Source organism: Grammomys surdaster, unplaced genomic scaffold, assembly GCF_004785775.1.
Source record: "Grammomys surdaster isolate TR1022 unplaced genomic scaffold, NIH_TR_1.0 316, whole genome shotgun sequence".
Lineage (NCBI taxonomy): Eukaryota > Metazoa > Chordata > Mammalia > Rodentia > Muridae > Grammomys > Grammomys surdaster.
The window spans coordinates 500,192-568,534 of NW_021604735.1; the positions used below are offsets into that span (position 1 = coordinate 500,192).

A 68,343-nucleotide genomic window follows, 5' to 3' on the forward strand; every position below is an offset into this window, starting at 1 on the left:
CAACAACAACAACAAACAATACTTTCAAAGTAAGAGCTGGGTGTGGTCTTTAATCCAGAATTCAGGAGGCAGAGGTAGGCAGATCTCTGAGAACTCAAGACCAGCCTGGTTGACACAGTGAGTTCCAGTCCAGCCAGAGACAGAGAGTGTGACATGGTCCTTTTGCAAAACTAACACACAAAAAAAGGCCAGCACTTGTAGGCAGAATCATGCCAGGTTTTTACAGGAATTTATAGCTATTTCCTGCTAAGCATTAAGATAATCTGATTTAGGACTGTTTTAATGATTTAGTCTATTTTTAATTATGTGTATTTGTGAGGGGGGCAGTGCTGACAGGGTGGTGTTCACAAGAGTGCTGGTGTCGTGGGGGCCAGAGGCATCAGATCTTCTGGAGTTGGAGGGACGGAGATATGACTGGCAATGGGAACCGAACTCAGGTCCTCTGCAAGAGCAGTTATGCTTCAATGCTGACAGCAGCTCTCCAGCCCCTCACGGGAGGGGCTCCTTGTCTGTAATACAATGTTGGCATTCAAGCCAGATATTCTTTGTTATAGGGAGGGACTGTCCTGTTAGTGGTGCCTCAGGCTTCTGTGGCTCAATGACCTGCCTTCATGACAACCAAGAATATTGCCAGATGTCCCAGGTGAGGTGGGGAGTGGGCAAGATCACGTGGCTGAGAGTCATATTCTGACTAACTACCAAAGAGCACATACAGTGGGCCTACAATCTCTTCTTGGACTGCAATCCAGAGAGGACAGTGCGTGCACTGGGCCGAGTGTACCTAGATCACTTTCTGGCCATCTTCAATTATCCTTTTCACCCTCTGAGAGAGTCAGCTGCTGCTGCTAGCCTCCTCTGGAGGGTACCTTCTCCACTGAGCCCCATCTGGTGGTTTTATGTTTCTGACTTCCAGTAGTAAAGGCTAGACTCCCTGCTGACCTCCTGTGTCTTCCTCTCCTCGACTCCAGAGAACCAGAATGGTGTGTGAGCTGAAGAGATGACTCAGGGGTTAAGAACATTTGCTACTCTTGCAGGGACCTGAGTTCAGTTCCCAGTATCCCCATCATAGAGGCAGGCTGACCTCTGCGAGTCTGAGGCCAGCCTGATCTGTATAGCAAGCTTCAAGCCAGTCAGGCTGTATAGTGAGCTGCTATTTAAAAAATAAAATAAAATAAAATAAAATAAAATAAAATAAAATAAAATAAAATGGGAGAGGCTAGAGAGGTATCTCAGGGGTTTAGAGCCCTGGCTCCTCTTCCAGAGGACCTGAGTTTGATTCTCAACACCCACAAAGCCATTTACAACATCTGTCACTCCAGTTCCAGGGGATCTGACGCCTTCTTCCAGTTTTCACAGCAAGCACACAAGTGGTACACACACACAAAACACCCATCCACATAAAACAAATCTTTTGAAAAATTAAGTTAAAAAAGAGATATGTGGTTGCTCTGGTGGCAGACAGGGTCACTGTCCCTCCTTCATCAGACTTCCTCTTAGGCAAAATCAAAGAAAGGGAATCCTTCCTCATCTGTGTGTTTCTTTCAGCTACAGCGGCAGGCTGGAGGGGGAAGCAAATAGACATAGGAAGGGAGTGGGCTGCCCCCACCCTAGGGTTTTAGAAGCTAACTGGTCACGAGTTCCAGTTGCATTTTGCTGCCTTGGGGCTCCTTTCTGCCTCCATGTAAGTGCTTTGTCTGTAAGAAGCTTCCCGGAGCAGGAGCGATAGCTCAGTGGCTGAGAATGCTTGCTCTGCTCTCCCAGAGGACCTGAGTTTGGTTCACTACCCAAGTTCAGTGGTTCATAGCTGCCCATAACTCTAGTTCCAAGGGGATACAACACCCTACTCTGTCATCTACAGAGACACACACACACACACACACACACTTTTTTTTTTAAAGGAAGGTTCCATTCAGAGCTCTCTTGATTCACTTAGCTATGAAGGAAAGCAAGAAAGCCCAGATGTGATGGTGCATATCTGAAATCCAAGGACGTGGGAGGCAATGGCAGGAGGATCGGAATGAAGGTAAGCTAATCTTTGGCTGCATAGCAAGTTGGAGGCTAGCCTGAGCACAATGAGACCTCAACAAAACGCCACACCCAAGATGGGAGGGTGTAAGAGAAGGAAGCTGGACATGATGGCAAGCACTTGTAATTCCAGTACTTGGGAGGTTGAAGAAGGGTCATGAGTTCAAGATCATCCTGGGCTACATAGTGAGTTGGAAATCAGTCTGCATAGATGAGAATCTGTCTCAAAACAAAACAAAACAGTGGGGGAAGATGGTGGGTTTTTCCTCCAGATCTTTTTACTCCTCCAGCCCAACCCTGAAATGTGGGGGTGGGGGGAGGGAGTGTTTTTCATTATCTTTTTGCTGTTGTGGAGATCAACCATGACAGTTTATGACCCAAATGCAGAGATATCTTTTAAATTGCTAGATGAACCGAGTAAATTTTGATAGGAAGGGGGCCCTGAAATAAATAATTCACATATTTAAAACTTCCCTCTGATTCTAACTTTTCCAGGTTTCCTCCCTTGTGACCAAAGTTTCTGGACTATGTACATGTCCCTGTCCCACCCATCCCTGAGCTTTAAGGAAGGAATGCCAAACACAATCAGGAAAGGTCACCATCTGGTCAGCGGAAAGTTTTCGATATGGTGGCAATGCCGTCTCTGGAACTTCTGACCTGTGGGTTCTGGCTGTTAGTCATTTTTGGTAACCAGAGATTGCCCCAGGGTGGTGACAGTGTGGACAGGGTGGACACAGTGTGGGCTACATGAGCCCAGACAGCATGCTGTGCACCCTCACGGAAGTGGCAGAAACATGGAAGCTGGACACTCACGGTGGATTATCACTCTGTTGGTACGTGTACAACAGAAGCCAAAACCTGAACAGGAAGTACTGGGATCCTCTAGCTCCCAGTTCCTGTGAGCTGTAAGTGATGTTTAGAGGAAACAACCAAGCTCACACAGAAATTCTATGTTTTCCAGGGCAACTAGCCCAGGCTAATCCACAAATCAGGACAATGGGAACAACCCAATATAGTAATTCATTTCTGTAATCCTAGCCTTGGGGAGGTGGAGGCAGGAGGATTAGAAATTCAAGGTCATCTTTTCTACATTGGGAGGTGAAGGGCAACTTGAGCTTTGTGAAACAATGTCTTAAAACCAAACAGGTCCAAAGTTACCAATCACTCAGGGTTAAGAAACTTGCCACCATGGCTGATGACCTCAGTTTGACTCTCCGGGCTCACGTACTGGAATGAAAGGAGGGACCCCCACAAGGTCTCTGATCTCCACCCATCCCGTGGCACATGTACACTTGTATACATACCTATCCACATATAAAAACGTAATACAAATTAAAACTAAAGAAGTACGGATGGCTGGGAGAGATGGCTCAGGGGTAAAGTACTTGCCACATAAGTGTGGGATTCAAAAGTGAGAAAATACTGCTAAAAGTCCCTTCCCTGGAAGACATGTAAACATCTACCCTCCCTCCTAAAGTACCGAAGACAAACCAATAAATGAAGGAGATACGATTGATTCCATCTGTGTTCACGCAGGAGCACCAAGGAGCTTCTCGGGTTTACTTACGGAGCAGTGGGTGTTATGGGCAAGAGTGTGAACGATTTTAAAGCAGATCTTAAAGCACCTACAATGAATGCCTGGCTGGGCATTCCTGTAAGTATCCCATGATCCTCCCCCACCCCCTTCAATGAAGGAAGGTCAACAGTCACAAGCTCAGCTCTGGTGATCTTTTGCAAGCAAGCAGAGCTGAACTCACGAAGATGGCGACAGTTTGGCTAGGAGGACAGTCTGTCCAATGGAGAGCCTGAGTTCAAATCTTCAGAACCCATGTAAATCTGGGCACCATAACACACACATCTATAATCCCAATGTTCGTTCGGTGAGATGGGAGACTGAGGCAGGGGGATACATTGAAGCTCACTGGGCACACAGCCTTGTATATTAAGCACCAGGCAGCAGCAGCAGCAGCAACAACGACAACAGACAAAGGGGTAAAAATGAACACTGGAAGCTGTTCTCTATCATCCATGTGTGTGCTGTGATTCATACACAGCCATCCTTACACACGATGGTGTGCACACACACATACATCTTGTATTCACACAAGATTCTTTTTTTTTTTTTAAATGGGGTTTCTCTGTGTCACCCTGGCTATTATGGTTCAGCAATTAAACAATACGCAGGCCGGGCGGTGGTGGCACAGGCCTTTAATCCCAGCACTTGGGAGGCAGAGACAGGCGGATTTCTGAGTTCGAGGCCAGCCTGGTCTACAGAGTGAGTTCCAGGACAGCCAGGGCTACACAGAGAAACCCTGTCTTGAAAAACCAAACCAAGCCAACCAACCAACAACAAAAATGATTCAAGGAGCTGTCCAAGCCTGGCCGCCTGAACATGATTCTCAGAAACCATCTATCTCCAGCTTAGCCTGAACATGATTCTCAGAAACCATCTATCTCCAGTTTAGCCTGAACATGATTCTCGGAAACCATCTATCTCCAGCTTACTCCAAGTCTCCAACGCTGGAATTACAAGTGGCTATTACAACACCACTGAGAGGTTCCAGGGATCTGAACCCGGTCCTCACATTTTCCTCGGATGTAAAGATGAGAAGAGAAAGCGGACTCCACGAAGTTGTCTTCTGAGCCCCACGCCAATGCTCTGGCACTCAAGCCCCTTCCCCCAAGAGTATTAACAAATATATGTTTTAAAACATGCCACATAATTTTGTTTTCCTTTTTATTTTTTTTATTTTTATTATTTTTTTTTTTTTAGTTTTTCAAGACAGGGTTTCTCTGTGTAGCCCTGGCTGTCCTGGAACTCACTCTGTAGACCAGACTGTCCTCGAACTCAGAAATCCACCTGCCTCTGCCTCCCAAGTGCTGGGATTAAAGGCGTGCGCCACCACTGCCCGGCTTTTGTTTTCAATATAAGTACACATGTGCAGAGAAAGTTTTCTGCCGTACACAGTAAACTGTGACTTGTAGGTGGTGGAAAGAGATTGTTTTAGATCTGTCTTTTTAGCGCCTGCAAATTTTCTACCACACAAATCAAAAGATTGCTGCTTAGAAGCCGAGGAAACGGCTCTGTTTGGTAGAGTGCTTAATCAGCAAGCACGAAGCCCAAGGTTCAGTCCCCAGTGTTACATAAAATTGGTCATGCTGGCTTAGGCACGTACTCTCAGTGCTCAAAAGATGGAGGCTGGAGGATTAGACATCTAAGGTCATCCTAGGCTACACAGTCATTTTGAGTCTAGCCTAGGCTACATCAGACTGTCAAAAGCGGGGGAATATTTCTAGAGCCAGGGTTGTCTGGAAGAGGTGGGACTTCCTGGGCTATCTATTCCCAGCGCTCATTTTTTTTTTCTCCAAAGGAGGAAAAAAAATTTTGACTCGTCATACTGACTTAAAATAAACACTTTTGAAAATTGTGGAAAATTTCAAACAGACTCATTTGCAGACAAAACATTTTCAGTGAACACTCGTGCGCCCGTTGTCCAGCCTCCGGGGATTGCTCATGGGTACCATGGGCATCTTTTCCTCTTCTCGGCTCACTTTGAAGCAAATGCCAAGCCTCACACAAGCCATTTGTCCCTCCTTATTTCAGCAGCTTCTGAGGATGTTAGGACTCTCAAGGACACACAGCCACAATAACATGTCACAATGCAACAAATTAATAAAGTCCCTTAAGATCAGCAAATATCCAACCAACTGGGTGCTCCAAATTATCTCACGAATGCAATATGTGAACTGTTTGTTTTGTTTTTGGTCTTTGGGGGTATTGTACTAACTGTCTTTACAGAGCAATATCCAGCGTCCAGACGCATCTGGCAACACCCTGTTAAGAATGAACACATATGCAATGCTTGATAGATTTTCATGTCATTTCTGCAAGGGGACATGCAAATCTTCCGTGTCGTTCTAATTTTTAGTATATCTGCTGCTGAAGTGAGGAAACAATTTTTTTGAAAGAGTTTTATTCAGTAATCCACACTGTCCTGGAACTATGTAATTGAGGCTGGCCTTGCACCCACCGTCATCCTCCTGCCTCAGCATCCAAGGTCCTTGCTGAGTTTACAGCTGTGAGCCATCACACATGACTAAAGAGAAGTTTAAATTTTATTACACTTATTATTTTGTGTATGCACGTGTGTGGGTAGCCACATATCACAGTGGGGGTAGAGAATGCAGAGGCCAACTCACAGGCAGTTGATTCTTGTTCTCTCCCATGTGGGTTCTAGGGGTCAAACTCAGGTCATCAAGCTTGGCAGCAAGTGTCTTTACCTGATGAGTCATCTCCATGGTCCTAAGCAAACTTTTTTTTTCTAAGCAAACTTTTATCTATCTATCTATCTATCTATCTATCTATCTATCTATCTATCTATCTATCTATTTGATTTTCCAAGACATGGTTTCTCTGTGTAGCCCTGGCTGTCCTGAAACTCAGAGATCCACCTGTCTCTGCCTCCCAAGCATCAAGACTAAAGGCACACGCCACCACATTCAGTGGTAAGAGCATATACTGTTCTTGCAGAGGACTCAAGTTTGGTTTCCAGCACCCATATCAGGCAGCTCACAACCACCTGGAACTCCAGTTCCAGGAGACCCAGCATCATTCAGAGCACCTGTACTCACCTGCACATCTTCACATAAGATGTACATGCATACATATAATTAAAAATCATAAAAAATTTTTATAGAAGAACCACGGGTGGACTGGGAATGTGGCTCAGCTGGCAGAGTGCTTGCCTAACAGGGCTGGGGTGTGATGCCCAGCACACAGTCCTAGCACTGGAAGGTAAAAGCGGGAGAGGCAGAACTTGGCCAAGTCATCCTTGGCTACATAGCAAGTCTGAGGCTGGCCTGGGACATTGGAGATTAAAAAAAAAAAAAAAAAAAAAAAAAAAGGAACCGTGTCTCATGTCTTAAGCAAGGGAACCACAAGGATAGGTGCCTGCAGGCCTGCAGCTGGCTTCTGACCACATGCTTGCCCTAGTACCTGAATTCAAAACGTGTACAATCACACACAGACACACGTACACCCCTTAAAAATGTTTTAGAATTGGTTCTATTTATTGTTGTTGTAACTGTTATCATTTTCTTTTTGATGTGTTTTAATTTCTCGAGACACTGTCTGAACTCTGTAGCCCATGCTATCCTACAACTCATTACATGGAGCAAGCCTGTGTCAGACTCACAGCACCGCTTCCCAGCCTCCTGTGCGCTGGGATTACAGACAGGAAGCTCAACAGATGACTTTAAAGTGGATTTTATGTGTTTGTTTCCACCCAGTGTATGTGGGTGTGAGCGAGTGCAAACATGGAGGCCAGAGGTCTACCTCGGGTGCCACCCTCAAGTGCCATTCACCTTGTTTTCTGATAGGAGTTCCTTTGACAGCCAGTCAATCCCAAGCTAGGCCATCTGGCCAGCAGTGAACCCTAGGGATCCCCCTGGCTTTGTCTCCTCTGGGCTGGGATTAAAAGTGTGAACCACTACACACAGCTTTTTATGTGGGTTCTGTGGGTCAACTCAATTCTCTGTCTTGTTATATTTTCATTTTTCAAGACAGGGTTTCTCTGTGTATGGTTGTCCTAGAACTCACTCTGTAGAGCAGGCTGGACTTGAACTTAGAGATCTGCCTGCCTCTGCCTCCAGAGTGCTGGGATTAAAGGCGTGCGCCACTGTGCCTAGCCAGACTCAGTCTTCCTTCTCACTCAGCAGACACTTTACACTGTTGAGCTATCTCCATGTTCTTAATTTTAAAAATGTACTAAGTTTTGTTTATTTTGTGTGAGGGTGGGTGTGGGAAGGATGTCGGCATGTCACAGCGTGTCTGTGGGCGTCCATCCTCCCCTTCTCCCGTCATAGTCCAACGGACCGACTTTAGGTTGTCAGGCTTGGCAGCAAGCACCTTTATCCTCTGAGCCATCTCACTGATCCTTTTAAAAAGGAGGGTTTTTTTTTGTTTGTTTGTTTGTTTGTCTGTTTCGGTTGTTTTTGTTGTTGTTTGAGACAGGGTTTTTCTGTGTAACCCTGGCTGTCCTGGAACTCTCTCTGTAGACCAGGCTACCCTTGAATTCTTTTCTTCTCAGACTTCAAAATAGCCACAGCTAAGTATTTGTTGTACTTCCTTCAGACCTTGTCCTTTGTCAAGATTTACAAATGAAGCATGCTTTCTAGAGTGTTCCTTTCTGTATGCCTTGCCTATGGGCTGCTTAACTTCCTTCACTAATATTGAGAACTGTGTCCAGAAAATTTGTATCTTTCGAATTCTCTTCAACAGCTTCTGTTGTTAAGTTTATTCTGTCTTTACTTGTTTCCATTCTTTACTCAGTGTCCCCCTGATGGACTTTGGGGGTTGTTTTCTTCATTATTTCCAACAATGCTGCAATTAGCTCTCTCCTGCAGGGACTACTTCAATAGGTCACAGGATTAGCTCTGGAGGACAAACTCATCAACAGATGAGAGCTACAGTCCCTAACATACCCCTCCTAACTGGTTAATTCTTCAAGACATAATAGTTGTTTGTTTTGAAACAGTGTCTCCTGTAGCCCAGGCTAGCCTGCATCTAGCTCGCTCAGTGGTAGATGATGACCCTCAGATTTCTGATCCTCCTGCTTCCACCTCCTGAGTGCTGGGATGACAAACACCCTGCAGAAACTAACTACTCCCTTCCAAACTACTTTCTAACAAGCCCCCTTTTCAGTCAGTTCTAGATGCAAGGGTCTCTCTGGGGTCCTTATTTTGATGAGTTATTCGATATTTGAGTTCTGTTCTAGGGCCAACATGTTCCAGTTTTATGCTTTAGTGTTCAGGAAGGCAGGTCACCCTGTTATTCTGTTTCAGAATGTTCTAGTTTTCCCCATTATCATTCTGGATGAACTTTCAAGTTTTAGCAAGTTTCCCAAATAATTCCCTTAGGGCTGTGGTAAATTCATTTGAAAACTGTCTTTTACATTATATTAAGCTGTTTAAATGTACAGACAAGTCATTACTCCTTGATTATTCAAATCTTACCTTTTCACTTAAAAATATTTGTGTGTGTGTGCGAATGTACATTCACACCACCATGTGTCTGTCACGGTCAGAGGACAACTCTCCAGAGTCCATGTCTTTTCTTTCTTTCTTTCTTTCTTTTTTTTTTGAGACAGGGTTTCTCTGTGTAACTCTGGCTACCTGGCTATCCTGTAACTCACTCTGTAGACCAGGCTGGTCTCGAACTCAGAAAGTGCTGGGACTAAAGGCATGCGCCATCACTGCCCGGCAAAGTCCATTTCTTCTGTCTACCTTTGTATGGGTCCTGGGAATTGAACTTGGTACATTAGACTTGGCAGCAAGCACCTTTACCCCTGAGCCATCACACCAGGTGTTTGTTAATTTATCCAATTTTAGTTTTATATTTACTTATTTTATTTGTATACGGAGGTTTGCCTGATATGTTCTGGGCACCGTGAGATCAGAAGAGGATGTTGGATGCCCTGGAAACTGGGGTTACAGAGGTGTGGAATCCTTTGTGAATCATGAAGGTGCTAGGGACCAAACTTGGATCCTCTGCAAGAACAAGTGCTCTTCCTTGCTGAGTCAGCTCTCCAGCCTGGTTTTGAACAGGGCTGTACTCTAAATTTCCTTTTTAAAGTGACTTTGTAGGATGTTGGTTTTATTGATTGATCTGATAGGGATTTTAGAGTTCTATATATTTCTTATTAAAGTTACTCCCAGATGTATAATGATTTGTTTTTTTCCTGGACACAGACCTCAGGCTTGCTATGTGCTCATCCTGGGCTCTGAATGTATTAGGTGGGCACGCTACCACCTGAACTACAGCCCCACATATAATTTTTTGATGCTGTCATTAACGTACAACTTACTTTTATTTGGTGTTTATAATTTTTATTTATTTGTGCCTGTGTGAGTGTGCATGCCATAATGTGCGTGTGGAGGTCATGTGATAACCTGTGGGAGTTAATTCTCCCCTTCTATTATGTGAGTCCTATAGATGAAACAAGGACGTCAGTCTCAGCAGTAAGGGCCATTACCTGCGGAACCATCTTAACAGCCCCCTTTCTTTCTTTAAATGTGTGTGTGTTTACATGTATGTACATACTGTGCACTGTGTACATGCCTGGTGCCCTTAGATTCCAAAAAGAAGGCATCAGATCTCTCTTCTTGGAACTGGAGTTACAGACATGTGTCAGCCAACCTGTGCATGCTGGAAATCAAATCCAGGACCTCTTTAAGATCAGCAAGTGCACTTAACCACTGAGCCATCTCTCCAGCCTTTTCTATTTCTTCTCAACAGGGCCTTATATATAGCTTAGGCTGGCTTTGAACTATGACCTTGAACTCCTGACCCCCCAGCCTTTACCTTCTAGGTGCTGGGGCTATAGGCACACACCACTATACCTGTCTTCTGTTCAGTTTTCTAACTAGGCTCTGGGGGATTTTGTTGCTTTTGTTTCTTGAGACAGGGTCTTGTGACATAGCTCAGGCAGGCCTTGAACGTTGGATCTTCCTCCCTCTGTCTCCCAAAGGCCAGTATTGCAGGACTGCATCTCCAACCTCTGTATCTTACTCAAACTACCATTCATTTCTGTTTCTTTCTTTTTTGCTGAGACAGGGTTTTTCTGTGCAGCCCTGGCTGTCCTGGAACTCTGCCTTCCAAGTGCCGGGGTTAAAGGTATGCACTCACCCCCGCCCCCATTATTCCCCCTTGGTGCTCTCAATTCTAAAGGCCTGCAGAGTACTGTCCTCAATTCTTTATACTCTACATGATACTTCACCATATTTATTATTGGTGGCACAAGTGACTGAACCCTTAAGCTTGCAGTAAACTAAGCCACTCACCGGGAGATTCTGGCTAAGAACTCTACGCCGAGCCATGCCTCAACCCTGGGAGACTGTAAGCAAATGCTCTACTGCAGACTTATATCCCCAGCCTTCTTACCTGATCTACTAGTGTTCTTAGATGACCAACAGCCCTCTTTTTCTGCCAGTCCTGCATCAATGTCTACTGGAGTCTGGGTGTTCCAGCTCCCAGAGCAGACTGCAAGATCAGCAGAATACCGACCTCATGGTCTGGGCATTCTGCATCAGGGCACTGCCAGGACACAGCAGATGCTCAGAAAAAAATGGCCGTGATCAGAGCCTTGGGATGGTTCAACTGAAGTATAAAGGAGCTGAGTTTGGATTTCAAGCCCCAAAGTGAAAATTCTGTAATCCCAGGTGGAAACAGGCAGATCCCTGAGATCAATCTCTGACCTCCATATGTGTGTGCACACATGCAAACTCATGATGCACATGCTAGAGGCACACATAAGTACACACATACACACACACATACTGGAAGAACTTAAGTAACGTACAACATGATGGAATTCCCACTTACCGGAAACTCTGCCTTTTCCTTGAGACTGGTCATGGCGGCCGGTGGCACCTTGGACTCCCACCCACCCAGGGCTTTGTGGGAAAAGGAGCATGTATAATAGACAGCGCACACCGAGGGAAATATAAGAAGCCAGCTCTAGGATCATGAGTCTTTTAATATATTATTCTGAAAAGAAAGGAATTTAAAAAAAGTTCCTGACAGCTCTTTTTTTTTTTTAATTTAAATAAATACCCCGCTCCTCCCTCCACCCACTTAAGTGCTCCATCTTCCCCGGACATCCCACCCATCCCTGGCTAGACCCTTACCCCAGAACTAAATAAAATGCCTGTTTTACAGCAGACCACACTTACTACCAAATTCTGGGAAAACTATAAATACTGTCACTGTCTGGGCCTCTCTGCCTTTTGACTCTGCTCCGGAAGCAGCCTCATCCCTCCGCCCCTTTGGCGGGGCAGGGATGGCAGAGGTCTTTAGGCACTGGCCTTGGGGGAGAGTGCAAATTTAGCCTTGGTTCTCCACCTACTGCTCAGGAGTAGGTCAGAAGGGCCCAGAATTGCCCTCCAGACTAAAATAAATAGCAAAATAAATACCCTTCCCCACTCCCCCAGCTCTCAATAAAAGAGCGAGTTTCCCTGTTACTCCAGTCAATCTCCTATATGCCCCACCCCCAGATTCTTCCAAACCCTCCCCTCCTTTCCCCATGGAGATCTCCACCTTGGCCTTCACTTCAAGAGGAGTCTACACACTTAGACCCTTCCTTCCAACATCAAGCAAACCCTCCTCCTCCCCCAAATTGCTTGGGCTGCTACTGCCACCCCAATCCCCCACGAAGGGCCCAGTAGGAACCCTTTCTCGTACTTCCTCCATCTCTCAAGTCTCAAGGAGGCCTGGGCAGGCCCCTCCCCTCCCAATCCAGGCGTCCCAGCCTCCCTGTATTCCTCAGATGGCAGTGTCCCAGAGGACCGTGTGCTGCCGCCGGCAGGGCGGGGTACCAGACTTGCGGGGTTCAGGGCCCCGCCGCCAGCTGGGGAGGATGGGCATGCTCTCTTGCTTGCAGAGCCCCCGGTCCGGACGGTGGCGAGCCTTGATCTCCTTGCACACGCAGCGTTTGCGTTCGATCACCTCTAGGAGTTTGCCGTCTCGCTCCCGGGCCGGCTGGGGCGGCAGGGGCAAGGGCAGCACAGGGTGGGTCTGTGTCAGGAACCCCAGAGAGAGAAAAATATGTGGGACAGGGAGGGTCAAGGACCTTGTGACCAAACCAATGACCTACCTACCACAGAAGCAAACCCTCTCCCAGGCTGTGGGTGTGATGGGACAGGACCGTTTCCCCTGTAAGGCATTTTGTGTTAGACTCGACTTGCCTGGCCCTGAGGAAGGAGCCCTTTAAAAAACTGTCTTCCAATAAAACAAAAAGACACCAATGTGGGCAAGCCCAGGAGTGGGAGAGAGACTGGGAGGGGGTGAGGAATGTAATTAAAATGAATAATATACATATGAAATTATCAAGGAACATATTTAACTTAAAAGAATAAAAGACCTTATGGTGCTAGGAACATAGTCGATAGAATAGGTGAGAAAGTGAGGCTAGCACTCACTAAACCTTGGGTTCAAATGCCCAGCACCTCCTAAATCAGGCCTTGAGGCCCATTCTTGTAACCCCAGTATTCTGGGAGTCAGAAGTTCAAGGTCGTCCTCAGCTACATAGTGAGTTGGAGGCCACTCTGGAATATACGTATGAAACCCTCTAACACAAAAACTTGGGCTCGGTGGGCTATGCTTTTAATTCCAGTACTTGGGAGGCAGAGCCAGGTAGATTTATATGAAGTGAAGGCTAGCCTGATCCACATGCATTCCCAGACAGCCAGAGCTATATGACTCTGCTTAAATAAATAAATAAATAAATAATTTTTTTTTTAAAAAAAGAGCAAATATCAGGGTTGTGTAGTGCACGCCTTTGATCCCAGCACTGGGGAGGCAGAGGCCGGTGGATCTCTGAGTTCTAGGTCAGCCTGGTCTACAGAGTGAACTCCAGGACAGAGTATGTCCTGAAATCCCCCCAAACAACAACAACAACAACAAAAACTAAACTAAAAGCTGGTCTTTCCAGACCAGATATGTTTTTTTGAAATTTGTTCTAGAAGGGGGTCTTTTTCTAAATTTCTAAAGGTACTCCATAGACACTTCGCACACTTGCTGCCACCCAGGACCCTGCTTCTGTGAGCATGTAACCAAGGAGCCCATCAAGGAAACCGTCCATCTTCCCGCCGCCTTCAGGCGTTCCCCTCGGCCTGTGCAGGCTACACTGGCTGGTCTCCCGACTGATCTCTTCTTTTCTTTCTTCTTTCTGTTCATTTCCCTGTCTATTTACTACTTCCTTAAAAAAAAAAAAAAAGCATCTCATTCGTCTTGTGTATGGGAGGATGACACATGTCACAGTTCACGGAGGTCAGAAGACAATTTCTGAGTCACGTCTCCCCTTCCACCATGTAGGTTCCAAGGCTCAAAGCCAGGTCATCAGGCTTGGCAGCAAGCGCCTTGACCCATTAAGCCATTTCATACCCCACTTGCTTTTTAAGATTTTTAATTTATTTGTGCATGTGTCTGCGTATGTGCCCTGTGTGTGGACTTAGAGGCCAGAAGAGGGCACTGGATCCCCTGGGGCTGGAGTTCCAGGCAGTTGTTGAACTGCCCAATGTTGGTTCTGGGAACTGAACTCAGGTCCTCTGCAAAAGAATATGCTTGTAACTGTTTGGCCATCTCTCTAGCCTCCTTTCTTACTTTTCAGTAAGGAGGAGGACCTTGAATTCCCAATCCCTCTCCTTCTACCCCCCAAGCTGGGATTACAGGCATATGTCCTGATCTCTTTCTTGTCCTATTTATTAATTTGTCTTTCTTTCTTTCTTTCTTTCTTTCTTTCTTTCTTTCTTTCTTTTTTTTTTGTTTTTTTTGAGACAGGGTTTCTCTGTGTAGCCCTGGCTGTCCTGGAACTCACTCTGTAGACCAGGCTGGCCTCAAACTCAGAAATCCGCCTGCCTCTGCCTCCCAAGTGCTGGGATCAAAGGCGTGCGCCACCACTGCCTGGCATTAATTTGTTTTTCGATTTGGTATTTTGAGACAAGATTTTTTTTCAGTGTAGCCCAAGCCGGCCTCCAAGTCTAGATGCATCCCTTTAGTGTCAGCCTCCCAGATCATGGAGTAACATGAGTGAGTGAGGGTGTCTGTCTTATCTTTTCATATCCAAGCCTTTTCTACCTGCTCCTCCAAAGAGAAAATGAAGACCAGATCTCACCTGGCTCAGGGCATCCCTGGGCTGGCTGCATGGCCGTGGGGTATGGAGCGAAGCTTGACGGACTCCAGAGGTGGAGGCAGAACGGCCCAGGCGGTACCCTCCTGTGAAATCTAGGCCCAAAAGGCAGAGATAAGAAGAGAGATCCACAGATACCTAGTCCCTCACCTCCCAGAGGAGGCTGTAGGCCAAACTGTTCCCTGCCTCATCAAAGAAGGAAAGAGATGTAGATATGGTGTTAAGATTAAAGTCTCTAGGCTGGGCATGTAGCTTAGCAGTAGAGCATAGATGCCTAGAATCCTCCAGTGAGGGGCTGGGGCGTGGCTCAGTGGTAGAGCCCCTGCCTAGAATCCCCAAGTGAGGGACTGGGGGCGTGGCTCAGTGGTAGAGCCCCTGCCTAGAATCCCCAAGTGAGGGACTGGGGGCGTGGTTCAGTGGTAGAGCCCCTGCCTAGAATCCCCCAGTGAGGGGCTGGGGGCGTGGCTCAGTGGTAGAGCCCCTACCTAGAATCCCCCAGTGAGGGGCTGGGGGGGCGTGGTTCAGTGGTAGAGCCCCTGCCTAGAATCCCCCAGTGAGGGGGTGGGGGCGTGGCTCAGTGGTAGAGCCCCTGCCTAGAATCCCCCAGTGAGGGGCTGGGGGCGTGGCTCAGTGGTAGAGCCCCTGCCTAGGATCCCCCAGTGAGGGGCTGGGGACGTGCCTCAGTGGTAGAGCACTTTGCCTTGCCTGTGAGAACTCCTGGGTTCCATTCAAAGGACAAAAAATATTTTTCGAAGGTAGACATGGAATTCACATGATGTCAGGCAGGGTAGTCCAAGGTGGATCTTAGAGGATTCTTGACCTACCCATCTCTGTATATAGAGTATGAGGGCAAAGTGTCACCTCCATTCCGGTGGCAAGCAGGGAAAGTCTGGCAAGGGACGGGCAGCGCTGTGCGGCTCCCTCCTCGATCATGGTGGATCCTGGCCAGCAGACCCTCTGCACCCTGGCTCCTCACAGGAATCCCTGATGCCACAGGGCCCCTGTCCTCATGCTCGACTTTGCCTGGACCTTCTGTACTGCCATTCCAGGCCCGGCCACCATCTTCTTCTGCTGGGACAACGACAGAAAAAAATCTCAGTGTCTGAAGGCAGGAGGGGCCTCCCTATCCCCAGCAAGCACATGCAATGCCACATGGGTGACCCTTCTGCAAATTACAACAGAGGTGGGAAAGACTCTGCCTTTCACTCCCCCAACACACACACAAGCGCGCGCGCGCGCATACACGCGCATACACGCGCATACACGCGCATACACGCGCATACACACACACACACACACACACACACACATACACACGCACACCAGACCCAGCCCTGCCACCTTCTACCCATTGTTACTCTCCCCGGGGCTCAGAGTCATACTTAAGAGCTCATTTATATACTGTTCAGAAAAGCCTTTTGGGGCCTTTCTCTATACCAGCTTTAGCTTTGAAATCTCTCCAGATCCAGATAGGGTTAGAATGAACATCCTGGAAAACAGGGGCACTGAGTCTCAATAAAGAGAGAATCCCAAATTCAGATCGCAGGAAGACAGTGGGGGGGCCGTTGACTGTATGGAGTTGGGGGAAGGGCTGTATGTGAACTAAGCCCATCTCTGAGAGCAGACCTGGCAGAGCATTGCGTTGCCTGGCAACGGTAGGGGCCTCCCTCTCCTTTCACTCCTGTCTGGATGGGTTGCCATGGTAATGGCTGGGAGGCAGCTGTGTTTAGCTCCTAGTGTGCACACACTCACAAACACACACCCTTGCAGCCCAAGGAAGGGAGGGGCAGAGGGTGGAGCAGGATGAGTCTGGATTCTCCTCAGCCTCTATCCCAGCCTGTCCTACCTTTTCCTGAACACATTCAGAGACATATCCCCATTCTATCCATCTGGTCCCCATCCCCATCTTTCTGGTCTCCCAGAAAATTTTGAGGTCAGGACAATAGGCCTGTGGATTCTCAATATCCACCGTCAATATTTACCCCAACCATTATTTGCCAAACCATTAGCAGCATCCCACACCCCGTCTCCATCCCTCACTCACTGTCCACTTCCTTTGCCTTCCGTCCTCCATACAGGACCTTCCTCTGCAGAGCCCAGCCTGCCCCAAATGTGGCACCCATCTCTTCCTCTTCTGGCGTCCCAGCACTGGCGATAACGTGGGCACAGGAGATGCTAGCAAAGGCACCCCCATCAGTTCCTTGGTCTTGCAGCTGGATCTTGACCATGGGGGATGGTGCCCCCATTCCACAGCCCTTATTCAGCACCCCCCCAGCCTTGAGACTGTCATAGGCAGGGGGTCTCTTGAGCCCAGCTGCTGAGGCTGGGTAGGTCCAGAGGGGGGTCAGGGAACCTGCAGTTGGATCCGGAAGGCCATGGGGGGAGGCCAGGCAGCTGCGGTGGTGGAGGACCCCAGATGCTGAACCCATAGCCCCGCTATGGGGGCTGGATTTCCCTGGGACAGGGGGCCTCGAACTGGCACACAGCATTCCATGAAGAACTGAGATCTCCTCCGTCTTTGGCTCTCCAACACCCAGGGGTGGACCAGCTGGCAGGACCGAGTGTGTGGTCACTTTTACCGCAGAATACACCATAGTGTATGACACGGCCTTGTCCTTGGGGGGGCCGGGGATCAAGGCAGCTGGAGCAGGGTGGGCTGCCGGCACCCCCACTGCCTTGGGGCAGATCATGCTGTGAGAGTTGGGGAGCTCACGCTCTCCCCGGGTCTGGCCGGAGCCCTGGGGTGGCAACGGTGTTGAGTGACTCCGGGCTCGGCCTGATGGTCCCAGCAATAGCAGGTTGGCAGCAGGAGGCGGAGGCGGCAGGGGAGGCGTCTCCCGCTCTCGTGCAGGCACTTGGGGAGCTGGGGTGGAACCGGCTGGCTCCTTGGAGTGGCAGAGGACCGGTAGCCTTGAGACCCCATCGCCAGGGGTTCGTGAAGCAGACTTGGCTTGAGGGAAGGCCAGAAGTGGAGGCCGGTGCTGAAGAAGGTTGGGAAAGGGTGGGGGTATTTCACAAGGAGTGGTCTTGGTGGGTGTCCCATCCCTCCGGCTTGGAAGGGCTGAAGCTGGTCGGCGATGGGGGTGGAGGTGAGGCTGGAGAACATGAGGCTGTTGTGGAGGGGAAGGTGCCATCAGTGGAGGAGGCCCGTTGGTCCTGCCATCTCCTGCCTCTTCAGGCAAGGGGTACTTCATCTCTTCATATATAGCCTCACTGTCTTCAGAGTCCGAATCGGCAGCAGCTGGAGGGGTTGGGCCTCCACTTCCAAGAGGAGGTCCCATCAGGCCTCCTCCACTCCGTCCTCCTCCACGAAATACATCCCCTACCATCTCAATGTACACCGGCTCTTCTTCCTGGGCACCTGAATCCAGGTCTCCAGTTACTCGAGAAGCCCTACTGAGGCGTTGCAGGGGCAGGTTCGCCCCTCGAGGAGATGGGGCTGGGGCACAAGATTCATCGAAAGACACAGACAGCTGGGTATTGGGGCTTCGTCTGGGTTTCTGTGGTGGAACCTTCCGGCTGGACTCACGGCACTCAGGGGTTGGCTTCTGGGAGCCTAAGAAGAGTGGGAAAAAGAAAAAGAAATGGAGTTTATCAAACAGAGCACCTAACAAGTCAGGTAAGTGCTGTACCACTGAGCCACGCCCCCAGCCCCTCCCTGGGGGATTCTAGGCAGGAGCTCTACCACTGAGCCACGCCCCCAGCCCCTCACTGGGGGATTCTAGGCAGGGGCTCTACCACTGAGCCACGCCCCCAGCCCCTCCCTGGGGGATTCTAGGCAGGGGCTCTACCACTGAGCCACACCCCCAGCCCCTCACTGGGGAATTCTAGACAGGGGCTCTACCACTGAGCCACACCCACAGCCCCTCACTGGGGGATTCTAGGCAGGGGCTCTACCACTGAGCCATGTCCCCAGCCCCTCACTGGAGGGGTCTAGGCAAGTTCTCTCTACCTTTCTCAGCTTTTTTTTTTTTTCCTGTTATAATTTTTTGGTCTTTTAAGATAGGGCTTCTAAGTTGCCCAGGGTGGCCTTTAACTCATCTCATAGTAAAGGGTGAAAATTCCTCTCCGATCTCTTGGCGTAACTTCAAGGACATTTATGACTATTCATCTTTTCCACAACCTTCCACTCAGAGCCCAGTAAGTTTCTTTTCTATAAGGCAGTCCTCAGTCTTTTCTTTTCTTTCTTTTTTTCTTTCTTTCTTTCCTTCCTTTCTTCCTTCCTGTTTTGTTTGTTTGAGACAGGGTCTCACCATGTAGCCTTGGCTAGCCTAGAATTCCATATGTAGTTCAGGCTGGCCTTGAACTCACAGAGATCCTCCTGGCTCTACTGGGATTAAAGTTGTACACCACCAGGTTTTGTTGGTTTGTTTTTTGCTTTTAATTTAGCTTTTTTTTTTCTTTTTTTTTTGAGACTGGGTCTCACCACGTATCCTAAGCTATAAACTTACGGCAGTTCTACCTCAGCCTCCTACCACAGTTCCTACCTACCTTTGGGTCCTTTCCTAGCAGCTGTTTTTTTAGGGAGTGTCTCCTGCCCTTGAATGGTTCATCTGAGGTCCATCTAAAAGAAACCCCCCCATTCCTTTTGAAAATGGAACCTTCCACTTCCTTGCCTCTTGCCTGAATGAACCCTCCCAGAGCCCCCACCCCCACCCCAGGCCTGGAAGGGATCCTGCCGCTGCCAGCTTCCTCTAAAGAGGAATGGGGAACAGGGTGGACGTCTCACCTGCTTTCTTACTTGGTGGGGTCTCTGCCCCTGATCCTGCCATGCTGAGCTTGGTGCTGGGGTGTCTCCGGGGCTTAGCTGGGGGTCTCCGGCCGCTACTGTCCTCTGTGAGCCCTCCTCCACCTCCTCCAGGCCCACCGCCTACACTGTCCATGCTGCCCACCGAGTGGCAGGAGAGAGAGCGTGGGGCCATGGCGCTGCGGCACGGGTGGGGGGTGTGTTCCTGGGACGCGGGCATTGTCATGAAACCCATCCTGAGGGACCGTCGAAGCGAGGCAATGTCCCGCACTCGAACCCCAGGCCCTGGGACAGCCCCAGGCCCCACAGGGCCTGTGGGGGCTGCTTCCTTACTGGAGCTAGGGAGAGAAGACAGGATGGAGCAGAGAAGTTAGACAGCAAGCCCCTACCTTGCCGTCCTCCATCTCAGGAGGTAGCATTTTCAAGCGTAGGACAACTGTGTTTCCCCAGTGAGGATGATAGGAGCCTGGGGTAGGGACATCTGAAGGTCTAAGGTAGGAATGTTTTCAGGCAGAATCTTTGGATTTAATTCAGAAAATCCAGATAATGGATAGAGTTGGATGGAGGACAGCACATGGTGTCAGAAAAGAAAGAAACGGTGTATATATAAGACAGTGTCCCTGGCGCTGACTGACCACCTAACTAGTATACAGCCTGTTCTGTGGAAAGAGATGCAATCCAGGGAACAGCCACCTGACAGACAAGCAGACATACCTGCCGCTGTGGCTTCTCCCATGTACAGGCCCACACCTGGCCTCTGGCCTCTCTTCATGCCCAGCTACTATGTAGTATGTCACACCACAGGCGTCCTCTCCCAGAGGCAGGCTGTGATGCCTGAATCATCAGAGCCTGCCCCTCTCTCTCTCTCTCTCTCTCTCTCTCTCTCTCTCTCTCTCTCTCTCTGCTGCCCTCTCTCTGTCAGCCTCCTCAGCTCACTTCTATTCCCTTTCTCTGTCCCCGAGTTCTCCTCTGGGTGACTGAAGGGGGGTGGCTGGCAGCAAAGAGGAGAGAAGCCACTGTGGGGTGGGCTCTCATTAAAGTCCTGTCTACTAACCCTTTATTAGGGAGAGATCACTGTAGTGATCGCTCTGATTAATCTAATTAAAGGCAAGAATTAAACTCCACAGTTTTGAGGAGGGATGGAGAGGGGCTGGGAGGTGCTTCTGACTCAGGCTCCAAGAGGCTGTGTAGTCAAACGGGAAAGGAAGGGGAGCTGGAGGAAGTGGCCTGGGTTCCTCGGAGGTCAGGAGAAAGGGTTGGAGATGCAAGACTGAGGGGCACGGGGTCTCCACCTGACTCTTCTGCAGTACTTAGCCTATAAATCCTTAAACACACACATACACACACACACACACACACACACCTCATTTAGTTACTGTCTCCCAACAGGAGACTGGTAGAGGAGGATTACATGAATGCTCTTTGAAGTCCCTAAAATGACCCTCTCCCTGGACCCTGTGAGGATGGTGGGGGCTGCCCTTTCCAAGGTCAGGTGACAAGAGAAAGCCAGTAGCCAGTCTCAAAAATAACAGAAAAAGAGAGTTGGGAAGGAGGGACTCGGGCTCTTAGGCATGGGGACAAGCCACTAAGGTTCTCCAAAGCTGGAAGTCATTCCCCTGGTTATCCCCTCTCCCAAGAAGCTAGGAACAAGGCTGGGACCAAGCATGTGCATTTGCAGGCATTCTATGCTAAGGAAAAAAATCTGGGAAAAGAACTCTCTTTGATGACAAAGCTGACGGGCCCCAGAAAGGCTGTGGCCAAGCAAAAGGGGCAGGTCTGGGTGCAACAGGCGGTGGGTGGGACAGTGGAGGGCCAGCCTTACCTCCTTTTGGCCTCCTCTTCTTTGTGCTGCCTCCACTCCAGCTTGGTTTTTCGATAGAGAAGGTTCATGTCGTGGGGCAAGAGGTGGGGGCTGTGGGGTCCTGTTTAATGCCACCAGGCCCGGGGGGCGGCCCTCCCTGGGTCCCGGATCCACTTGATAAAGGGAACCGGTGGAGAGAAAAAGGAAGATGTGGATGGGGAGGGAGGAATGAAAGAGAAAAGAGAGCAGAGACATGATTTGGGTCTTCAGAAGAGGAGAACACAGGCATAGAATATCCAGTACAGCTTAGGGGACCCCTCCCAGCCAGCCAGCCATAGAAGTGTGTGTGTGTGTGTGTCCAGAATCACACACCCTGACAAAGGTGTTTTGAGCTGCAGACACCGAGTGATCAGGATGACACAGATTCCCATTCTGTGTAAATATATCCCGAACCACCACAGACAGACGGATCTCACAAGCATACAGCAACTCTGTAAGGACACAGCATATTTAGATACACCACAGGCCACAGACTTATACCTACAAATAGGGACAGACATAAAGGGGCACAGGTAAACACGAACCCAGGAACAACAAACACACAGACATAAACACCCACAGACACACCCACCGATACTCACAGACCTCTAGCACACAAATCTGCTATGGAATTGGCCACACCTACAGACAAGTTGTGCCCAGGGCCTACTTGTGTACGTCGCACCCAGCTTGGAGGGGGGACAGTTAGGCTTGCTACCCTCTTTTGGAGCCTGAGGCTCAGTGGGGGGTTCATCAGGACAGGGTGGGGATGCTGAAAGGATGGTGAAACTGAGTTGGGCAACTGAAATCCCACCCATCCATCTACCTTCACTCTCTGGAGTCCCCGCTTTTCCAATCCTGGGCCTGGACCTCCGTCCACCTCTATTCGAGCTCCCTGGTCCCTCAGCAATGGTTTCTGCCTCCCTCCTCTTGCTGATAGCCCAAATCAATCTACCTTCAGTCTGCTCCAGGATTTGGGAGAACCCCGGCTTCCCCCTAGTAGTCCCGCCCCTGAATCCCACCCTGGCGGGGGCGGGGGTCTCCAGGCTGGCCCCATAGCAACCTTCTGGGCTGCGGCCTCCGTACCTGCGCTTTGCGTCCCTTCCCCCAAACACACTCTCTCCCTTTCGCCTTCAGCTTCACGTCTCCTCCCAGGAGCCCCTCCTCACAGTCGTCCTCCTCCTTCCCCAGTTTTTCCCAAACCTGGCCTGCTTCATCCTCCGCCCCCCCCACTCCATCCAAGGGCCCCAGGTTCCCGGGGCACCCCCTCCTCTTCCCCTTGTCCTGCTACCCTGGGTGTCTCCGCCTCTCTCCACGCCAATCCTCCCTACCCCTAGTCCCCCCATCACCACCTCCCCGCATGAAGCCTCCCCAGTTTCTACATCACCGTACCTGGCCTGCCGGGCGCCGGCCCCCCCATGCCGGGCTCCGCCCGGAGCAGGAGGAGGGAGGAGGAGAGACAGAGAGAGACCGGGGGAGCCGAACTGGGCCCTGCCGCAGAGACAGCCCCGCCTCCGGGTCCGCCCCCAGACCCGCCCCCGGCCCCAAACCCACCCTTCCACACCCTCCAAGGGCAGAGCGGGAACGGCGGTGCGGCGCTGCACCAGGAGGTTGGGGTGGAGGGCGCAGGGACTGCGGAGCGCACAGGGGATCTTGAGAGGAAGGTCTTGGGGTGTGGGAGTCCCGCTCCCCAGCTTTCGGGCGTCTGGTCCTCGCCGACCCGCGCCCCCTACTCAGCCGCGCTGTGCTGGGTTGGGTCTCCTAAGCCCTAAACGGAGCTGAGCGGGGTGCTCAGCTGCGCCCCCCAGCGGGAGCCTGGAGGTCGCACCCACTCGCGAACCCCGTGCGCCTTAGTGCTCCCCGGTGGGAGGCTGCGGCTGCGGCCTCTGGGTGCTGCTAAGCCGTGAGGCGGGCAGAGGGACCTCTGCCCAAGTCGCCTGCCGCGAGATCAGCGCGTCTGCTCGGCAGGGGGCGTGCTCCCTTGGCCTAGTCCCGGCCGTGCCCCCACCCCGCCACCCCGCCCTAGGTGCGGGGAGGGCACAAGAATTGGCTGGCTTGGTGCTGGGCCTCCTCCCCTTGCAGCCTCCCAGGCGCCCGGACCTTGTTCCACGGTGTGGGGCTCAAAGTCTTCCACACGTCCGCCCCCGCGGTCCAAGTCATCCCTTACTAACCTTTGACTCCGTGGGCGCCGCCCGCCGGGATCTCAGGGCACCAGGTTGGCCCGCACGGGAGACCACCAGGGGTACTACCTGGGAGTGGTTAGGGATGTGATCTCACCCCTCCCCTCCTTTGACCTTTTCTCATCAGCCCTCTGACAGATTCCTTGCTTGGATTAGCTTCCACACATAGCTTTGTGATTGGGTAAATTAGCATCGAGAAGACCTCGACTGTATCCTTCCAAGGACTGAAGAAAAAAAAACGATCCCTGCAAAATATGCACATCCTAATCCCTGGTACCTGTGGATGCTTTTTCAATGCGGCAAAATCTTTGCAGGTGTGTTGTGTGGCCTCAGGCAAATCTCACTGCGGGTCTGAGCCACGTCTCATTTCATACCTGCCTCGATTAACCTTACTGGAGGCTTGGCGCGCTGTGGCACACACCTGTGATCCCAGCATTCCTCAGGTGGAATCAAGAGGATCTTCAGTTCAAGGTCATCCTCTGCTACACACGTTCTAAGCCCACATGGCCTATGTGAGACTATAAATAAAGAGCTTGGGACAGAAGAGGGTTGGAAGTACTTTGTAAATCATCAGCCCTATAAAGGGATCCAGTCTGGAGGAGAAAGCTTGTTTTCTGGACTGCAGGACCTGGCTACTGTAGCCGTTCTTTACTATGGCTAAAACAAGACAGATAAGACAAGCAAGAGTGTGGCTTTTTGCCGGGCAGTGGTGGCACACGCCTTTAATCTGATTTCTGAGTTTGAGGCCAGCCTGATCTACAGAGTGAGTTCTAGGACAGCCAGGGCTACACAGAGAAACCTGTCTCAGAAAAACAAAAAAACAAAACAAAAAAAAGTGTGGCTTTTTATTTATTTTTTTCAGACAAGGTTTCTCTGTGTAGCCCTGGCTGTCCTAGAACTCGGTTTGTAGACAAGGCTAGTCGGGAACTCAGTGCTGCTGGACTTAAAGGTGTTTACCACCACATCTGGCCTGAGTGTGGATGGATTTTAATATAAAGATAAAGAAAAGTAGACAAGAGGAGGGGGGGTAGGAATTGCTTTTGTTTGATTTTGTTTGTTTGTTTGGTTGGTTGGTTGGTTTTTCGAGACAGGGTTTCTCTATGTAGCCCTGGCTGTCCTGGAACTCACTCTGTAGACCAGGCTAGACTCGAACTCTCGAACTCAGAAATCCACCTGCCTCTGCCTCCCAAGTGCTGGGATTAAAGGCATGTGGCACCCATCTACATCTCTCTGTCCCTCTGTGTCTCTGTCTCTGTGTGTCTCTGTCTTTCTGTCTCCCTCTGTGTGTGTGTGTGTGTGTGTGTGTGTGTGTGTGTGAACATTTACTTAACCTTAAAATATGGTCAGAAGGACTAGGGAGACACTCAGTAGTTAAGAGTACTTACTACGTTTGCAGAAGACTAGAGTCAGTTCCCAGCGCCCAGCCCACACTGAGTGCCTCACAACTCCCTGTAAGTCCAGCTTCAGAGGATCAGATGCCTGGCCTCAGGCACCTGCACCACATGGACACATTCCTACACACCTACATACACAGAGTAAAAATAAGCTGTAAGACGGGCACGGTGGGGCATCCTTTAATCAGCACTTGGGAGGCAGAGGCAGGCAGATCTCTGAGTTCAAAGCCAGCCTGGTCTGTAGCTCAACAGTAGAGCGCTTAGCTAACATGCCTGGGTTCACTCACTAGCACCGCTACCACAACAATAAAGGTGATGAGAAATTCCCATGAATGTCAGGCGTGGTGGCTATGTTTGTAATTCTTGGATTCAGATGTACTGGAAGAAAGACCAGGAGTTTACTTGGCTTCCAGCTTGGGCTATTAAGACCTTGTCTGAAAAAAACTTATGTGAGCCAAAGCAAGGAGTCTAATTCCCATAAAAAAGTCTGAATTTTGCCTTAGAAAAATCTCTGAACCTCAGTTTCCTTCATTGAATATCTGCATTCGTACTATCTTTTTTCCATATGAAATAAGGTGAAAGTTTAAAAAAATTTTTTTGGCAGAATCTTTTTTTTTTTTTTTTTGGTTTTTGGTTTTTCAAGACAGGGTTTCTCTGTATAGCCCTGGCTGTCCTGGAACTCACTCTGTAGACCAGGCTGGCCTCGAACTTAGAAATCCACCTGCCTCTGCCTCCCAAGTGCTGGGATTAAAGGTGTGTGCTACCACTGCCCGGCTTTTTTGGCAGAATCTTATGTAGCCCAGGCTAGCCTTTTATTCACCATGTCCCAAGAATAACCCTTACAAGTAGTTCACTGATGCTAGAGATGGAACCCAGGGCTTCATATGTGAGGCACTTAGGCACTCCACTAAACTATATTCCCAGTCCAACCAAGGATTCTTTCTTCCCTCTTTTTTTTCCTCCTGTCTGTCTGTTGCTGTTGAAACAGGATCTCATGTAGCTGAGGCTGTCCTTGAACTCTTCAGCCTCCTGCTTCTATGCCACTTCCCAAGCTGGGATTAAAGGCTTGAACATGCACTGCCACAGCCAGCTAGGACTTTTAAAATATACCTAAGAGCCGTTCTGTTTGAGGAAAATTAATTAGAACCTACCTCCTTCCAAACCCATGGGTGACAACAGACGCTGCCTTTAGATTGTGCTTTGGCTGGAAGACTCTTGCCCAGAATGCCAGGTATGGGTGCCAAGAAAGAAAAATGGCAGTTGGGAGTTTGCTTTTTTCTTGCCAGTCGCAGAGTAGACCCCTTCTGTGTGTGAGGATTCTCCTTCACAATGACAAACGGGTAGTACGGCACTGGTGGTAAGGGCTGGAGATGACAGAGAGTCTGTGCCTGTAGCCAGCTGGGATTGGTTCTCAGGTGGACCTATGGGGTAGTCGTGTGGACATAGGTGTGTGTCCAATCACTGTGGGGAAACAGAGGTGAGCAAGTTCATCTTCCTATCTAAGTGTTTATATGAGGGACAGATAAGGACAAAGATGAGAAGGTAGCGATGCCTGTTCTGGGTTGAGGAGTGGCTCAGCAGGTAAAAGTCCTTGCTACTAAAGGATGAAGATCTGAGTTCAAATCTTCAGCAGCCACATGAGAAGCCAGGCATAGCCACGTACGTGTGCCTATATAAAGCCTCAGTGCTGTAGAGAATAGACATAGAATTATTGGGGCTTGCTGGCTGCCTGTCAAGCTATGCATTCAACGAGAGACTCTGAGGACACCCAGTGTGGTCCTTTAGCTAACAAACACACACAGGTGTGTGCAATCGCTCATGCATGCCCACACATGCCACACACATGTCTGTCCTACTACCAACAGCCTCTTTTTCTTTTTTTTTTTTTAAAGATTTATTTATTTATTTAATGTATATGAGTACACTGTCTCTGTCTTCAGACACACCAGAAGAGGGCCTCAGATCTCATTACAGATGGTTGTGAGCCACCATGTGGTTGCTGGGAATTGAACTCAGGACCGCTGGAAGAACAGTCAGTGCTCTTAACCGCTGAGCCATCTCTCCAGCTCCCTTTTTTGTTTTTTCGAGACAGGGTTTCTCTGTGTAGCCCTGGCTGTCCTGGAACTCACTCTGTAGACCAGGCTGGCCTCTAACTCAGAAATCTGCCTTCCTCTGCCTCCCAAGTGCTGGGATTAAAGGCGCGCGACACCACCACCTGGCACCAACAGCCTTCTTGGAGAGTCTGCTTCTCCAATTTTCCCTTTTAAAAGAGGGAAACATCATATCAGAGATTTGATTTCAAATACAGGGACAGGATAGACAGGATGGCTCAGTGGGTAAAGGACCTTACCACTAAACCAGATGGCTGGCACCATTCCATCCTGGGACCCACATAGTGGAAGAGAAAACCGACTCCTCCAAGTTTACCTCCAGATCTACACACACACACACACATACACACACACACACACACACACACACACACAGAGAGAGAGAGAGAGAGAGAGAAATTCAAATACTGCAGGTATCGGAGGGATGAAACACGATTGGGTAGAGCTGGTAATTGTTACAAGAAGTCCGGGATGGCGCGCGTGGGCGTTCATTATCCTATTTCCTCTACTTTGGAGCATGTTTGAAAATTTTCATAACCTCTTGCTTTGGAAAACAGAGTGAGGAAGGAGAGTTTCTCGTGAATTTACGGTGAAAACCAGGGTCACATTTACTAGGTATTTATGGACAGCCAGGTACCCAGATCATGTCTGGCACGTTCCTTGAGACTCTTTTGGAGAGCCTGCAGCCCAAAGACAGCAAAAGCCTACAAGTAAGGGAATCCCTGGCCTCCCGCAGGCTCCTCCTCTTTTTCTCCGCCCTCCATGCCCGCCCCTCCTTCCGAGGAAGAGTTGCCTGGAACCTGGCAGGTGTAGGGTTAAAGCAGCCAGTTTGGGGCCGCGGCAGCGGCAGCGGCGGCAACAGCAGCAGCAGCAGCAGCAGCAGCAACTGTAGGCTGCGGCTGTGGCTGTGGCTGTGGCAGGCCTGGCTCCGGGCCAGCTGGCAGGGAGCCTCAGAAGGGAGGAGGGAGGAGGGAGGAGGAAGAGGGGAAGGAGGAGGAGAGGAGCAGTGAGCAGGCCCGAGAAGGCAGGACTTCCTGGTGTGGGGGTTGTCAACAGCCCAGAAAGAGAGCCAGAGACCCAGACCGAGACGGAGCGGAGCTGAGGAGCCGAGAGATACATCCAGTGGGGCCACGTGGGAGGAGCCTTGAGAGAGAGAGCCACTCAAGGGACTGGAGCCAGCGAGGGGGCTGAGCCGCCCCCTCCCACAGCAACAGGGAAGACCCGTGGAGTGTTAGCCGAGGCTGCGCCTGGGCTCCCCCGTGGAAGCGCTGGTTTCTTCTCGTCTCAACTGCAAACTTTCCACCGAGATGCCTCGCAGAGTGAGATGCGGACGCCAGAGAACACTGGGTAGCCCTTGATTGCTGCCTGTTGTGGCTTGCACTAGAGGCCTTAGGATAAAAAAAAAAAAAAAAAAAAAAAAACATCTTAGTCCCCAGGTCTTCTCTCCAGCTCAGTTCGGTGGCCGAGGCCCGAGAGGTAGGTAGTTCTCCTGGGCTGGGCGGGGCGCTTGGCTTGGCGGGCAGTGCCTAACCAGCGATGGGGGAGCTGGAATGGGGGTGGGGTGGGCTAGAGGCCCAGCAGAGGCCTCAGGGTGGCCCTTTCAGGGGAGGAGCCGGTTCACCCCTTTGCCCCTGGACCTAGAGATACGTGCTGTGGGCGACTTTGGGTCTCAAGCATGAAATGTCCAACTTTGGGTCCCAGCTGCTTCTTCCTGTTCTGGGTGCTCTGAATTCTGTCCCCTCCGCTCCGGTCTGTCATTTCTACTTGTCTCTGGGTCTCTAGTGGCTTTCTTCTTCCTCCCCCCAGTCGGCTCCCCCGAGAGGAAGCCCCGGAGGTGGTTTGGCCCCTGCTTTTTCTTTTGCTCACGTACACACACGCTCGCTCACTTTCTGTCTCTTTCTTTTTCCAGTTTGCAAGCTCAGCTCTGGGGTTTCAGCAGCGACAGCAGCAGGAAAAACCTGCCTCTGCCCCCCCTCCTGCCACCTCCCCTCTGTACTCCAGTCACTAACCAGTCACCCCCAAGTTCCCACAAGGCCCTCCTGCCATGTCGGACCCAGACGTCCCCAGGGGCCCCGATGTCCCTGCCATGTGGCCCCCTTGTTCCAGAGGTGCCTGAGCCCCTCTCCAGGAGCCCAGCCCCTCCCCCACCCGAGCCCAGTCCGGAGCCCCAGGGACCATGAGTGGTGGTAAGAAGAAAAGTAGTTTTCAGATCACCAGCGTCACCACGGACTATGAGGGCCCAGGAAGCCCAGGGGCTTCGGATTCCCCTGCCTCACCGGTTCCCGCTGCGCCCCTACCCCGCCTCCCCAATGGGGAACCCAACCCTGATCCAGGGGGCAGGGGCACCCCCCGGAATGGCTCTCCGCCACCTGGAGCCCCTGCCTCCCGTTTCCGGGTGGTGAAGCTGCCCCAAGGTTTGGGAGAGCCTTATCGTCGAGGTCGGTGGACGTGTGTGGATGTTTACGAGAGAGACCTGGAGCCCCCGAGCTTCGGTCGGCTTCTGGAGGGAATTCGAGGGGCCTCAGGAGGCACCGGAGGCAGATCATTGGATTCTAGGTTGGAGCTGGCTAGCTTGGGCATAAGCACCCCTATCCCGCAGCCAGGCCTGTCTCAAGGCCCCACCTCTTGGCTCCGCCCGCCCCCTACTTCTCCTGGACCACAGGCCCGCTCCTTCACAGGGGGGCTGGGCCAGCTGGCAGGACCTGGCAAAGCTAAGGTGGAGACGCCCCCGCTGTCAGCCTCTCCACCCCAGCAGCGCCCCCCAGGGCCTGGGACTGGAGATAATGCTCAGACCCTGCCCTCTCTGAGGGTAGAAGTGGAGTCTGGGGGTTCAGCAGCCGGAACCCCTCCACTGTCGCGGAGAAGAGATGGAGCAGTTCGGCTGAGGATGGAGTTAGTTGCTCCAGAGGAGACAGGGAAGGTAAGAGATGGGTTCATGGGGGCGGGGCAAGACCTACTGTACTCAGTCCTCTGACCTATATCCTGGGACTCCTGGCCTCAACTTCTGTCCCGCCTTCCCACCTCTATATCATCTGTCTATTGGGTAGGTCATAAGGACCCCTCTCCCTTTTTGCAATTTGTACTCTGAAATCCTTTCTCTCCCAGCCTTTATTCTGAGTATACATGCACCTTCCTTCCTTCCTTCCTTCCTTCCTTCCTTCCTTCCTTCCTTCCTTCCTTCCTTCCTTCCTTTGTTCTTCATCCTTCCTTTTTTCCTTTCTGTCTCTTTTCTCTTTTCTCCCCTTTGCTCTGTGGCCTTCACATTGTTGCCCTTGGCCGTGACTGTTTCCATAAAGCCTGTGGCCTGTGCGGCCTGCCCACTTCGGCCTTTACCTTCTCTGGCTCCAGGTGATGAGGGTGGAGGTTCCAGCTGGGTGGCTGGCTAGGCCCTTGAGGGGAGGAGCTGGCAGGGTTTTGGGGCAGCCATAAAAGGTAGGCATTCCTCTGGGTCTTTATTCTAAGCAACCAGCCCAGCCCCATTTTCTGCCTTATTGCAAACCAGTTTCTCTGAGGAATTGGGGTAGGGGGCGGGGCATATCACTCTTAGTCGGTTTCAGTACTTTAGACCTGGGCTTCTCCCGGAGTGTGGGGTGGGGTGACCTCATCGACCATCGAGTGGGCGGGTTGGGAAGCAGCTGGGAAGGAGTTAAATCCTCTGTGCTTTCTGTTTCCTGTCTCCAAAAGAGGAAGCTACCCACAAGTCTGGGCTGGGGGCAGGATGCCTGTGTCCCTGTGTGTGTGTGTGTGTGTGTGTGTGTGTGTGTGTGTTGGAGGTTGGGCACTTAGGGTTGGGAGAGTTGGATGTTTCTGTTTCTGCTGTGGAGAAAATAACACCTTGGCTGCTATGGGGAAGCAGGGAGCATGAGAGAGGGTTCTGTCCCTTCCTGGCCATGGGTTCCCACCACAGTGTAAAAATATCTTGAGCCTGAGGCATGTTAGCACTGGTCAGAACCAGCTTTCCCACCCTCTCCTGGCTGTCAGCTCCCTGTTTCATGGTCCAAATTTCCCATCTTCCTCAATTTTTTTTTTAATGTAGTCTCCTGGATAAGCTGTCATCGCCTGCCTGGTTCTTGTCCCCAGACCCTCCCAGGGCGAGTTTGTCAATGGCTCTACTTCTGTTACATTTGTTTAACTTATGTGTGAATGTGTACGGTCGTGTGTGCATCTTGGTGTGCGTGTGGAGGTCAGAGGACAGCTGGGAGTCAGTTCGGTCCTTCCACCGTGTGGGTCCCACCATGTGGGATCAAACTCAGGCTGCCAAACTTCGCCGCAAGCCTCTCTACTCCCTCAGCCATCTCGACCACCCTCTTTGCTCTCCTCAGTCACAGCCTGAGCCTATCTTAGGTTTGTAGACCCTGTCTCTTGCCCCACAGTGTCCCCAACCCCCCCTTCCTTCCTCCCAATCAGCCTCGATCATTTCCTGTGTGCTTGTAACTGTCACTATTTCCCTGCCTCGAGTTAGACTTGCTTCATTCAGTTTCATGGTCTAAAAAGAGCTGATGGAGATTTGATAGGACGGGAGGTGATACCTGTGCCCCCTGTGCTGCGGGCGCTCTGTCCCTCTAACCACTGTCTGTTGGCTTTTCTCAGGTGGGGCCTCTCAGGGGCCCTCATAGAGGCTTCTTGTCCAGTCCTGTCACCTCCGCCCTTTTACAGCTGCCCCCAGCCTCTGCCTGTTAGGTTATGTAGGTCCACACCCAGGGTCCTCTCTCCCCTTCCATTCTCACAAAGCTCCACCACCACCCCACCCCACCAAGGCAGAGTAGAGACTCTTTGAACTTCATCCCAGGTCCCGAGAAGTTGAGGGGGCCACCATCAGGGTAGTGGGTGTAGAGAGGCAGTTTCAAGCTCGCCGTCAGCGGGGGTGACACACTACATGCTTTAATTTCAAATCGTACTAGATGCTATGAAACTGTTTAGTGGACTAGGAACCAGTAGGAAGGACATCTGAGTGACTTTAAGAAGGCACACAACTTGGGGAAGGTAGAGGCAGGAGGGTGGCAAGTTCAAGGCCAGCCTGGCCTACATAGCAAGGTTCTGGGTCGGCTTGGGCTGAGATCTTGTCTCAGAAAAGAAGATTGGGGAGGGAGGGACGGAGGGAGGGGTCTGAGACTATAGCTCAGTTAATGGAGTGCTTGGCTAAGCATGCACTGAGCCCTACGTTTGAGTCGTAGCAGCTCATAAATTGAGTGTATGTCTATAACTCCAGCCTTTGGGAAGTGGAGACAGGAAGGCCGGCCAGTAAGTAGTTCAAGGCCACCCTCAGCTACATAGTCAATTTGAGGCCACCCTGCTCCACAGGAGACCTTATTTCAAAAAAAATACTAAGTACAATATCCTCTAACTGGGAGTCCTGGCTAAGTCCTTCACTGATGCCCTCTGTCCTTCCAGAACACCCCTCGTACCTGCTTGTTGTTTCTAGCAAGTCTGGAAGAGGGGAAGGCTTCAGAGCCAGGAAGAGAAGGAATTGGTGGAAAGGGAGAAATTGTAAGGTGGCACCACACGCGCGCGTGTGCACACACACACTCACTCCTGTCTTCACATTGATGGTTCTCACTCTTCTGCCTCCAGGTACCTCCCATTGACTCTCGCCCCAACTCCCCAGCCCTGTACTTCGATGCCAGCCTGGTCCACAAGTCTCCAGACCCATTTGGAGCAGCAGCAGCCCAGAGCCTTAGCCTGGCTCGTTCCATGTTGGCCATCAGTGGTCACCTGGACAGTGATGATGATAGGTAGGTGGGAGACACCACTGTCACACCTGTACAACTGCGCCTTGTGTATCCCTTTCTCCTTAGATGAACTAGGGAGAGACAGAGACCTAGCAGGGTGAAATCATCCGGTGAAAGCTCACCTGGGACCACTCCCTGAGGAGAAAGCTAGGTGGGACTCTTGCCTTAGGACTATTAGGTCAAGAGTTTTTGAGTTCGAAGGGAGTCATTGTCAGATTCCGGAGCTCTTGTGGCTCTAGAGGTCATTTGTTTAGGAATCAAATCCATTGGCATGCGCTTTGGAGACAAGAATAGAAAATGGGGAGGGGAGACGGGGAGACAGCTGGGGACATGGCTCAGTGGCTCAGTGCTTACTTAGCATGCACAAGGCCTTGGGTTCAGTCTCCAGTGGTACACAAACTCCCTCGGGGCCAGTGTAGACTATATCATACTATGTCAAAAAAAAAAAAAATAGAGTGAATGGGCAATCGGTGACTTCCCTTCAGCAGCTCCCTTTCCTCGGGCACCAAGGGGGAAAGGATGCTTTATGCTCCTCCAGGATCTTGACAATCCTTGGAATCTGCACAAATTACTTTAGGGCCCAGGAATTTTTAATACCAAGAACACATTACCTGGAAGGTGTATACTTCTGATCTGTATACTCCTGATCTGGAATTCAAAAGCTGGAAGTAGGTGGCTATTTTTAAGTTCAAGGCCAACCTGGGCTATCTAGGAAGATTTTGTCTCAGAAGAAGGTGGGAGGAGCTGAGTGTGGTGCCTCACCTGTGACCCCAGCACTTGGGAGGTGGAGTTAAGATGGTCACGTGATCCCGGCACTTGGGAGGCTGAGTTAAGAGGGTCGCCATAGGCTTAAGGCCTGCCTGGAGCCGGGTGTGGGGGCACACACCTTTAATCCCAGGGTTCGGGAGGCAGAGATGGATGGATCTCTGAATTTGGGACCAGCTTGGTCTAGAGTGAGTTCCAGGACAGCCAGGGCTGCACTCTATTGGGGAAAAAACAAACAAAACACATAAACAAACCAGCTTGGGATAGCAGCTTGACCTCTGTAGGATGAGAGCCTGTCTCGGAAGAGAACAAAACAGTAACAAATAGTGTCTTGTGGGGCCTGGGGATGTAGCTTAGTAGAACTGGCCTAGCATGTTTGAAATCTGTGGTTCCAGCACTTGCATAAATCTGGTTGGTACTACATATTTTATAACCCAGTAGAGGTCGAGGCAGGAAGATCAAAAGTTTAGGGTTGCCGGGCGGTGGTGGAACACACCTTTAATCCCAGCACTTGGGAGGCAGAGGCAGGCGGATTTCTGAGTTTGAGGCCAGCCTGGTCTACAGAGTGAGTTCCAGGACAGCCAGGACTACACAGAGAAACCCTGTCTCGAAAAAAGTTTAGGGTTATCCTCAACTATAGAACAACTTTAAGGGCTAGCCTAGGCTATGTGAAATCATGTTCAAAATATAAAAGTGGGGGGGGGCGGCAAGGAAAAGGGATGGAGGGAAGGGATGGAAGGAGGGAAAGAATAGATTTAAAGTTCTGTCCTCTGAGAGGATGTGGGCCATGTTGGTGGGAAGAGGATGGAAACCAAGGCCTCCCATAGCGATGGGCGCCGCAAAGGGGCAACGCAGGACAGTTCTACTGGCCTTGCCAATGACGAGAGTGTCTCATTTGGTGACGTGGTAGGCAGAGTTTTGCTTTCAGTATTTATAGGAATATTGACCATGTCAGATAGCTAGGCTCTGGGCAGAAGAGCTAGCAAGCCCCCACATTCATTGGAGGGAGAAGTGGGACTTTCTGTTGGAGGACCTTCAGAGGAGGGACTTCCTGTTGGGAAGGAAAAGAGTGGGCCTAACTGAGTGGGTGTCTCCAGGAGACCTACCGTAGATGCAAATCTTTCCGTCTCCGGTTCCCCCTTTGTGGTACCATCCCCTGGAATTAGACCCTGGCCCACAGAAGAGGCCAGTGGGCCACAGTGAGAGGGCGGAGACCCAGAAAGGAAAGGAGAAAGGGGTGGCCTGGAATATGTGAACTTGAGGGCCAGGGGCTCGTGCTGGGCAGGGCAGGGCAGGGCTGGGCAGGGTAGCTTCTGAACTGCCTTCCAGCTGGCTCTCTGGAATGTGTGAGGTGTGAGTTCAGCCAAGGCCAGAGAGTCGCCTGCCCCATCTGATGCTATTCTCAGCGGGTCCCACCCCACCCCACCCCCACCCCCAATTTGGGAAGTTCCCTGGCAAAAAGGCTTTGTGTACCTCCTCTACCCCTTTCTCAGCCCGGCCTCCAGCTCTCTCTGTTACAAAGTTCTACCTGTTGAAGCTTCCACTGCACCATTCTTTTGAACTGGTCCCCCCACCCCCCACCCGTTCTGCACACCCTAGTCTGACCGGTTGCTCCCAGCCTTCAAGGCTCTGGGGCTCTGGCCCAACCCAGCCCCTCAGTGCCTCGCCTGGCTGGGCCAGCGGGTTTGGGCTGGGCCATCCTCTACCCCCTAGGAATGGGGTGTGTAGACCCCACTTCACCTGTGCCCCCTGGAGCTAGGAGACACAAAGTTCCAAGTGGCATGACACATCCCTTTTGAGAAGGAAAATGGGTTGTGGTGATAAGTACTGGGGTACCACGTTGAGCTGGAGGTACCTTACCCGCCCTTGGATGTGGGATGGGAAAATGGAGTGCCTGGTGACTTCAGACTGTGTGCTCCTGGTTGGAGGATCTGTGATCCCATACAGGTTGGGAGATACTTGGTCAGGATGACAGAGTGGGCAGATGTCTAGCTAGTGGGTCCCAAAGCCTTGAGGGAGAAAAGCCACATTGTTTTCTGTTTCCCTTTGCATCCAGTGCTTGTTTTCCAGTGCTGGCTACCACTGAGCTACACACCAAAGCACCCCCCACCACCACCCCTCTTCCTCCCGTTGTTGTTCTCAACTGTGAGACAGGGTCTCGCTGAGCTGCCCAGGGTCGTCCTGTCCCCCACCCCCCACCTCCTAAGAGGCTGAAATGACAAATGACAGGCGTGCCCTTTCCCCCAGGCCCTCTCCAGGGCTACTCCTTGACATGCGTGTTTTCATGTGTTCATTTGTGTATGTGTGTGTGCGCGCACATGTGTGCCACTTTGTGGAGGTAGAGGTCAAAGGCCAGAGAGCAGGCTATGAGTGTTTTTCTCCTACCATGTAGGTCCTGGTGATCCAACTCAGTTTATTATGCTCTGTGGAAAGCTGCCTTTTACCCACTGAGCTGTCAAAATGACCCCTCTACACGCTAACCTCATGAAATTGTAAAAGCAATCCCATGATTCCTCACTTTCCAGATGAGACTCAAAAGGTTGGGGGCGGGGGGTTTGAAATGTCGGTCTCAATCTATAGCCACACTCTTTCCTGTTGGAGTTTGTGCCTCCCAAGAGAATAAGAGGTGGCAATGGTCCTTAGGATGTCCTTTTGCTAAGACAGAGGGAGGGATAGCTCAATAACTGGGGCAAGGAACCAGCCCCTCCCCCCCGGCCCAGCCCCTGCCCTGCGTACCCTCAAAGGCACTATAGAATCAGATCTGGGAGAGGGTGTCGACGGGATTGCTGGGTGCCACTTCCTTGGCCTCAGGCCCACCTCTGAGGGCTCCTGGAATATGTGGGCAGCTGAGCTGGCCAACACCTCCAGCTCTTCACAGACAACTCAGTTCCATTCTCATACTGACACAGAGATTAGTCTCAAGAGATGCCCTCACCCCTGGACCTGAGAGTCTGTCCCTCAGGGCTGCTGTGTCCAGATATGTTGTGCACTGAACAAACCCTGGGGGTGCCATTTACATTTGCAGTCTTAAAGCCTGGCCTGGGTGGGAAGTCATGTCAGGTTGATGGCAAGATGTGTCTTGGGGAAGGAGATATTTCATCCTCATTCCTACAGAGTTGCTTAGAGGCTAGTGGCACCTGCCCTTCCTGCCCCCAGCCTTGCCCAAGAATTCCAGTGTATGTAGCGCATGCCAGCCTCTCACTCAGGACTAATCAAAGGGAAGGCTAGGCTTGCCAGAGTCCCCATCCCTTCAAGTGTTAAGCCCCAATGGCATAGGGGAAGTGCTTTCAAAAACTCCTGAGCTGGACAAACACAAGATAGCCATCAATCAGCCAACAAATGTTGTCTGTTGTATTATTCCTTTATTCTGGCAAGAGTGGAGGATTTAACTTGGCATCTCCGCCCAAGTGTCCGCCAAGCAGGGCTGACACCTCTACTCTGGTACATCTCTTCATCTTAGTTGTCTCTGTGTACTGGAAGGAGGGGTGGGTATTGAGCTTTATTCTGTAGCCTATTCCCCCCCCCCCCCCCAGGTACTGTGAATTGAAGTATCTTGAAAACAGATTTGACACTGGCTAGTTGCACCTGCCCCCTCCCATTGGTCCTTTCTCCCCCCTCCTTCCCTCCCCCCCCTTCTCTTCTCTGTGTGTGTGCATGCTGGCACACTTATGTGTGTCACATGCAATATGGCAGGCTTGTGGAGGTCAGAGGACAATTTGGGGAAGTCTGTTCTTTCCTTCCACAATGTAGGTTCTTGGAATGGAACTCAGGTTTAGTGGCAGGACGCTACCCACTGAGCCCTCTTCCCTCTAACCACCTCCATTCTTAATCAGCTCCTTGTCCCCTGCCTTTGGAGGCTCCCCGTGTCCTTAGTCACTGCTATCCTGCTCTTTCTAGCCCGTTCACCCCCTTGGTTGTTCCTACCTGTCAGCACCTCCTGCACCCAGAGCTTTGCCAGGAAATGGAAAATTCCCAGCTCCCTTCTGCCGGGCAGGCCTCATGCAAGGGTCACCTTGGACTGAGTATGGATCCCCCTGTAGGAAAGAAGGTTGAAGTTGACAGCCAGTTGGGGGGGGTTACAAAAGAGACAGCAGTGTGTGAATGGAGCCAAGTGGCACCCCGACTCTGGGAGAGGACAGGGCTGGAGACCCCGGTGTCCCTGGGGAAAGTAGAAAGGGGGCTTAGGTAACTGGAACAAAAGCCTGCCTCCTCTGTTCCAGCGGCCAAAGAGGGACATTGGAGGCTGGAACAGGGCAAGCAGACCCTAGAAAGTCCTGGGTGACCAGAGGGGCTTGAATAAGAACCAGATTATCCAGCCTGGTGCCAGTCAGGAGCCTGAGCCCTGGGGCATTTGACTCAGGCATGAGTCGCCCTCTGGTGGCCAATGCTCGAACTGCAGCCAGACCTGCCTGTTAATTGGAAAATACTGATTTACTATCCAATGTCCCATGCTCAGGCTCTTCTCCCTCCAAACATTTTCTTAAGCCCTGACTTACTGCAAGACCTCCATACCCAGGTCTCAGGTCCCATACAGGCTGCCTTTGATTTACAGGGTTCCTAACATGGGGGGGTGTGTTTCTGTTGTTATGGTAACCTTTCCTAATTCTCTCCTTCGCTGAAGTGGGGTACCCTCTGTCCCAGGTTTCAGGAGCCACCCAAGATTATATATATATATATATATTATTCCTACCCTGCCCCCTTGTCTGTTTCCTTTCTCAAAGTTAATCCAGACAGGGCAGAAAGGAAAGTATGGGTCGGGGGCAGGCATCCTGGGGTCTCACCTTCAAGCCCCTCCCCATGCCAGCCTTCTTGCCCCACAGCCCCTCCCCCACCCCCTCTTACCAGCTGACTTCACCTCCCCTTCCCCTCCAATCTGGGAGTGGTGCCAGGTTGAGAAGGGGACACAGACCATGTGTGTCTGGGAATTCCCGCCCACTGTGGAGCCAAGGGAGGGGGTCCCCGTGTCCCTGAGGAGCCAATAGCAGCTGTGCCTTGCCCTGAGGGGGAGGGCAGGGTGTATATCTCTCAGACCAGCGATCGGTAGGTCCCGTCTCCTCTCTGCTTGTCTGACATCCGCAACTCTGCTCTGCCTAGGGGGGGCTCTGAGCCCCCCAGGCATTCCGCCTGACACCGCCTTTCGGTTGGGAGTGGATACTGATGCCCCTTACCTCAGGCATGTCCCAGCCAGGGGTCTCTGTGAAGTCCTTGGTGTCATCTTATGAGACTCGAGTGGTAGGGACGGCGCCAGGGGCACCCCGAAAAAGGGGCTGCGTGTCTTCCCCGTGCTCCCCAAGGGGGTCATCCCCCATCCGAGGAGCATCGAGACCTCCTGCCCACCAGGGCCTGGGGGCCCCTGGGCATCGACCTTCATCCCGCTGTGGGATGGACAAAAGCCTCCTCCCTCTGATCCTCTACTGTCACAGGTACTTGGGTGGGGTGGGCCCTAGGCTGGGCTTTTAGAGCAAGCAGAGGACTGTAGCCGAGCTGACTGGGGGTTCCTCCTCAACTAGTAACCCTCCCCCATGTCTCTCCAGTGGTTCCGGAAGCCTGGTTGGCATTGACAACAAGATTGAACAAGCCATGGTAAGAAAAGATGTTTTGGTCCCAGGAGGCCCCTTCACAGTTTCCACAGCCATCTCTCCTCTCCCATTACTTGGGAGTAGAAACTATTCCAGTTAGTTATCATCACCCTCCTTCTCTACTTCAACCCCTGCTCCGTCCCTGTCTGAGTCCTGTCCCGCATCCTTTGACCTCTGCTCTGTTTCTCCTTTAACCTCTGTCCCCTCCTTTGGGCAAAGAGGGATGGGTATCATAGCTAACTCCTCGAGGTGCCGGGTTAGGAGACGCTGCGTGGCCTGGGAGAGCCTGATGGTTGCTTTGTCCCTGGGGTCCAGGACTTGGTGAAGTCCCACCTTATGTTTGCCGTGCGAGAAGAAGTGGAGGTGCTGAAGGAGCAGATCCGAGACCTGGCAGAGCGGAACGCTGCACTGGAGCAGGAAAACGGATTGCTGCGCGCCCTGGCCAGCCCAGAGCAGCTGGCCCAGCTGCCATCCTCGGGGCTCCCAAGGCTCGGGCCCTCTGCACCCAACGGGCCTTCCATCTGAGCCTTCTTACCCTCACAATGTGCCTTTGAGGGGCTTCCACTGGCTGCCGGGCCTTGTGCCAGCAGCCTGCCCCTCTTCCTATGTAGCTTTAATGCCCACGCCCAACCCCAATGCCCAGGGATGGGACTTGAAGGCTCAATACTGGCCTGTCCCTTCCCACCTGGTCTCCCCAGAGTCCTCAGGCCTTGCCGGAAGAGAGAGAACCCAGGAGAGGATGTTTATCTGAAGCCCCTCATCCGTGAAAGCACCCAGCCCCACCTCCTAGCCTGGGTATCAGTGTTCTGGGGAGCCCCTCAGCAGTAGATGGCCTGAAAAGATTTGGAGGTTCCCTGGCAGGCCCCACCCCACTCCTCCTCGGTCTCTTCAAGTGCCCCCTCTCCTCTGCCCAGGGAGGGCATATGGACAGTATCTTCAACTTCTTGGATTCAGGTTGTTATTAAAATAATAATTATAATTAAAAAAAATCTGAAGAAACTTGAATATGGTGTGCTGTTGCTGGGTCCAGCTATGTAGTTACCTTGTCCCCAATACATGCCCATGCGTGCGCACGAACACCACACACACACACACACACACACACACACACAAAGATCCCAGGTCCACCCTGGAGAAGGTGCCAGAAAATGGCTTAGGAATGGTCTTGGTCCCTGGAAAGGCCTGGCAGGCTGGCCTAAGGAAAGAGGTAGAGGGGCGGTGTCTACCCACGTGCTGGTGGTTGGCGGTGTGAGGGGGAGATAACAATGAGGTCTTTGGTGAGTGTGAGGATCCACCCCCAGCTCCCCAGTGTGTCCCCTCTTGTGGGCTGGATCCGGGTGGCTGCTAGGAGGCAGGGCAGGGAACCCTGAATGGGCCCCTTGTCTTAAGACTGGGTGTGGGCCAGGCTCTTTGGGCACATGGTGCCCTCGCCAGGCCTGGCTGGCTGCCTTGGCTTCTACCCCACCCCTGGCTGGATGAGGACTAGGCCCAGTGGGTGAGCAGGCTCCGCCCTGACAGCCTGGGCTTCTCTCCCAGACAGACTGAGGCAGCCAAGAAGTGCTCCATCTAGTGGGAGAAAGCATCAGCAGTTAGAGCCTTGAAGGAGAATGTCTTGTCTCTGGGAATCAGAGAGCAAGTCTTAGCAGAGTTTTAAGTCTTTGGTGGCCCAACCAACCAGATTGGACCCTGTATCTTCTTTGGGGGCCAGGGTGTGGTGGTTAAAACAGGGTGTCGTGTAACCCAGCCTAGCTTCAAACCTATTATATAGTTGAGAATGGTCTTGGAAGGCCTGAGCCTCCTGTGTGCTGGGATTACAGGTGTTCATTCTCTAAACACTTACCTTGAAGTACTGTTGTAAAAATTACCTAGCAAAATCCACAGAGAACGCCTAAGGAGTCCCTGGGCTCTTGATCAACGTTGATTTCGTTATCCTGGTCCCTGGGCCAGAGGGACAAAGCAGTCAATGATTGGCTCTGAAGGTCTTGGAAGGTCCTTGGGGGTTGGGGCCAGACGGCTCTCACAATGATCTAGAACACTCCATCATTCTAAGTTCTCATCCACTTTGACTCCTCTCCCTGTCCCAGGGAGGGGAGGAAGGGCCTGCCATGAGTCATTGGGGGGTACGCCCCTTTTGGATTTCTCATTTCTTCCTTCAGTACTGTGCTTGAGGCTCCTCAGTACCCGCAAGTCCTCTCCGGTGGTGGCCTCCAGCCCATAGCCTTTTCCCTCCTACACCTCAGATGCTCAATTTGTGCCATACTTTGGACTTGTGGTGTCAAGAGAGATTGCCGTGGTCATGAGGTTCTTGAAATGGCTTAGGCAAATTTGGCGAAAGGTGCCCAGTTGGGTGAGTTTTATGAACACAAGATGGCCATGAGATACGAGTTCTGGTTCGTGTTGTCTGGGCTATCACAACCCATACCACGTTGTTCCTCGTTTTTGGCTTCTTTTAGCTCGACAGGACAGGAGAGGAGGCTTTAAGATGAGTGGGGGAGGACTTCGGGTGGTGGGAAGTCACGTCACTGTCTTTACTGCAGGGACTCCTCTCTCTCCCATATTTTGTTTCTGTTACTATTATGTATAGAGGGGTGTATCTGTGTCATGACACAGACAACTTTTGAGAATTGGCTTCCTCCTCTCATTGTAGGAGCCAAAGACCCACCTCAGACTAGCAGGCCTACCTGGCAAGAGCCGTCACCCACTGAGCTATCCAGCCCACCCTGTGTCTTATTTCTTAGGTCCAGTTCTGGAAACACCTAGCCAAGCCAGTCACATCGGATCAGCCCGAGAAGCGTCTGTTGAAGGGACCGGAGAAGGTTTCCATGGATTTTGACCCCACGGATTTGACTTTGGGCCCCCCAAAGTTGGTCAAACCCCACAAAGAGGCCATAGTCGCTAACCTGGATGTGTGTCCTGGGACGCTCGAATCCCGTGTGCTGGCCTCAGTCAAGGAAAGATCTCCTCTGCATGAGCAAGAGAGCCATTCGAGTCGAGACAGCCGTTCCCTGATGAACGTAGTCCACTCAATGTCCATGTTCATGTTCTCCATGCTGCAGTCCGGCTGGCGATTGTGTAGGTGGAAGGTGTGTACTGTCCCAAATCTCTAGCCCTGAGACTCATTCCTCCCCTGTCCCTCCTCCAGTGCTGGGTTTTTGGTTTTGTAGTTTTTGTTTTGTTCTGTTTGAGACAGGGTCTCCTGTAGCCCAGGGTTACCTGGAACTTGCTATTCATTCCTACTTAAAGTTACTTCTGATTTTTTTTAAAAGGATATCTAGAAACTGGGCAGTTAGTAGCACATATCTTAATCCCAGAATCAGGAGGCAGAGGCAGGTGGATCTCTGAGTTTGAGGCCAGTCTGGTTAACAGAGTTTTAGGACAGCCAAGGCTACACAGAGAAAATTTATCTTAAAAAAAAAAGTTACTGAGCCGGGCGGTGGTGGCGCACGTCTTTAATCCCAGCACTCGAGAGGCAGAGGCAGACAGATTTCTGAGTTCGAGGCCAGCCTGGTCTACAGAGTGAGTTCCAGGACAGCCAGGGCTATACAGAGAAACTCTGTCTCGAAAAACAAAAAAAAAAAAAAAAAAAAAGTTACTTATGTATATATGTGTTTGTCTGTATGTGCACCATATATGTACAGTTGTCCAAAGGAGGCTATAAAAGATTGTGAGAAACCCTGGAACCTGGAGTTCCAGGTGACGTTAGCTGTCTGATTGCAGGTACTGGGTCCTCTGCAAGAATACCAAGTGTTTTAACTGCTATAAGCCATCTCTCCGGCCCCAAGATTTCTATTCTGTTTATATATTTTAGGAGGTTTTTTTTAAAAAAAGATTTATTTTTTTATTTTATGTATATGAGTACACCATTGCTGTCTTCAGACACACCAGACACATGAGATCCTATTATAGATGGTTGTGAGCCACCATGTGGTTGCTGGGAATTGAACTCAGGACCTCTGGAAGAGCAGTCAGTGCTCTTAACCACTGAGCCATCTCTCCAGCCCTTTAGGGTTTTTTGTTTGTTTGTTTGTTTGTTTGTTTTTGTTTTTGAGACGGGTTCTCAACATGGATTCTGGCTGGCATGGAAGTCTATATAAACCAGGCTGCCCTGGAACTCAGAGATCCTCTTACCTCTGCCTGCCAAGTGCTGGAATTAAACGTGTGTACCACTCTGCCCTCATCCCCAGATTCCTTTCCTTTTCCATTTTCGTTTTTTAAAAACTCTCCCTCTCTTCACGTGTGTATAAGTATGCCTGTGCTGTAACATGCTTGTGGAAATCAGAGAACAAACCTTGGGTGTCAGTCGTTTCCCGTTATTTTATTATATTTTATGCACGTGTGTGCTGCATGCCATGTGTATGCAGGTGCCCAGGAAGAGGGAGTAAGATCCCGTGCAGCTGGGTTTTGTGAGCCTCCCAGCATGGATGCTGGGAGCTGGACTCCAGTCCTCTTCAAGAACAGCAAGCATTCTCAACCACTGAGCCATCTTTCTGTCCCCTCTATAGGGTGACTTATTTGTCACTGCTGTAGATGACTGTCCCGAGCGTTTCTGGGGGTACCCCTGCCTCCTCCCATTTCACTGTAGGAGTGCCAGTGAAACAGGGTTTCTCTGTGTAGTTCTGGGTGTCTTGCAACTCACTCTGTAGACCAGGCTGGCCTCAAACTCAGAGATCTGCCTGCCTCTGCCTCCCAAGTGCTGGGATTAAAAGCGTGCGTCACCACTGCCCGGCTTTCTAAATAGGTTTTGAGGATGTGAGGATCTGAATTGAGGTCTTCAGGCTTGGACCGCAAGAGAGCTTTGAACTCTCCTAATGCTCCTGCCTCCCTCTCCTCGGGATTACCAGCAAATGCTACCCAGGACTTCACACATGCTAGGCACGTGCTCTACAGACCTAGCTCCGTGTCCAGCTCCCTCCATTCTGTGTGCAGTCAGCCCTTTGTAGCACCTCCTCTATTGTGAAGCACCACAGAGACAGTAGTGAGCCGTGTTTACCCAGACCAGGGAGGCCGTTGACAGGGCAACAAACAGGCCGTGCTGGTTTTATACCCAAATGTTGCAGGTAGAGGGGACTTGGGTACCAGAGGGATCCTATGAAGAACTGGGCATGGAACATCAAATATGCTCCATAGATGAAGAAGGAGGAAACTGAGGCTTGGTGAAAATTAAGGGGAAATGGAAGAAGTGGGAAGGGAAAGGGCGTACGGGGAGGCGGGATGGGGGTGTGGCTGGGGGTGTGGTCTATGTTACCAGAGCGCTAAGGACCTATTTAAATAGGCATTGCACATAAATGAATCGCAGGGTAGATGGCCGGGTGGTAGAATTTGAATTTAACTCTAAGAACAAGAAGAGCCTTGGAGATGTTTAATCAGCAGTGACATAATCTTTTTATATTTTTTAATTAATTAATTAATTTATTTTTTAGGCAAGGTCTTTTGCAGGCTGGTGTCAGAGTTCCTGTGTATTTATTGTAGTCTTGAATTCCTGACCCTCTGGGTGTCACCCCCATCCCCACCCCAAATCCTGGGATTATAGGCACCACCACACCCACTTTTTGTGGTAGTGGGGAAGAAAGCTCTGGCTGTTTTGCCTGCTGCACAAGCATACTGCCAACTGCTAGTTTCTCTATACTATTATTAAGATAAAATATAGAAACTCAGGACATGTAAGTGGTTTGTTGGTGGCCAGATCCCGTGTGTGTGGGGTTATAAGAGGACATTAGCTGAGGCTAGGGCTTAGTGGTAATGTGTTTGCCTAATGTGTCTGAGGCCTCAGACTCAATCCCTACAACCGCTAGGGGTAGTGAGAGACAAGACAGCAAAGGGGATGAAAGCAACTGATTTGCGCTTACCTTCACAATAAAAGGATAACACTAGGAACTCTTGTGATGCTCTTGATTGGTAGTTAGATACACAGTTCTGTACACGTGATACAGTCTTAAACACGTACACATGCATCCACACAATACACAGGAGTAAAAGAAAAATTAGGGATGTCTGCAGGTGGTAAAGATGGCTTAGCAGGTAAGAGCACTGCCTGCTCTTTGAGAGGACCTGGGTTCAATTCCCAGCATGTACATGGCAGCTTCTGGAGCCCTCTTGTGATCTCATGTATCCTTGTATATATGTATGTGATAGGTACATACATATATACAGGCAAACACACACACACACAGATGCATATAATTAAAAATGATAATAATGCAAATCTTTTTGTTTGTTGCTTTCAAGACAGAGTTTCACTATGAAGCTCTATTTCTGGAATTCACTGTGTAGACCAGGCTTGCCTCCAAATCACAGAGATCCGCCTGCCTCTGCCTCCTGAACGTTGGGATTAAAGGTGTGCGCCACCATGCCTGGCTACTTGCCAACACAGGGTCTTACTATGACCCTGGCTAACCTGGAACTCTCTACGTAGACCAAAATGGTCTCAAATTAAAAAAATTTGCTTTTTTCTCCCTCCCAAGTGCTGAAACTCTGCACTACCACACAGCATCTGTCGCTGAACCTGGACCTAGCTGTTTCCCATAGAATGGCTGGCCAGAGAGCCGCCTTGTCCTCTGCTTGGTTTATTGTGTGGTACTGGGAATCAGCTCTAGGTCCTGATGCTTGGTCTGACCCACTAAGCTATTTCCTTTGCCCCTGTGTCTCACAAATTATTCTTACTGAAAGAAAATAGGGGCTGGTGAGATGGCTCAGTGGTTAAGAGCACTCACTACTCTTCTGAAGGTCATGAGTTCAAATCCCAGTAACCACATGGTGGCTCACAACCATCTGCAATGAGATCCGATGCCCTTTTATTGAGTGTCTGAAAACACTTACAGTGTACTTATATATAATAAATGCTGGATTGAGAAGAAATAGGTTGCTTGTTGTGGTGGCACAAGTCTTTAATCCCATGACAAGAGGCAGGGGGAATCTCTGTGAGTTTAAGGCCAGCCTGGTCTACAGAGTGAGTTCCAGGACAGCCAGGACTACAAAGTCAAGTCCTACATTGAAAAACTAACCAAACAAGCTCCACCCCCAAACAAACAAACAAACAAACAAACAAAAAGGGAAAACACAGCTAGGTAACTCACAACAAGGAAATTCCAGCATTTGGGAAGAGGAGGCGGAAGGAGTCTTCAAGTTTGGGGGTAGCCTGAGTTTTCTAAAGTGAATTCCAGGGCAGCCTGGATTAACAGCGTAAGATGTTGTCTCAAAAGCACACAAAACAGAAAGGAAAACAAATAGGTGAGGTAAGAGAGGGAAGGGGGAACGAAGGAGAGGAGAGGAAGGAGGAAATAAAGAAAAACGAGGCTGAACTGATGTCCATGCCTAAAATCTCAGCACTTAGAGGCTGAGGCAGGAGGATTATGAATTCAAAGCCAGCTTGGGCTATGTAAAACTGTGAACAACTAACACGGGGCTGGCCATGTGGCTCAGTTTTCACCGTGCTTGCCTAGCATGAGACTCTGGGTTCCATCCCCAGCACCATCATGGTGGAGGAGGTAGAGGCAGGAGGATCAGGAATTCAAGGCCATCTGTGGCTACATAGCAGTTTCAAGTCTGAGATACATGAGTTACTACTTCTAAATGAAGAGAAGAAAGGGAAGGAGGGAGGGAGAGAGGAAGAAAGAAAACAAAAGAAAAATGGAACCTTAGGGCAAACATGAGGGCAGAAAGACCATCACTTAATGCAAGCTGAAAGGACTTCCTGGAGGAGGTGATGCCTGTGCTAATCTGATAGAGGAGGTAAGAATCCAACTTTTTGATGTTTATTTGCTGGCCCATCTATCCTCCCTTGACACCCCCATATTTTTCTTTTACAGCCTTCTATGGGTGGCTCAGTTTCCTCCCATACGAGGACCGGGTCAGCCTTGGGGACGCCAGAGGCTGAGATGCTGCGGGAAGTCTACCTGGTGCTCTGGGTCATTCGCAAACAACTAAGAGAGCTGGCCCGCAGACAGGAGAGGCGCAGACGGCGCCGTATGCGGTCTCATCCCTCCCAAACTTCCCGTCACTCTGAACCAGTGCAGGGCCTCAAACATGATGCCCGAAGTCCCCTCTAGCCAGGGGAGCCCCAGATCCTTTGAAAGCCCCCACTTTACTCTTACAGAAGGTTGACAGGAAGGGTTCAATGGCTATCAGGCCAGAGCTGCTGGTGAGGAGACGTTTGACCATACTGTCACATCTCACTGGAACCCCAAGACCAGGCCTGGGGTCGAACATACTCCCCTTCTCTGTGTTGAATCAATTTGTAAAAAAAAAAAATTATCTAAATATTGAGAAATAAATACCGGATGTTTATGAGTAGATGTAGCTGTCATGAACGAGAGTCAGTGAGGGGACTCGTGGGGTTATGGTGCATGTGGAGAAAGAAACACCAAGTGTGGCGGGTGCAGTCATGCACGAAAGTAACCCCTAGGTGTCTTTTTATATGTAAGAAGTGAGCCAGTCCTGTGCTTACATCTCCACACCCTCCCAGGAGATGAATTGCCTTTGACCGATCTGCCTAGCCAGTAACCATAGCAACAGCATCATGCCCGCTGGGCAGCAGCCCTGACTTTTCTCCGAGCAATTCCACAAGATAGGGTGGTCTAGGGACTCATCCTATGTGTGTGTGTGCACATGTCAGGGAGTGGGTACCAGAAAAGAGTGATGGATCCCATGAAGCTGGAGGGTGCGAGCCATCCAGGTATGGGTGCTGGGAGTCAAATCAGTCCTCCGTAAGAGCAGCACGGGCTTTAACTGTTGAGCAGTCTCCAGCTCTTCCTTTTGTTTTTGAGACAAAGTCTCATCTGGCCTCCAACTCTCTATGTAAGTTAGGATGCTAGTCAGACAGACATCTTACCAACAGAGTAACACCCCTAGGTGCCCGCTATTTAATTGTTTCTATTAGATTTCTAATTACATATTTTGTTTGCACTGTATGTATGCGTGTGCGTGGGTGTGTGCCATAGTGTTCCTGTGACTGGGTGACAACTTGGCAGGAATCAGTTCTCTTTCTACCACGTAAATCACAGGGACAGAATTCAGGTCATCGGGCTTAGTGACAGGCCGTTTTATCTAGTAGGTACATCATACAGCCCAGGCTGGACTCAAACTCAGTCTGCAGATTAAAGATGATCTTGGATTACTGGTCCTTCTGCCTCAGTCTCTTATAAGCCGGGACAGCAAGAGTGTGACGTCATACTGGGCTTGAAAGTTGTGATTCTGAGAATGCCCGTTTGGGGCTGCAGGAGATTCATCTGCCAGGGAAGAAATTTGGTTCCGTTGCCTGTGCCCCACCGAGAGCCATAGGCAATGACGATTCCAGGGTTGTCTGGAAGCCACATAGGCTCTGAGCGAGAGTAGGGAAGAACGGGGGTCAGGGCAGGCTGAGGAGGCCAGGTAGGAGTTGTGACTCATTAGCTGAGAGGGGGGACAGCCCAATGAGGGGGGTGGATAGTAATTGGGAGGGAGGTTGTATACACATGAGGCAACAAGAGAGGGTATCCTGGGGTCACAACCCTGTACTGCCCCCCGCCCCCCACTCTCTGTTGCCCTCTTATATGCAGAGGTAGCTCCCCAGGAAAATGCATATAGACTTTTGGGGGATTTGAGTGTTTGCAGGGCTTGGGGTTGTCAGCAATGCTTGAAGCCAGAGAAACTTAAAGCTAGAAGTTATGTTCCTTGGGCAAGAGAGAAGAGGGGAGAAGGGAGAAAGGCAAGGAAAGGAGAGTTGGGAGAAGGAGAGGAGACAGGGAAGGGCTGGCAGCTGTTCTGCATGATGGCCCCAGAATTCACAGGCTGGGAGCTTCAGCTCAGTTGCTAGAGTCCTTACCTAGGATGCTCAAAGCCTTGGGTTCAATCCTCAGCACTGCACACACTAGGCAAAGTAGTATGGACTACTTGTATGTATGCATGTGCGTGGGTGTGTGCCATAGTGTTCCTGTGACTGGGTGACAACTTGGCAGGAATCAAGTTCTTGTAATCCCAGCACTAGAGGTGGGAGGACCAGAAGTTCAAGGGCATCCTCAGCTGCCTGAGGACCTGAGTTCGAATCGCCAGCACCCGTTGTAAAATGACAGGCTCAGCAGCACATACATCAGCCAGCCAGTCAGTCTAGCAGAATGGGCAAGTGTCAGGTCCACCAAGAGACCGTTTCAGAAACCAAGGTAGAGGGCCAGTGAGACGGCTCAGCAGGTAGAGGATCTTTGCCATTGAACCTGAAAATTTAACTCCTGGGGACCATATGGCAGAAGGAGGAATGACTCCCACAATATAAGCTGTCCTCTGACTTCCATATGTACATGGTTTGTGCATGCTAACACACACACACACACACACACACACACACACACACACACACACACACACAATGTAAAAAGGACCTTGGTATGGAGAGCAATTGAGAATAACATTATTCCTTGGCCTTTACACACACAAATACAAACCTGTACACAGTTACTTGGGAGTTGTACTTTGCACCCTGACCACAAGGGGACAGTAAAGAGCAGCAGGCAGGGAACCTTGCTAGAAAATAAGACACAACCTCAGTGGTTCTCTATCTGTGGGTTTCAACCCCTTTTGTTAGGGGGTTAGAACAACCCTTTCATGAGGGGTCCCCTAAGACCACAGGGAAACATAGATATTTACACTAGGACTTATAACAGTAGTAAAATTTGTTATGGAATAAAAATGGAAGTATGTTACGGCTGGGAGTGAGCACAAGAACTGCATTAAAGGGCGGCAGCATCAGGAAGGTTGAGAACCACACCGCTTTATCCAGATATGCGCTACTCATATGAGATCAAACCCAGCGCTTGGTGAGGGCTAGGCGAGCATTCTACCACCCAGCTGTAGGCAAGCGCTTTACACCCCCAACGCGCGCGTGTGCATGCACATGTGCATGTGTATGCTCAGGAACATGTGCACATGTGCAAATGTAGAGACAGCCACTCTCCACCTTTATTAAATTAGAAGATTAAAGGCGTGTGCCACCACCGCCCGGCAAAAATGTGTAGCCCAGGCTGGCCTCGAACTCGTGATCCTCCTGCCTCTGCCTCCTTCAGCAAATCCTACCATCTCACCATTTTTTTTCTACACATGGTTTCTCCCTGAGACTTGGGGCTGGGCAGTTTGCTAGGCTGGCCAGCCATTCAGGGATCTCTGCTTCCCCAGTCCAGCCTGTCACCACTTGCAGGTTTTTATGTTGGATTTGAACTCAGGTCCTCATGATTGTGAAGCAAGCAGTTTACCCTTTACCCCTTTATAGCCTCAGCAGTTTACCCTTTACCCCTTTATAGCCTCAGCCACACCCAACACGCACAGTTATACACACACACACACACACACACACACACACACACACACACACACTCTGCCTACTTTTGCCTGTGTGCCATGTGCATGCCTGGTACCCAAATCGGTTCCCCTGGCACTGGAGTTGCAGATGGTGGGGAGCTGCCACACACGTGCTGGGAACCAAGTTCAGTGACTACTGAGCCATCTCTCCAGCTCCATACTTTTTTTTTTTTTTGGTTTTTCGAGACAGAGTTTCTCTGTGTAGCCCTGGCTGTCATGGAACTCACTCTGTAGACCAGGCTGGCCTCGAACTCAGAAATCCGCCTGCCTCTGCCTCCCAAGTGCTGGGATTAAAGGCGTGCGCCACCACCACCCGGCCTGCTCCATACTTTTTAAAAGACTCGCTTTCACTATGTAGCTCATGCTAGCCTTAAACTCTCAATTCTTTTACCTCAGTCTTCTTTGTGGTGGGATTATAAAGATTATATACTCGGTTTTACATCTTATTTCGAGATAGAGACTCTGGTTTTGAATTGACTCAGTAGCCCAGGCTAGCCTCAAACTCACTCAGTAAGCAGGAATGACCTTGGACTTCTACCTGATCCTGTAAGAATTCACATGCCTATTGTTATTTTTGTCTGTTGATGTCATTTAATGTGGTGCTGGGGAGCAAACGGAGGGCTTTGTGCATACTAGGATAAGCACGTTACCAGCTGAAGATGGACCTTAATCCCTGGATCCTCTATTCCTGAGACCTGATGTTCCCAGTGAAGAAGAGTCTGTTTCTAAGACGGTGGCTGATCCTGTATCTCACACAGAGTACTACTCCAAACTCTGGATTCTCTCGGCACCACAGCTGGCTGAGTCCAGTTGGTACCACATCCCTGTAATTCCAGTTATTCCAAAGGCTGAGGCAAGAGAGGGAGGAAGGGAAACAGGGGAGCCGAGACACAGAGTTTCATAGTCTACACAGAGGGCCCAATAAGGCCAAACAGGCAGGCCCAGACCGTCACTGGTAAATGACCTTGCAGGTAACTACAAGCACAAGAACTGGGTCTGGGAGAGAGGCTGAGGGCTGGAGGAAAGGGATACCATCTCATTTGCCTCTCAGCATCAAGAGTGGGAGGCAGATAAAGGAAGATGCATGCGTTCAACCAGCAGCCTTGAGAGCGTTCTGCACATCTCACCTGACTTCTTCCGCTAGTCCTGTCTGAGCTTGGCCTTGACCGAGCATGGGCAGGGAGGCTTGTGACAGGAAAGGCGGTGGGTCTAGACAGATCCAGCGTGTAGAACTTGCCTTTTTGGTCTACCTAGTTGGCTGTTGAAGTTTGGCTCTGGTTCCTTTCTCCCAGCTCCATGTTCCCAGAAATAAGACTCAGACTCCAGATATATTTACAAATACCTTGGCCATATAGCTAGGTTCTTCTCTGACTAGATATAACTTAAAATATCCCATGTATTTTGCCACAAGGTTGGTTACCTGGGTTCAGATACCACATGTCTGTCTCCTCACATCTTCCCGGCGAATCTTCTGCGCCTTGCTCTATCCCAGAATCCTTTCCTCTTTCCGGATGTCCCACCTATACTTCCTGCCAAAGCCATAGGCCCTCGGCTTTTTAATTGACAGGTGATGGATCCATACAATACGTAAAATATTCTCTATAGTTGACCTCCATTCTGACTCGTTCCGAAAGAGGCCATCTCAGGGTTCTAGAAAACGGGTGTGAGGTATCACAGGAGGGGCTGGCCAAACTAGAGGGAGAGTATATTGGGTCTCCTGAGGTGGGAAGTGTCAGTGATCCCTGAGAGAGAGAAAGCTGTCTTCTCTGTCCCTCCTCTCCCTACCCCCACTTCTCTACTTCTTCGGCTTTTTCTTTGTCTGTGTGTGTGTGTGTGTGTGTGTGTGTGTATGTGTGTATGTGTGTATGTGTGTAGCCTTGGTTGTCCTGGAACTCTCTCTGAGGACAGATCTTGAGCCGGTACAGCTCTGCCTCCCTCTGCCTCCCAAGTGCTGGGATTACAGACATGTGCCACCATGCTTCTAAAGAGCAGTGCAGGAGACGGGGTCAAGGCTTCATGGATGCTACCTAAGCACTCTATCAGCTGAGTTACATTCCAGCATCTTCCTCTTCAGTCACCGTCTCCCTGTGTATCCCAGACCGGATGCAAACCCACAGTCCTTGTCAGTGTTCCAGGACTACAGGCGTGCACCACTAACACCTAAAACATTCAAATCCTTTCCTTTGTTTCTTAAGATTCCCTGTAACCCACTGGCCACTCCTCTGCCTAACCAGGGATGGCTAACCTTTTGACATGATGATATGTCGTTATCTACAAATGCGTTGAGACATGCTCATGGTTATCTCGGAATGTGTCTGGCACGGAGACTCCTGTTAGACGTGCTGGTGAGCTTCAACCTTTCAATGGTTTTCTGTCATCCTTGAGGGTGAAAAATCTAAAGAGCATCTTTGTCGAAAACATTCTGTCATAGCCAGTATGATGACCAGTGCCTGTCATGAGAGGCTTGAACAGAAAGGTTGCACATTCAAGGTCATGCTGGGCTATGTAGTAAGCTTAAAGCCAGCCTGGGGTATACAGTAGGACCCTGTCTCATTTTTTAAAAAAAAATAAATCTTGGGCTAGAGAGATGCTCAGCAGTGAAGAGCATTGTCTGCTCTTGCAAAGGACCCAGGTTTGGTTCCCAGTGACCACAATCAGCCGTAACTCCAGTTCCCGGGCCTCTGGCCCCCCCCCCCCTTTCTCCCTGCCTCTTACGGCACCAAGCACACACCTGGTGTACATACATACCTCTTGGCAAGATATTCATACACATAAAATTAAAGATAAATAGAATCTTTTAAGAAAAAATTAAATCTCTTCTCTCAGATCTGGGTGCTATTTCTTCTTCATGGACTCTCTCCCAAACCACCTGATCTAGTGATCAAGAGAGACCCACCTCACACGTCACCCCCTCCTGGGATTTAGTTTTTCATGGTACATAACATACCTGAAATTTAAATTGCCAGACTCAAAATAAAGACACTTGTGTCAGCTGTGATCAAGAAAAAAGGAAAGGTGGACATGAATTCTGTTCTTATAATTCATGTTTAAAAACAAATCCACATTAGCAACAACGAAAAAGCCGGGTGTGCATAGCACATGCCGGTAGTACCTAATACCGTTGCCGGAAAGTGGAGACAGAAGTGACCCTGGGACTTCCTACAGCCAGCCCAGCTCAGTTGGTGACTTGCAAGAGACCCTCTCCAGACAAATAGTGAATGGTAGATAGCTCCTGGGGAATGACACCCAGGGCTATTTCTGGCACACACACAGAGACACACACACACTTGCTTGCACACACAAAAAATATACACGGAACAAATAGAGGTGAGTGTGGTGGCAACCAGCTCTAAGGCCAGCCATCAGAAGGCTGAATGAGAAGGAGCACACATCCCAAGTTCAAGGCCAGTGTGAGCTATGTAGCAAGATGCTTGCTGTGGGGGTGTGGGGAGAAACTCAGGAGGCTGGGAATGGAGGGTTACTGTGTGCCTCCTGATACTAAGTAGCACAAGAGACTCTGGTAGAGCCACAAGCTTGGGACCCTGAGATGGCTCAGCAGACGAAGGCACACTTGTCACCAAGGCTGACAACCTGAGTTTCATCTGAGTTTGATTTACCCATCTGCTGAAAGGAGAAAACCAACTCCAAGTGGACCTGTGACCTCCACATATGGTAGTTACACTTACACACACACACACACACACACACACACACAATGTAATGAAAAGTTTTAAGTAATGGCCAGCCTGGAATACATAGTGATAACTTGCCTGTTTCATCCCTCTGCCCTTTTTCAGGACAGGCTGTCTTGGAACTCACTTTGTAGACCAGGCTACGCTCGAACTCAGAGATCTGTCTGCCTCTGCTGGGATTAAAGGTGTGTGTCACCATACCTGGCTTCATCTCCAATTTTTTTTTTTTTTTGTTTTGTTTTTCAAGACAGGATTTCTCTGTGTAGCCCTGGCTGCCCTGGAACTCACTCTGTAGACCAGGCTGGCCTCAAATCCACCTGCCTCTGCCTCCCAAGTGCTGGGATTAAAGGCGTGCGCCACCACTGCTCGGCCTCATCTCCAATTTTTAAGGCTAGAATCACATACTTGCAAACAAGCTGCCACTGCCTTATACAAAGACATCTAATGATGCTTGCTTAGCCCAGCAACTAACGTCAATCTCAGACTAACACAGTTCTTGCTTTTAATCATTGTGTCCTGGGCCTATTGTTTCTAAATATCTGACCTAATCCTCCCATCTCTGTGTTGAAAAATGTCCTTTGAGCTTGGCACGGTAGCACGAACCTACAATTTCAAAATATTTTGGAGGTAGAGGCAGGAGGATCAGGAGTTCAAGGGCATAGTAGCTACACAGAAAATTTAAGATCAGCCAGAGATACAGGAGACACTGTCACAAAGGAAAAACCAAAGGCACCAGAAGTGGCTGAAAGCTACTTCCTGGATGTGTAGTGAGTTAGTTAACTGTTCTGAGCCTCTCGTTTTTTCAGGTGTAAAGTGGGGTTCAAATCTGAGTCATGAGATTGTTTGAAGAGTCAGAGGACACACATTATAATGACTCGTTACACATTAGCTGCTATTAAAAAGACCCTGGTGCCAGGCAGTGGTGGCACACACCTTTAATCCCAGTCTTTGGGAGGTAGAGTCAGGCAGATCTGTGAGTTCAAGGCCAGCCTGTTCTACAGAGCAAGTTCCAGGACAGCCAGGGCTACACAGAGAAACCCTGTCTTGGAAGAAAAAATGCTGTAAATGGGAGCTGGAAAGATGGCTCATCCATTAAGAGTACTGGCTGCCCTTCTAAAGGACCTGGGTTCAATTCCCAGCACCCACATGGCAGCTCACAACTGTAACTCTGGTTCCATGGGATCTGACACCCTTACACAGATACACATGCAGGCAGGAGCTGGAGCGATAGATGGCTCAGAGAGATAGTCTGCTCTTCCAGAGGTCCTGGGTTCAATTCCCAGCAATCACATGGCAGCTCACAAGCATCTGTAATGAGATCTGGCGCCCTCTTCTGTCCTGCAGGCATACATGCAGGTAGAATGCTGTATACGTAATACACTTTTTAAAAAGTGTTTAAAACAAAACAAAACATTCAGGAAGAACATCAAGGTAAATAAAAATAAACACATCAGTTAAAGAATATAAGGAGAGTGCTGGGCGGCGGTGGCACATGCCTTTAATCCCAGCACTTGGGAGGCAGAGGCAGGCAGATTTCTGAGTTCGAGAGTTCAAGGCTAGCCTGGTCTACAGAGTGAGTTCCAGGACAGCCAGGACTACACAGAGAAACCCTGTCTCGAAAAACCTAAAACAAAAACAAAAACAAAGAATATAAGGAGAGCAGGGGATGTGGCTTAGTTGGTAGAGTGCCCCACCTTGCATGCATAAGGTCCTGGCTTCCACCTCCGGTGCCAGAAACCCAGTTATGATGGCACACACTTCGAATCCCAACAATTCAGAGGCGGACACAGGACGATGAGGAGTTCAAAGTCACTGTGGGCTACATAGTGAGTTCAAGGCCAGCTTGGTTCACAGATCTTGTCTCAAAGCGGGGGAAAAGGATTTAGGGTTATGAGTTAGTGAGTATGATGACTCTCTTCGAGGCCTAAAATAATACTGAGTAAGCCAGAAGCAGGGAAAGTAAATCTTCACTGGGTGTGTGAGAATTGTGTTCTAGCATGTCTCGAGGAGAGGATGTCTTTATGAAAGAGGTAAGGGAGAGGATAAGGGGCTGGAGAGACAGCTCAGTGGTTACCAGTATCTGCTCCTTGTCGTGGTTTGTATATGCTTGGGCCAGGGAGTGGCATTATTAGGAGGTGTGGCCTTGTTGGAGTAGGTGTGTCACTGTGGGCATGGCTTTAATACCCTAGTCCTAGCTGCCTGAAAGTGAATATTCTGCTAGCAGCCTTCAGATGATGTAGAACTCTCAGCTCCTCCGGCACCATGCCTGCCTGGATGCCGCCCTGATGATAATGGACTGAACCTCTGAACCTATAAGTCAGCCCCAATTAAATGTTGTCCTTATGAGAGTTGCCTTGGTCATGGTGTCTGTTGACAGCAGTAACACCCTAACTAAGACACTCCTCTTGCAGAGAACTCAGGTTCAGTTCCCAGAATCCGTATCAGGCAGCTCACAACTGCCTGCAACTCGGGTTCCAGGGAACCCATGCTCTCTCTGTCTCTGAAGGGCACCTGCAGGCATGTGGTGCACATATACTCACTCAGGCACACAGACACACACATAAAACAAAATAGAAAAGTAAAGTACACCAAGCTGGCCTCGAACTCAGAGACCTACCTTCCTCTGCATCCCAAGTGTTGGGAATAAAGGCGTACACCACCGCGAACTACAAAATAGTCCCCCCCCCTTAAATTGTAACATTTATTTTTAGATGTGGGCGTAGACTAGCTCATGCTATGAGCTGTGTCTGTATGTAAGTCAGAGGACAACTGGCTGGAGCTGGATCTCTTCTTCTACTGTGGCGTCCTCAGGGAACAAATTCAGCTTGGCAGCAAGCACCTTGACCCACTGAGCTATCTTGCTGACCTCTCATTGGGTTTTATTTTCTTTTCCTTTTTTTTTAAAAAAGATTTACTTATTTATTTTTTATGTATGTGAGTACACTGTACCCTGTTTTCAGACACACCAGAAGAGGGTATTGGATCCCATGACAGATGGTTGTGAGCTACCATGTGGTTGCTGGGAATTGAACTCAGGACCTTTGGAAGAACAGTCAGTGCTCTTAACCATTGAGCCATCTCTCCAGCCCACACTGGGTTTTCTTAAAAAAAAAAAAAAAAAGCGGAAGTGAGCCGGGGCAGGAGTGAGCAGAGTGTGGGGTGGGGGAGGGAGAAGGGAAGGGGAAAAAAAGTGGAAAGTGAAATTCATACACACACACACACACACACACACACACACACACACACACACACACATTTTCCTAGCCCTTCTAATAAATCATTCATTGCCCAGCTCTTGTATTTGATCTAACATCCTTGAAACTACCAGGTAAAATCTTTTATTTTTTTAGAAAAGTACAAACAGCTTCCCCAACTCAAAGGCTGAAAATGTCCTTGGCTCTCATCCCAGGTCTCCTATAGCAGAGACAGAGATGGCCTCTCTGCTCTAGCCCACCAACCTGATGTTCCAGCCAGGTGTGTGAGAGATACTTTGACTTATGATCATCTTTGTTCTTTGTTAATGTAACCAAGGTTTATGACCCTGTTACCGTATTGGGCTGTGGTATTTGGGGTGATCTGAATCTGTCTCTGGACCAGGGTCACTCTCCTTTTGATTTCACAATGAAGTATCTCATTACCTTTAAGGTTTGAGCTGTGTTTGACATTCAAAGGAGAAACCCTTTTAGTCACAGGAGTCACAGGCTCATCCAAATGTAGACACTGTGTACTGGTCAGCCTGCTTTCACAACCATCAGCATTAGCTGCTGGTTTTCTTTTAATGCGTGTGCTATATGCATGTGTGTGCACCTGTGTGTGCATTTGTGTGTGCACACCTGCGTGTACAGCTGTATGCGGACCTGTGTGCACACCTGTGTGTGTAGGTGCAGTCATCCCATTCACGTGTGTGTGTAGAGACCGGAAATGAACAGCAGGTATCTTCCTCTCACTCTGCCCACCTTATTAAGGCAGGGACTTGATGTGCCTGGAACTCAATGTTTTGCCTAGGCTGGCTGGCCACTGAGACCCTGGGATCCAGCATTGGGCTTACTGGGTTTTACATAGATGCTGGGGATCCAAACTCAGATTCTTTCTTATTCCTTTCTTTTCCTTTTTTGTTTATTTATTTATTTATTATTTATTACTTTTTATTTTTTCAAGACAGGGTTTCTTTGTATAGCGCAGGCTGTCCTGGAACTCACTCTATAGACCAGGCTGGTCTTAGACTCAGAGATCTGCCTGTCTCTGCCACCTGTGTGTTGAAATAGAGGCGTGAACTGCCACTGCCCGGCTCTGAACTGACTCTAATGCTTCTGCAGCAAGCACACTGTCCTGTGAGCTATCTCCAGTGTTCCTGCCATCTCCTGGGTGCCAGCTTCTGGATTACGACATTCCTATTTCTTCTGGGGATCTACAGTGGAGCCCATTGTTGATGAATGCTCTATGGATAGTTCCACACTTGCTTCCTGCCACTGCCCCAAGAGACCCAGCCTCCGCATTCAACTTCTTATGACCATCTAGATCATCAATGAAGACAAACAGAACCTCTGCTTTGTTTTATTTTGGTTGGTGTTGAAGAACCACAGAATCAGGCAATGTTGTAACTGGAAGCTCCTTTCTGCACCTCATAAAGAGAAAAAATTGTGAAGATAAAAAAATCATATTTTTGCTGGGTGTGGTGCTGCATGCCTTTAATTCCAGCATTCAGGAGACAGAGGCAGGTAGATTTCTGGGAGTTTGAGGCCATCTGGTCTAGAAAATGAGTTCCAGAATTGCCAGAAATGCATACTGAGACCCTATCTCAAACAAACAGACAAACAAACAAAAAATTAATACAGAGAGGTCCGAATCTCCTCCCTTTCCTCTCCCTTTAGCCCTTTTTAGCCTGGGCTGGTCTTACATTTCCTGTGTAGCTGAGGATGACTCTGAATTCCAGTTCCTCCTGTGCTGCCTCCGATACTAAGATTCCAGGCTTGCACCATCACACTCTGTTAAACTTTTATCATTTCTGAACAGTGTAAGAGAAACTACACATTGTCTACTCTTTGCAGACTGGCACAGGGGGTCACCCACTCTAGTTCTTATACTATATCAATAGTTTGTTCTCCGTTATTGCTGAGTGCTCTTTCATGGTATTTGTGTACCACGTTTTAACCCTTTATCTACTGAAAGCCATTTCTAGTTTGGGGCTATGAATAAAAGTGAACATGTGTATACACATTTCCGACTGTCCAAAGATAGGAAGTCAGACGTCACATTTTGGAGGTTTAGTTAACCCGGTCGCTGTTTACCAAGACTGGCCCTGAGTAACTCCAGATTGATCCTTTTTCTGCTTCCAACTTCCAAGCTATCATTTCTCTCTCTCTCTCTCTCCTCTCTCTCTCTCTCTCTCTCTCTCTCTCTCTCTCTCTCTCTCTCTCCTCTCTCCTCTCTCTCTCTGTCTCTCTCTCTGTCTCTCTCTCTCTCTCTCCTCTCTCTCTCTCTCTCTGTCTCTCTCTCTCTCCCTCCCTCCCCCCCCCCCCCCCCTCCCTCCCTCTCCCCCTCCCCCTCCCTCTCTGGTGTTTGTGGTGGAGTGAGAGACTAAGATGTGGATTTTACTTAGCCTAAGTGTGGATCAGAGGACAACTTGTGGCAGTCAGTCCTCTCCTTCCACCTCCTGTGACCCTGGAATCGAGCTCAGATTGTCAGGCTTGGTGGCAATCGCCTTTATCCTGAGTCATCTTGCCCCAGGATATAGATTTAAAATTAAGGCAACATTCCGTCAATTCCTATAGTACTTCCTTACTCAAATATCAGAATCCAGGTATTTTGCAATGAGTCTGCTTCCACGTATAGTGAAGCTTTGATCGGCGTTCAAAAAATGATCAAAACCTTCAGGAACGGGGGGGACGGAGGGGGGAAGGAGGGAGGGCCTGTAGCGCAGGACCTCTAGATGTGAGAGCAGCAAGCATTTTGTTACAGTGAAAGAGCACTAACACTTTAATCCCAGAACAAATGAGCAGTAGAGTGTGACAGGCAAGGACGCCACATCCGCGTTCCCTAAAGGAAAAGTAGTCGTGATGGGAATCCGTAGAGTACCTAGGGCACCGTCACCCTAACGTCCCGCCTTAAAGGCAAAGTTAGCGTGTGAGGGCGGAAGTGTGTCCGGAAGCTGGAGGGCGGAGTGGTGGGAGTGACGTCCAGCAGAACCAATGGAGTGGCGCGGCGGGCTTGTTGTCTTACGCCGGTGGGTAAGGGCTAACGGTTTCCGGTAGTGGTAGCCCCGGAGGGTGGGAGGAAAGAGGTGACACCGTGTCCCGAAACCCCGAACTCTGAGAACGAGATGATGGGCTTCGGGGTGTCCGCGTTAGAGTCCACCGAAAGCGAAGAGGCCCTGGAGGCCCCGGGGCCACCCCCGGAGCCCCGAGCCCCGGAACCCCGTGCCCCAGAACCCGAGCCGGGCTTGGACTTGAGCCTGAGCCCGAGCCCGCTGCCCGAGAGTCCGAAGCAGCGGAAGAACAGCCCGGGTCAGCGGAAGGGGCGGCGGGGCGGTAGCCGGAGGGGGCGGCAGGTGAGCAGCGTTAAGGCCCGGCCCCCTGCCCGCCGAGCGCCCCGGAATCCGCCGCTCACCGTTCCGTCCTCTACTCCCAGGTTCGTTTCCGACTGGCGCCGCTCTCCCCGGTCCGGTCCGAGCCGCTGCCGGCGGCCGGTGCACCGGGCGACAGCCACGAGCTGGAGGCGCCGGCCCTGCAGAGCAGCCTGGCTTTGAGTCTCGAGCTGCAGAACGCGCGCGCCGCTGTCGCCAGCGGCCAGTTTGATGCCGCGAAGGCGGTGGAGGAGCAGCTGAGAAAGTCGTTCCAGACCCGCTGTGTCCTGGAGGAGGCCGTGGCGGAGGGTGAGGGGGTCAGGCGGCCGGCCCCGCGCGGTGGTCTGGGTGAAGGGCGTCCCTCACCCCTGCCTTCCCTGCGCTCGCAGGGTTGAACGTGCCGCGCTCTAAGCGGCTCTACCGAGACCTGGTGAGTCTGCAGGTGCCCGAGGAGCAGGTCCTGAGCGCGGCGCTGAGGGAGAAGCTGGCGATGCTGCCACCGCAGCCCCGAGCCCCGCCCCCGAAGGTGAAGGAAGGGATCCAGGGACCTGGACAGCCCTTACCCGCTGGGCTCTGTCCCCTCACCTGGAGTGTAACCTGCCTCACCTTCCCACAGGAGGTGCTCGGGCCGGGGCCAGACATGACCAAGCTGTGCAACCAGGATTCTCTGTGGTACGAATCTCCGCACTTGACAGTGGATGGGCTGCCCCCGCTAAGGCTTCAAGCCCGGCCCCGCCCTTCAGAAGATACCTTTCTCATGCATCGGATGCTGAGGCGCTGGGAAGCATAGACCTCAAAACTTCGGAATTGCTAGTCTGCATCTTTTGTTAGAACTTTTTTTTCATAGAATAAAATGTTCCTTTCACCGCCCCCCCCCCCCCTTACCAAACTCTTCTTGAGAGCATAGATAGGATTAAACTGCTTCAGGGTCTTAGGTCCTGTAGGTGGACCTCCCCACTCCCCCATGATGGCAAGTGGAAAGCATTGTCCTTAGTGTGAGGTCAGCCCTTCCTCTCCACTTAAATCACTACCTTTGTTTTAATTATAATTAGAACTTGAGCCTTAGCCCGACACTGAGGCAACGTGCATGTCCCAGCACTTGGGAGGCCGAGGCAGAAGGATTCTATGTCCAAGGGCAGTCTGAGCTACATATGTTATTTTGATATGGTTTCAGGCTGTGTAGGTTCAGATCAGTGGTAGTATCTGGTGAAGCATGTACAAAGCCCTGGGTTCAATCCCCAGAGTGAGTGTGCAAGAGTATAGGCAAACAGTAGTCAGAGTGCTTTAGATTCCACTTTGACTGGGTGTGATGAACACTTGAGGTGTTCACAGGAGCAGGCATTCCAGGCCAACCTAAGTTAGTTGACACTGTCTCAAAACAACAGTACACACACACACACACACACACACACTGCCCATTTGTCTCTCTACGTAGCTCTGGTTGTCCTGGAACTCATTATGTAGTCTTGAGTTGGTCTTAAACTCAAGAGACTTGCCTGCCTCTGCCTCCCAAGTGCTGGGACTAAAGGCATGTACCACTACACCTGGTTATTCAAATACTTCTGAGCAAAAAGTCCTTACCCAAATGTGAGTTTTAACATTAAATGATTGCTTCAAAGGAGACTTGGCTTGCTTCCTTTTATCTGAGTGTTGCCCATGTTGTCTGGGACTAACAGGAGAGTGCTCAGGGTTCAAGGTTCCAGCTGCTCTTGACAGACTCATCAAGACCTCCACTTTGCAAACCACCCAAGTATCTCATTCCATCAAGGGTCCTGGAGCAGGTTTGTGGCTCTGGGCTATTAACCATTTCTGGTTCCATTTTACCTCCACTGCCAAGCCCGCTAAAGTCAGCCTGCCGCAAACTTCCATACACAAACACTTATCTGGGTTTTTTTTTGAGGAAGGCAATTTGGATCCACTCCCATCTTAAGCAGTGTAGAAGGGCACTGTACTGCCTAGTTTCTATCAACCTTGATGCAAGCTAGTTAGCAGAGAAGAGGGAGCCTCAACTGACAAAATGCCTCTGTAAGATGAGGCAGTAGACAACCCTACAGGACATTTTCTTAATTAGTGGTTGATGAGAGGGTCTGGCTTGCTGTGGGCTGGTGGTCCCGGAGTCTGTAAGGGTGAGCAACCTACAAGGAGCAATTCAATAAGCACCCCTCAATGGCTTTTACATTAGCTCCTGCCTCCTGGTTCTTGCCTTCCTGTGGAAACATACGCTGAATAAACCTCTTCCTCAACTTTCTTTGGTCATGGTGTTTCATAGCAATAGTAACTCTAAGACAGGTACTAATAGTCTCCCAAACTACCAACCTCCCTAACTCCTACCTCTTTGAGACACTGACACTATGCAGTCAACCCAGGCTGGCCTCACACCTTCAGATCCTGCCTGTCTCTGCTTCCCAAGTGCTGGAATAAAAGGCCTATGTACCACCACACCCAATAAAAACCACCCTCAAGAGACTAGGATGGGCAAAGGGAGCACAGTCCTACTACGAGGTACTTACTACCTCTGATAGAAAGTGCTGGACACAGGTGCGGGGGCCACCGCCCTAGTTATCAAGTTTATTGTGCTGTTCTCACATTCCAAACCCAGCTCCCTCCCACCGGGGGACAGCAGGACTGTCACAGTAGCTGTGTCTCCTTACCAAACTCCCTTTAACACCCTTAGTCCATCCACGGTCCATTTAAGTGCAGTTAGGAACAAAGGCTGAGGAGAAGCGGGAAATCCTCCGAGAACAGGAGGAAGGGCCTAGAGAATTTGACATTCCCCCTTCCCATGTCCTAGGAGGACAGAGTCGGCAAACAGTCCATGCCACGGAGGAAGCTGATGTAATTCCAGCACAGTTGGGCTTGCTCAAGTGCCAGAGGTGTCAGGGAGGATACGTGGGGTAGCAACTTAGGAAAAGCTCTCTTTACAGATCCAAGAAAAGGAGAAACTTTTTGGAGTTAGACAGGAAAGACCTTGGGATAATTTCCTCTTCCCCCAGGTCCTCAGGAGCAGCAAGGGCAGCCTCTTCACAACTTCTAACTCAAAAGGCCACTTAGTGGCTGGGGGATCGAGCCTTGTGGAACAAGTACACCGGGCGCTGGAAGCCTGAAGGGAAGACAGAGGCAGGTGGGTAGGGCCTTGGGGTTTTCCACAAGGCCTGGACCCTTGCAGCCAGGACCTCCCAGCCAACAAACGAGAGCTTACCTCTGGAGGTGTTACTCGGTGTGGCCACACGCTCATAGCTGGAGAAACCCACCTCTGGGGATGTCAGGTAGGAACTGAACTGTTCTGGCTTCAGCTGGATTCGGAAGTAGTTCTTATAGATTGTTTCCTGGGGAAAGGGAAGGGGTCGCTTCTACTTAGCACCAGTTTCCTTGACCAATTATGACATACTTTTTCCTTGCTCAGAAAGTCTGAGCTGGAGGATGAAAAGTTCAAGATCAGCCTGCACTACAGAGCTAGTTCAGGTCAGCAGCTTAGCCAGTCCCAAATAAAAAGGGGCTGACTAGTTGGTGGTGGTCCAGTCCTTAGAAGGCTGGTCCAGAGTAAGTTTCAGGACAGCCAAGGCTACACACAAAAACAGTCTTGGAGAAAGGGCTGGGGCTGTAGCTCACTGGTAGAGAAAACACCATCCCTGCCACATGTGAGGTAAGGGGCTCAATCCCCAATAAAAATAAGACGATTATTCCCTCTCTACAGAAATCCAACTCACCGTGAGAGACTTTCTCCTGCAATAGGAGGACCACGGTTGGGGCTCCAGGACCAGAATCCCCCCAGGGCGCAGATGTCGGTAGATCCGGCGGAACATTCGCTTCAGCCCCTCATCTCCCCAGTTCAGGTGCACCCATTTGGTGAGGCTCAAGCAGAGCACCACATCATACTCTGGTCGTTGGGCATCCACTAGCTCATCTCGGTCCAGGACATAGTTACCCTGTGGGCCAGAAGAGGGAAGAGTGTCAAAGATGGACGAGAAGCACCACTGGCCCCACAGCCACCTACAGACTGAGGAAGTCCTACATACAACACAACCTCACTTCAGCCCTTGTGGCCTTCTTCTGAGGCTCTTCCCAATAGCACCTTCTTTCAGCCTCAAGTTCTCTTCTTCCTTTCCCCGCTCCTGGTGCTAAACCAAACAAACTTAAAAGGGAGCCTGGGTAGACTGAAATTGAGCTAATTATCCAAGAGTTAACTGGAGAATACTGAAGTGTTCCCAAGACCACAGCCTGTGCTTATTTTTACTCCTGCCTACTCTTGCCCAGGAGACCTCACAAAGGCCACAGTTCTATAGACAGAGACTCTTTCCATAGTCGTGTTTCAAGTGTATTCTTTCTCTAACAAGATAACCTTAGGAAACCTTTTTTAAAAGAAGGTAAACTCATCGCCACTCCCGGGAAGACATTTTTCCAGGCTAAGCCACTGGCAGAAGTTCCTCTGGATGGTCTAACAAGCACTTAATGGAGGAAGCTAGCACTGACAGGCCACAGGCTGTCAGGCTGGGCACTCTCCTCCAGGTAGAGTCCTGTCTGCACTGCCCTTCTCTCACTATCCAGACAGCAGGGGAAAAACAAGCCTACTGGGTTCCTGACGAGTAATTTCAACAGTCTGTGCTGTATCTAGGGAAACAAAAAACAGCTGAAGCAAACAAAGTCCCTATCAAAGGCCCCAAACTACATATACCGGAGTGTTTGCTCTCCCCGAGACACCCAACTTCAGGCTCCCCCAGGAGATTTGAGGACAAGGTTCCATCTGGACTGAACAGTAGAGGTTACCCTCAAGGGAAGGTTGATTGTCTGGATTATAGTCCCAGTTGGAAGCAAGACAAGTCAGCCCCCTATGTTGGGGATGAGATCCTTGTTTGTAGTCATGAGAAAGGACCAGATGTTAGAGCCTGAAGGTAGAGATCCCACTTTCCACGTTATAGGAGCAGAGAGACAACACCCAGTAGAGATTCTCTGGCCAATGCAGACTGTTCTCTCCAGGAGATGGTTCTTGTATGGAGGAACAGATGCATGGACACCTCTGGGTCATGACCATCCCCCCAACACATTCCTATTTAATCTCATCTTCACATTTGGACCCTATTCCAAGAGCCTTTGGACTCTTACCGTGACGAAGACGACATTGTTGGGGAAGACAGATGTGTCCGCTCCATCCAAGGGCACTTGGGGTGCAGCGATGGGACCCCGGCTGGCTGTCAGTGAGGCTGGGAAGCAGCTTCTTTTTCGGACAGTGACAGTCCCTTCCTCCCCCTCTGTCCCTGGGTCCCCCTCAGAAGTCTGAGCTTGGAGACGAAGCTCCTCGGACAGGTAGTGTCGTATATTTTGGCGGGCAGAGTGGATAAGCCGTGGATCAATGTCCAGCCCCACCATGCGGGCTGGGCCCCACTTGCAGGCAATACTTAGGGTCAGATGGCCAACGTTGCAGCCCAGATCTAGGACGTCCCGGCCTTGAAACCACTCGGGCTTCAACACCCTAAGGCGCGCGTCCTCACAGGAAGGATTGCGATAGCCATAGTACTTGCAGTAATTCCCATACTGGAACTTGAGCTGTTGCTTTTTGAAGCCAGTCGTAGGTAGAGGGTGGTGGTGACGGCCTCCCCCACTCCCTCTGCCCTTTTCCTTGGAACCCTGGCTTCCACCCCTAGCCCCTGCCTCTGACTTGCTGGAAGTCCTGCGACGTTTGCGATGTCGAGAGGAGGAGGAAGTGGAAGGTGCAGAGGTAACTGAGGCAGCAGGAGGGGCAGAAAGGGAGCCTGAGGAACCCTGCAGGGCAGATGGAAGGGGAGACACAACTTCATCCCTGCAGTTGATGGCTGTGTTGAGTTCATAGGGTTGAGGGGCATCACGGTTCTGGCTTCTGTGCTGCTGCTGCGTAACGCCCTCCCCATGGAGTGAGGGCGTGAGAGGGTCAGTAGGCAGCACAGAGTGGTTATCATTCCCTCCAGACGCCTGCTGCTGCTGGTGGTGCGGTCCCCGGTGTCTATGGCGCTTGCGACCAATCTTGAGTGGCGAGGCAAGCACTACATGGGCTTCATCAGTGCAAGTGTTGAGACTGAGCGGGTCAGTGATATCTTTGGGGATGAGGATCTCCACAGGGTCTCGCCCCTTGGCCGGAAGTGGGGATGACTTTGGGGTCTCCGCATTGAGTGCGCGACTCACTTCCTCATCCAGGAGGCTATTCAGGTTCAGTGGATCAAATATATTACCCCCCAGAAGGAAATTGGACGGTAACACAGAGTCGCAGTCCGAATTCACTCGCCGGCGCCTCTTGAAGGCCGGATGTTTGAAGCTTCCACCGCTCCCTCCCCCCACGTTACAGCTATTTCTTCTTTTGCCCCCACCACCCCCAGGGGGTCGGTGGGGCTGGTAGCCATTGCGGGGTCGAGGAGGGGCTGGGGGACCCAGGTCTGTCCCGCCCCCTCCCCGGCGCTCCTCCCCCACGTCCGCAGGAGCGGTGGCTCGCCCGTGGGGCTCCCCATGCGCCTGTGCCTGGGGGCCGCCCCCTCCGCTGGCTGCGGCCCCGGCCGGGTGCGCGCGTGGGCCCGGCCCGCGTTCTGTCCCATCGCGGAGCTCCCCGGAGGCAGCCTCTTGGTGCGATCGCACCTCGGGGCCGCCCCCTCCGCCCGACTCATCTTTGAGCGGCGGCGGTGGGGCCGGCACCAGAAAGGGCTCTTTCTCCGCCGCCATCTCGATCATCTCCTCTGTTTAATTTCCCCTTCCCAAGCGAGGGAACTGAGAAGAGACCAAGGGGAAGCCCCCTGTAATCCTTCCTAAGACCACCTCACTCCCTCCTTCCCCGAGTGCGCGCGCAGCTCTGCCTCGCGCCCCAGCGCCTCCACCTCCCTCCCGCGACACACCAAGCGCGCTCCACTCGCCCGCGAGACCAAAACAAGATGCCCGCGAGACCCGGACAAGCCGAGGAAGCAACTGCGCGTGCGCTGACACCCTTTCTCCGCCGCCACTACCACTCTGCCGCGAGCGCGCACGACGGGCGCGCGTTCCGCTCGCCCAAGGCCCACGCATGCGCGCTCCGCCACCACCCAGGCTGCGCGCGCATCGGGAGTGAGACCCAACTTAACGGCTCCGAGAGTTTAAATACAGCCCCCCCTCCCTAATAGTCTCACCCTCCCCCCCAGCCCGAGACGCCCACCGCCCCACACGGACACCCGACTTCCCTTCGCTGCTAAGTCCAAGCCCTACTGATATCCTTTGTCTCTGCCGTGCGATCCCACCCACCGTAGGCGGGGAACGGGAGCTGGTGTGAGAAGGTCTCCTTGACACCCGACCCTTGTTCCTGAGGAATGAGGCTCCGTCGTCTCCGCCCGGCTCTAAACCCAACAACCTCCCTGCCCCGCCTCCTTCCTCCCCCCATCCCCGCCCCTCCTAGAGAGCGCCTGCGCACAGGCCTTCTGGGCTTGCGCGGGTTGAAGGGCCAACACGTGCTGGAAGTGATGCTCCGCCCCCTTCGCCCTAGGGGCGGGGAGTATGACGTCGTTTCCTTAGGTTCGATGCACGCAGCGTGCGTCAGCACGTTTCCAGGGGGTGTGTACATTCCCAGCGGAAGAGGCGGGCTCATGAATTATTCATAAGCGACCTAGCCTTTCCCCCTTCTTCCCGCCCATCTCATTAGAATTAGAAGGACTTAGGAGAGCCCGAGGGGAGAATGATATAGTAGGCAAAGGACTCTATCACAACTGTCTCAAGAACTGTTGTCAAT

The 68,343-nt window shown here is 50.7% G+C and overlaps 4 protein-coding genes across 8 annotated transcripts; 2 read left to right on the plus strand and 2 right to left on the minus strand.

The window, feature by feature from the left end:
* Positions 1 to 11,543: 11,543 nt before the first annotated feature.
* Positions 11,544 to 23,259, minus strand: Nyap1 (neuronal tyrosine phosphorylated phosphoinositide-3-kinase adaptor 1). 3 transcript variants are annotated; one of them, XM_028777851.1, is made up of 7 exons: positions 22,691 to 23,259; positions 21,281 to 21,432; positions 19,441 to 19,796; positions 16,756 to 18,267; positions 15,573 to 15,779; positions 14,697 to 14,806; positions 11,544 to 12,598 (listed from the first exon to the last, which is right to left on the minus strand). In XM_028777851.1, the coding sequence occupies exons 2-7, from the start codon at positions 21,346 to 21,348 to the stop codon at positions 12,347 to 12,349; spliced, it is 2,505 nt and encodes an 834-aa protein (XP_028633684.1). In that variant the 5' UTR covers positions 21,349 to 21,432; positions 22,691 to 23,259; the 3' UTR covers positions 11,544 to 12,346. The 3 variants fall into 3 exon arrangements, with proteins under 3 accessions (XP_028633684.1, XP_028633682.1, XP_028633683.1); XM_028777849.1 differs by having other exon boundaries at positions 15,573 to 15,782; positions 22,691 to 22,772; XM_028777850.1 differs by lacking the exon at positions 22,691 to 23,259 and having other exon boundaries at positions 15,573 to 15,782; positions 21,281 to 21,571.
* Positions 23,260 to 27,967: 4,708 nt separating this feature from the next.
* Tsc22d4 (TSC22 domain family member 4) lies at positions 27,968 to 47,345 on the plus strand. 2 transcript variants are annotated; one of them, XM_028777831.1, is made up of 6 exons: positions 27,968 to 28,459; positions 28,893 to 29,903; positions 32,555 to 32,715; positions 39,012 to 39,060; positions 41,795 to 42,139; positions 46,862 to 47,345. In XM_028777831.1, exons 2-6 carry the CDS (start codon positions 29,160 to 29,162, stop codon positions 47,099 to 47,101), a joined length of 1,539 nt encoding a protein of 512 aa, XP_028633664.1. In that variant the 5' UTR covers positions 27,968 to 28,459; positions 28,893 to 29,159; the 3' UTR covers positions 47,102 to 47,345. The 2 variants fall into 2 exon arrangements, with proteins under 2 accessions (XP_028633664.1, XP_028633663.1); XM_028777830.1 differs by lacking the exons at positions 41,795 to 42,139; positions 46,862 to 47,345 and adding an exon at positions 39,372 to 40,061 and having other exon boundaries at positions 27,974 to 28,459.
* A 12,954-nt stretch (positions 47,346 to 60,299) lies between these two features.
* Positions 60,300 to 62,253, plus strand: Ppp1r35 (protein phosphatase 1 regulatory subunit 35). 2 transcript variants are annotated; one of them, XM_028777853.1, is made up of 4 exons: positions 60,300 to 60,617; positions 60,698 to 60,941; positions 61,022 to 61,158; positions 61,249 to 62,253. In XM_028777853.1, the coding sequence occupies exons 1-4, from the start codon at positions 60,390 to 60,392 to the stop codon at positions 61,420 to 61,422; spliced, it is 783 nt and encodes a 260-aa protein (XP_028633686.1). In that variant the 5' UTR covers positions 60,300 to 60,389; the 3' UTR covers positions 61,423 to 62,253. The 2 variants fall into 2 exon arrangements, with proteins under 2 accessions (XP_028633686.1, XP_028633687.1); XM_028777854.1 differs by lacking the exon at positions 61,022 to 61,158.
* A 918-nt stretch (positions 62,254 to 63,171) lies between these two features.
* On the minus strand, positions 63,172 to 67,970 carry Mepce (methylphosphate capping enzyme). The gene is made up of 4 exons (XM_028777829.1): positions 65,733 to 67,970; positions 64,340 to 64,558; positions 63,832 to 63,958; positions 63,172 to 63,732 (listed from the first exon to the last, which is right to left on the minus strand). The coding sequence occupies exons 1-4, from the start codon at positions 67,320 to 67,322 to the stop codon at positions 63,680 to 63,682; spliced, it is 1,989 nt and encodes a 662-aa protein (XP_028633662.1). The 5' UTR covers positions 67,323 to 67,970; the 3' UTR covers positions 63,172 to 63,679.
* Between the last annotated feature and the right edge of the window lie 373 nt (positions 67,971 to 68,343).

Coding starts and splice junctions, on each gene's coding strand:
- Nyap1 (XM_028777849.1), bottom strand. CDS start 21,348: ATGAACCTTCTCTATCGAAAAACCAAGCTGGAGTGGAGGCAGCACAAA. Junction 19,797..21,280: donor GAAGAGGAGGCCAAAAGGAG/GTAAGGCTGGCC, acceptor TTCTCTCCCTAG/CTCCAGTAAGGAAGCAGCCC. Junction 12,599..14,696: donor CCAGGGATGCCCTGAGCCAG/GTGAGATCTGGT, acceptor TTCCTGACACAG/ACCCACCCTGTGCTGCCCTT.
- Tsc22d4 (XM_028777831.1), top strand. CDS start 29,160: ATGAGTGGTGGTAAGAAGAAAAGTAGTTTTCAGATCACCAGCGTCACC. Junction 32,716..39,011: donor CTGGACAGTGATGATGATAG/GTAGGTGGGAGA, acceptor ATGTCTCTCCAG/TGGTTCCGGAAGCCTGGTTG. Junction 42,140..46,861: donor GGCGATTGTGTAGGTGGAAG/GTGTGTACTGTC, acceptor TTTCTTTTACAG/CCTTCTATGGGTGGCTCAGT.
- Ppp1r35 (XM_028777853.1), top strand. CDS start 60,390: ATGATGGGCTTCGGGGTGTCCGCGTTAGAGTCCACCGAAAGCGAAGAG. Junction 60,942..61,021: donor GGAGGAGGCCGTGGCGGAGG/GTGAGGGGGTCA, acceptor CTGCGCTCGCAG/GGTTGAACGTGCCGCGCTCT. Junction 61,159..61,248: donor CCCGAGCCCCGCCCCCGAAG/GTGAAGGAAGGG, acceptor ACCTTCCCACAG/GAGGTGCTCGGGCCGGGGCC.
- Mepce (XM_028777829.1), bottom strand. CDS start 67,322: ATGATCGAGATGGCGGCGGAGAAAGAGCCCTTTCTGGTGCCGGCCCCA. Junction 64,559..65,732: donor ACAATGTCGTCTTCGTCACG/GTAAGAGTCCAA, acceptor TCTGGCCCACAG/GGTAACTATGTCCTGGACCG. Junction 63,733..63,831: donor ACCGAGTAACACCTCCAGAG/GTAAGCTCTCGT, acceptor TCTTCCCTTCAG/GCTTCCAGCGCCCGGTGTAC.